The 72,089-nt window shown below is 41.1% G+C and overlaps 1 protein-coding gene across 1 annotated transcript; it reads right to left on the reverse strand.

Annotated features, from left to right (window-relative positions):
* Positions 1-27,639: 27,639 nt before the first annotated feature.
* LOC126355015 (uncharacterized) lies at positions 27,640-32,849 on the reverse strand. The gene is made up of 3 exons (XM_050005156.1): positions 32,332-32,849; positions 28,537-28,816; positions 27,640-28,450 (listed from the first exon to the last, which is right to left on the reverse strand). Exons 1-3 carry the CDS (start codon positions 32,482-32,484, stop codon positions 27,864-27,866), a joined length of 1,020 nt encoding a protein of 339 aa, XP_049861113.1. The 5' UTR covers positions 32,485-32,849; the 3' UTR covers positions 27,640-27,863.
* Between the last annotated feature and the right edge of the window lie 39,240 nt (positions 32,850-72,089).

A 72,089-nucleotide genomic window follows, 5' to 3' on the forward strand; every position in this document is an offset into this window, starting at 1 on the left:
GCAGAAGAGATTTGTTTCACAGTATTGAAATGCTCATAACTCTTAAGGTATGCACTGTAGAGCTTATGCTTAGTAGACTTCTTTGCTTCAATGATTGTTCCTGTCATATTCATTAATACTGACCATTCCTTCTGGACACACTGTTTATTCATGTTTTCAAAATGTTTCTGTTACCACTACATGGTACAAATTCATGGCAAACTATTCTTTCTACTGAAGTGTTTTGTTTTCCTTCTAATCTATAATTATGAATCTCATTTGAAATAAATTACAAATAATGATGGTGAACCACTTCACTGTACGTTGTTTGCTGTATAACTAGTAATTGCTTTAATAAAGTTTTTGGAACATATTTCTGGGAATTATAATAGTCAATCCAGCAATTCATAATTTGCAACTAGAATAAACTGAAGATGTGCAGAAAAACAGGCTAATCCTCAAATGTAAAAGTTTAGATATAAGTGTTGCCGTCTGTTGTTGGGTATGAGAACTATCAAAATTGACATTGGTTCTACCCTAAATATCACATAGGAACATTTAGGTGTGAGAGCAATGCCAAATTTGATAGTTCCTGTACCCAGCAACAGATGGCAAGACTTATCTCTAAGTTTTTACATTTGGGGGTTTGCCTGTTCTTCCGTGCCTCTCTTCAATTAAAGGTAATTGAAAATTTTTGGGCAATCTATCAGTGATACACATACTTGCACAATGTCTTTACAGTACTGTAATTTAGAGTGTGATGGCACAAAAAGTACTTTACAATCATGAAGATGTAATCTTGGTTGAAGAATCAAAGAAAAATGGTGATGTTAGCTTGTGTATGTTTCGAAATGTTTTTCTGGTGGATCACTAGAGACAGGTGTGAACACTAAGTCAGTTATGACAACTACACACTTTACATTTTTAATTGTGTTTGAACTGAGTCTTATGTTGCAATGAGGCATTGCTATGTGGATACTGTGGCAGGTGAAGTAATTTTTATTGACTGCTGCATTATACCGGGTGATCAAAAAGTCAGTATAAATTTGAAAACTTAATAAACCACGGAATAATGTAGATTGAGAGGTAAAAATTGACACACATGCTTAGAATGACATGGGGTTTTATTGGAGGGGGGGGAGTGAGTTCACAAAATGTCCGACAGATGGCGCTGGACAGCAAAACATCAGTGACTGCGCATGATGATCGTGTATAAAAGGAGCTGTAATGAGAGAGAGAATCAGATGCACCAGCAGTCCCAGCATGGTGATATTACCTGAAAAGGCACTTTTAGTGAAGCTGTATTATCAGAATGGGGAATGTGCTAGTTCAGCATTACAATCCTATTGCCATAGGAAGGAGATTCGAATGGGTAACAGTCCGTTGACAAATGCAACTGTGGCGAGAATGATTTCGAAGTTAGAAGCCATGGGTTGTTTAGACAATAGTTCCCGTAGTGGCCAACCGAGCACAAGGCGCAATGGTGCTGAGACAGTTCAGGAAGAAATGGAAACTGTAGCGGGTTTGTCTATGCACAGGGAAGTCAGCACTCGTGCAGTCTCACATCACACCAGCATTCCATACACTACTGTTTGGTTGGCACTTAGGCGTGCCCTCTGAACCTATCCGTACAAAATCCATCCGCATCATGAACCTGGCAATTTAGTGAAGCGGAGGGCATTTGCATGTGGCCATTTCAAAATATGGCGGAAGACGACGATTGGTTGAGTAATGTGTTGTGGACTGACGAAGCTCATTTCACACACTGAGGGTCTGTCAATGCCCACAACTGCAGAATTTGGGCTACCAAAAATCCTAGAACTGTTGTGGAAACTCCACTGCACGACGAGAAAGTAACACTATGGGTTGGATTTACCACATCTACCGTTATTGGCCCTTTTTTCTTCGAGGAAATGCGTGATTCTGGTTTTGTAACTGCTACCGTGACAGGTGAGAGGTACGCCAATATGTTACAGATCATCCCCAGCCTGGCTGATTAAAGACCTGCTGGAACGTATGATGTTTATGCAGGATGGCATTCCACACCATACTGCTAGACACGTGAAAGATCTCTTGCGCACGTTGTTTGGTGATGATCATGTGCTCAGCCGCCACTTTCATCATGCTTGGCCACCCAGGTCCCCAGATCTCGGTCTGTGCGATTATTGGCTCTGGGGTTACCTGAAGTCGCAAGTGTATCGTGATCGACCGACATCTCTAGAGATGCTGAAAGACAACATATTGGGCATTTCCTGTAAAGATCATCATCTTTGCTTTGTCTTACTTCGTTGTGCTAATTATCACTATATTGATCAGATGAAGCACCATCTGTCGGACATGTTTTGAACTTTTGTATTTTTTTGGTTCTAATAAAACCCCATGTCATTCCAAGCATGTGTGTCAATTTGTACGTCTCTATCTACATTATTCCGTGATTTATTCAGTTTTTTATTTCCTCAATGAAAAAAATCTGCACCCTGGTCACAGAGCCATTCAAGTACTACTGTGTGAATATCCTCATTAGTGAAAAGCCTCTTTTCCCCCTTGATGTTCTTTCACTTCGCCAAAAAGATGGAAATTGCACGGTGCAAGATCTGGACGGTATTGTGGATCAGTGTGACACACATCTGTGCGACCTAGGTCAAATTGTCAACATCCTTTCACTACAATTGGCTGCAGCATCACATTTGGTCCATACAGCATCAGAAATTCACAGCAATTCTGTGGGCATTTTAGATATTTAGCAGACAAGAATTTTACTGTCTTGCATATTTCAACTTTGGAATACATTTCCACTTGCCACACCATTTTATTACCACACTGTAATGCCCATTATCAATACTGCAGCACAACTACATCTGCAGGAAATCCAAAACATGTTCCCTCTGCTAATAATGCAACCTTTCAGACCCAGAAAGGTTTAGGAAACGAGGAGAGTTCCGGAAAAATGACCCAGAACCCCAAGCCAGGAGAGAGTTACTGGACAAGATGAATTTTGGAAACCTGAGAACTTTGAGAAGGAAGATAAGAGTAATAAGCAAGACAGAGATTACCAAAAAGAACATCATGCAAGAATTAATGAGAGCAGAAAGATGTGGTAGATAGGTGGAGGGAGGGGGAGTAGGAGAGGGGGCAAGGAAAAATGAATATCTCACAGAATAAAATATACAGGAATCTGAAAGGGAGTGAAGAAGGAATAGTTACCGAAAATAAATGCTGAGACTAAAGAAATTAAAGTCTAGGATGGTATCAAGGACCAAGAACATGTAATGCCAGTTCCCACCTGTGTAGTTCTGTCAACCTACTTCAAGAAAGAGATCAGGGAAACCAAGATGTCTAGGTCACAGGTCAAATACCCTTAGGGAAATACCAAATTGGCCATGTAGCAATTACACACAAAAACCACAAAGAAATAATGAATGTCCAAGTCAGAAGACTGGAAAACGGCCTCCCATAATTATCTAATCAAAGTCAAGTGTGCACTAAATATCATAATAAGGCACCCATGGTGATACCACAGTTCAGTACAACAAAATTAAATGCATCAAAAGTCAAAGAGGTATGTGAGGAAGAGAGCCATGACCTGCGAAGAATTGAAACAAAAGGCAATCAGTAAAGAAGACTGTATAGCAAGATGGCAGCTAATGAGTGATTGCATTAGTTCAGCTCATATGTTTACTTGAAACCTCGACCTATCATTAAACACTTAGGTTGGTCTACACATTTGAGATTTGTGTGATAAGTGTTTTAGTGTCACATTAGAATTTCATTTTGAATATCTGTTACATGATTATGCTCTTAGAATGGAAAAAGCAGCATCGCCAGTTGCCAGGCCAGTGAGAATGCTGTGGTCAAGCCAACATTGGAAGTTGCGGCCACATCGCCTGGCACTATTGACATTACTTTGCTCTTGAAGGGTGATGTTACTGCTGTGCTAAAAGCAGGACATATGCTCAGGCTTGTTGTTCAGATCACCACAGATGCTGTCACTGCAGCAGTGACTGACAAAAGTACAGAAAGCTCTGGAGATGAATACAAGTGAGATCTGTGTTCTGAACAAATCATTCTACAGTTTCTACAGTTAATTGCTTATCATTGTTTCAAAATACGAGGGTTGCCCAGAAAGTAACATGTTGTTGTTGTTTTCTTCAGTCCTGAGACTGGTTTGATGCAGCTCTCCATGCTACTCTACCCTGTGCAAGTTTCTTCATCTCCCAGTACCTACTGCAACCTACATCCTTCTGCATCTGCTTAGTGTATTCATCTCTTGGTCTCCCTCTACGATTTTTAGCCTCCACACTGCCCTCCAATACTAAATAGGTTATCCCTTGATGCCTCAGAACATGTCCTACCAACTGATCCCTCCTTCTGGTCAAGTTGTGATACAAACTTCTCTTCTCCCCAATCCTATTCAATACCTCCTCATTAGTTACGTGATCTATCCACCTTATCTTCAGCATTCTTCTGTAGCACCACATTTTGAAAGCTTCTATTCTCTTCTTGTCCAAACTAGTTATCGTCCACGTTCCACTTCCATACATGGCTACACTCCATACAAATACTTTCAGAAACGACTTCCTCATACTTAATACTCGATGTTAACAAATTTCTCTTCTTCAGAAACGCTTTCTTTCCCATTGCCAGTCTACATTTTACATCCTCTCTACTTCGTCCATCATCAGTTATTTTGCTCCCCAAATAGCAAAACTCCTTTAGTGCCTTAAGTGTCTCATATCCTAATCTAATTCTCTCAACATCACCCGACTTAATTCGACTACATTCCATTATCCTCGTTTTGCTTTTGTTGATGTTCATCTTATATCCTCCTTTCAATACACTATCCATTCCATTCAACTGCTCTTCCAAGTCCTTTGCTGTCTCTGACAGAATTACGATGTTATCGCCGAACCTCAAAGTTTTATTTCTTCTCCATCGACTCCCTCGACTCTTATGACTGTCATCTGGTTTCTGTACAAATTGTAAATAGCCTTTTGCTCCCTGTATTTTACCCCTGCCACCTTTAGAATTTGAAAGAGAGTATTCCAGTCAACATTGTCAAAAGCTTTCTCTAAGTCTACGAATGCTAGAAACGTAGGTTTGCCTTTCCTTAATCTTTCTTCTAAGATAAATCTTAGGGTCAATATTGCCTCATGTGTTCCAACATTTCTACGGAATCCAAACTGATCTTCCCCAAGGTTGGCTTCTACTAGTTTTTCCATATGTCTGTAAAGAATTCGTGTTAGTATTTCGCAGCTGTGGCTTATTAAACTGATTGTTCGGTAATTTTCACATCTGTCAGCACCTGCTTTCTTTGGGATTGGAATTATTATATTCTTCTTGAAGTCTGAGTGTATTTCACCTGTCTCATACATCTTGCTCACCAGCTGGTAGAGTTTTGTCATGACTGGCTCTCCCAAGGCCGTCAGTAGTTCTAATGGAATGTTGTCTACTCCAGTGGCCTGGTTCGACTCAGGTCTTTCAGTGCTCTGTCAAACTCTTCACGCAGTATCTTATCTCCTATTTCGTCTTCATCTACAGATTAGATTAGATTAGATTAGATTAATACTTGTTCCATAGATCATGAATACGACACTTCGTAATGATGTGGAACGTGTCAGGTTAATAAAAGATGTCTGTACAAGAAATGACATTACACAAAATATTGCATGACACTAATGATTAAGTTTTTTTTTTTTTTTTTTTTACTTAGTTTATATCTAAAAATTCAGCCAATGAGTAGAAGGAGTTGTCATCTAGAAATTCTTTTAATTTATTTTTAAATGTTAGTTGGCTATCTGTCAGGCTTTTGATGCTGTTTGGTAGGTGCCCAAAGACTTTTGTGGCAGCATAATTTACCCCTTTTTGTGCCAAAGTCAGATTTAACCCTGCATAGTGAAGATCATCCTTTCTCCTGGTGTTATAGGTATGCACACTGCTATTACTTTTGAATTGTGTTGGATTATTATCAACAAATTTCATAAGGGAATATATATACTGTGAGGTTACTGTGAGGATCCCTAGATCCTTAAATAGATGTCTGCAGGATGACCGTGGGTGGGCTCCAGCAATTATTCTGATTACACGTTTTTGTGCAATGAATACTTTTCTACTCAACGATGAATTACCCCAGAATATGATGCCATACGAAAGCAGTGAATGAAAGTAGGCATAGTAAGCTAATTTACTGAGATTCTTATCACCAAAATTTGCAATAACCCTAATAGCATACGTAGCTGAACTCAGACGTTTCAGCAGACCATCAATGTGTTGCTTCCAGTTTAACCTCTCATCAATGGACACACCTAAAAATTTTGAAAATTCTACCTTAGCTACAGACTTCTGTTCAAATTCTATATTTATTACTGGAGTTGTGCCATTTACTGTACGGAACTGTATATACTGTGTTTTATCAAAATTTAAAGAGAGTCCGTTTGCTGAGAACCACTTAATAATTTTGTGAAAAACATCATTTACAATTACATCACTTAGTTCTTCGTTTTTGGATGTTATTACTATACTTGTATCATCAGCAAAAAGAACTAACTTTGCATCTTCATCAATGTGGAATGGTAAGTCATTAATGTATATCAAGAACAGTAAAGGACCTAAGACCGAACCCTGTGGGACCCCGTGCTTGATAGCACCCCAGTTTGAGGAATCAGCTGTTGTTTTAACATTACACGAACCACTTATTTCAACTTTCTGCATTCTTCCAGTTAAATATGAATTAAACCATTTGTGCACTGCCCCACTCAAACCATAATGATTCAGCTTATCTAAAAGAATTCCATGATTTACACAATCAAAGGCCTTTGAGAGATCACAAAAAATACCAATGGGTGATGTCCGGTTATTCAGAGCATTTAATATTTTATCAGTGAAAGCATATATTGCATTTTCTGTTGAAAAGCCTTTCTGAAAACCAAACTGACATTTTGTTAGTACTTTATTTTTACAAATATGGGAGGCTACTCTTGAATACATTACTTTCTCAAAAATTTTTGATAGAGCTGTCCTCTTCCATTTCCATAATATTGTCCTCAAGTACATCGCCCTCGTATAAACCTTCTATATACTCTTTCCACCTTTCTGCCTTCCCTTCTTTCCTTAGAACTGGGTTGCCATCTGAGCTCTTGATATTCATACACGTGGTTCTCTTATCTCCAAAGGTCTCTTTAATCTTCCTGTAGGCAGTATCTATCTTATCCCTACTGAGATAAGCTTCTACATCCTTACATTTGTCCTCTAGCTGTCCCTGCTTAGCCATTTTGCACTTCCTGTCGATCTCATTTTTTAGACGTTTGTATTCCTTTTTGCCTGCTTCATTTACTGCATTTTTATATTTTCTCCTTTCATCAATTAAATTCAATATTTCTTCTGTTACCCAAGGACTTCTAGCAGCCCTCGTCTTTTTACCTACTTTGTCCTCTGCTGCCTTCACTACTTCATCCCTCAGTGCTACCCATTCTTCTTCTACTGTGTTTCTTTCCCCCATTCCTGTCAATTGTTCCCTTATGCTCTCCTTGAAACTCTGTACAGCCTCTGGTTCTTTCAGTTTATCCAGGTCATATCTCCTTAAGTTCCCTCCTTTTTGCAGTTTCTTCAGTTTTAACCTACAGGTCATAACCAATAGATTGTGGTCAGAGTCCACATCTGCCCCTGGAAATGTCTTACAATTTAAAACCTGGTTCCTAAATCTCTGTCTTACCATTATATAATCTATCTGATACCTTTTAGTATATCCAGGGTTCTTCCATGTATACAACCTTCTTTCATGATTCTTAAACCAAGTATTGGTTATGATTAAGTTGTGCTCTGTGCAAAATTATACCAGGCAGGTTCCTCTTTCATTTCTTAGCCCCAATCCATATTCACCTGCTACGTTTCCTTCTCTCCCTTTTCCTACTGCCGAATTCCAGTCACCCATGGCTATTAAATTTTCATCACCCTTCACTATCTGAATAATTTCTTTTATTTCATCATACATTTCTTCAATTTCTTCGTAATCTGCAGAGCTAGTTGGCATATAAACTTTTACTATTGTAGTAGGTGTGGGCTTCGTATCTATCTTGGCCACAATAATGTGTTCACTATGCTGTTTGTAGTAGCTTACCCGCATTCCTATTTTCCTATTCATTATTCAACCTACTCCTGCATTACCCTTATTTGATTTTGTGTTTATAAACCTGTAGTCACCTGACCAGAAGTCTTTTTCCTCCTGCCACCGAACTTCACTAATTCCCACTATATCTAACTTTAACCTATCCATTTCCCTTTTTAAATTTTCTAACCTACCTGCCCGATTAAGGGCTCTGACATTCCACGCTTCGATCCGTAGAACGCCAGTTTTCTTTCTCCTGATAACGACGTCCTCCTGAGTAGTCCCCACCCGGAGATCCGAATGGGGGACTATTTTACCTCCGGAATATTTTACCCAAGAGGACGCCATCATTTAACCATACAGTAATGCTGCATGCCCTCGGGAAAAATTACGGCTGTAGTTTTCCCTTGCTTTCAGCTGTTCGCAGTACCAGCACAGCAAGGCCGTTTTGGTTATTGTTACAAGGCCAGATCAGTCAATCATCCAGACTGTTGCCCTTGCAACTACTGAAAAGGCTGCTGCCCCTCTTCAGGAACCACACGTTTGTCTGGCCTCTCAACAGATACCCCTCCGTTGTGGTTGTACCTACGGTACGGCTATCTGTATCGCTGAGGCATGCAAGACTCCCCACCAACGGCAAGGTCCATGGTTCATGGGGGGAGGGAAAGTAACATAGCAATTTTTTTTCAACAATTCTTTATTGAACATAATGATAATTATACACACTAAAGAATGGTGTCGCATCTACACACCCTATTTTTCCATATAATCTCCATCCCGTTCTATTGTCTTCATCCAGTGCAAAACAAGGGCGTATATGCCTTGTTGGTACCAATCCTTGTCCTGGTGGCAGAGCCAGTGCTTCACTGTGTGAATCACCACCTCATAATCATCAAAATGTCTTCCACCAATTGCATCCTTTAAGGGCCCAAACAAGTGGAAGTCCAAGGAGGCTAGGTGAGGCCTATCAGATATGCCAACTGTGGGTGGTTTCCCTGACCACTGCAAATCGTGGAGCTCCACCAAACTGCCTTCTGCTGACCCCACCCTGTGTGCCCAGTGACTAACTGCACTACTATTGACAGCAGATACTCCATAGACTTTGCACAAGCATTTGTGAACGTTCCCCCACAGCTTCTTTCTCTGCAGTGAGAAATTCAGTGACGGCACATTGCTTGTAACTTACATAATCTACAGACACCATTTTGAAACTTTCCTGCAGCTAAGCTATCAGTCAGAAGTGACAACTTGGTGGGCTCACTTAGGAGACTTCAAATAAGACATAGCATTGATTTTGGCTGAGAAAAAAATGTGGTGCATTACTTTCTTTGTAACCCTTAACCCTTGTACAGTTATGACGAAGTGGAACTATGGAGTTAAAAATTCTGAAAATAATAAAAAGTATCTTAATAGGCCAAGCACGTCAGAAAATTAAAAAAGGAAAATGTATAGGTTGCAGTTAGATGCAGAGGGGATTAGTGACGTTTATTGTCTGGAGGATCAGAACATCTGGTCACTTGAATACAGGGCTATATATAAAAGTCAGATAGGGGTAACATAGGAGTGGGTTTAATAATGTATTAGAAAATCTTGTATGAACAACACAGTGAACACATTATCGCAGCAAAGAAAGACATGGAGCCCACACCTACCACACTAATACAAGTTTGTATGGCAACTAGCTTTGCCAGATGAAGAAGAGATTGAACAAATATATGACAAGATAAAAAAAATAATTCAGAGTGAAAGGAGACGAAAATTTTAATTGTGATGGGCGACTGGAATTCGATTGTAGGAAAAGGAAGAGAAAGAAAAATTGTGGGTGAATATGGACTGGGGAAAAGGAATGAAAGAGGAAGTCTCCTGGTAGAATTTTGCACAGTGGATAATTTAATCATTGCTAACACTTGGTTTAAGAACCATGAAAGAAGGTTGCACATATGGAGAGACCTGGACATACCGGCAGTTTTCAATTTTATTATATCATGGTAAGACAGAGGTTTCAGAAACAGATTTTAAATTTTAAGACTTTTCCAGAAGCAGGTTTGAGCTCTGACAATTTGTTGGCAGTGAGCTGTAGATTAAAACTGAAGAAATTGGAAACAGGTAGGAAGTTAGAGAGATGGGACTTGGATAAGTTGAAAGAACGAGAGGGTATTGAAAAGTTTTCGAGGGAGCATTAGGCAACAGTTGACTAGAACAGGGAAAAGGAATACAGTATAAGATGAATGGGTAGCTTTAAGAGATAAAACTGTAAAGGCAGCAGAGGATCAAATAGGTAATAAGACAGGGCACATCAGAATTCCTTGGATACCACAGGAGATATTTAATTTAACTGATGAAAGTAGAAAACATAAAAATCAAGCAGGCATAAGGGAATACAAACGTCTACAAAATGAGATTGACAGGAGGGGCAAAATGGCTACACAGGAATGGCTAGAGGGCAAATGTGAGGCTTTAGAAACATTTCAGTAATGGAAAAACACATACTGCCTACAAGAAAATTAAAGAGAGTTTTGAAGAAAAGAGAAGCAGCTGTATGAATATACAGAGCTCAGATGGCGAACTGGTACTAAGCAAAGAAGGGAAAGCTGAAAGGCATAAGGAGTACACAGAGGGTCTATGCAAGGGAGATGAACTTGAAAGCAGTATTGTAGAAAGGAAAGAAGATGTAGATGAGGATGAGATAGGATATACAATACTGTGAGAATGACTGGACAGAGCACTGAAAGTCCTACGCTGAAACAAGGCCCCAGGAGTAGACAACATTCTATCAGACCTGTTGATAGCCTTGGGAGTGCCAGCCATGACAAAATTATTCCATTTAGTGTGCAAGATGAGCAAGTCACAGGAAATATTCTCAGACTTCAAGAAGAATGTAATAATTCCAGTTCCAAAGAAAGCATTTGCTGATAGGTGTAAAAATTACTTAACTATCAGCTTAATAAGTCATGGATGCCAAATACTGACAGAAATTCTTTACAGAAGAAGAATAGAAAAACTGGTAGAAGCCATCCTCGGGGAATATCAGTTTAGATGTCTGAGAAATTTAGGAACACGTGTGGCACTACTGACCCTCTGGCTTATCTCAGAAGATAGGTTAAGAAAAAGCAAACCTATGTTTTAAGTGCAAGCTTTTGGCAGTGTTAACTGGAATACTCTCTCTGAAATTTTGAAGGTAAGGGAGGTAAAAATACAGAGAGCGAAAGGCTATTTACAACTTGGATAGAAACCATACGGCAGTTACAAGAGTCATAGGGCATGAAAGGGAAGCAGTGGTTGAGAAAGGAATGAGGCAGCATTGTAGTCTACCACCGCTATTATTCAATCTGTATAGTGAACAAGCAGTAAAGGAAACCAAAGAAAAATTTGGGGAAGGAATTGAAAGTTAGGGAGAAGTAACAAAATCATGGAGGTTAGACAGCAAGAGACTTGGAAGAGCAGTTGAACCTAATGGTCAGTGTCTTGAAAGGGTGACATATGATGAACACCAACAAAAGCAAGACTAGGATAATGGAACATAGCCAAATTAAGTCAGGCGATGCTGAGGGAATAAGATTAGAGGAAATGAAACACAAAGTAGCAGACAGGTTTTGCTATTTGGGCAGCAAAATAACTAATGATGGCCAATGTAGAGAGGGTAAAAAAATGTAGATTGCAAAAATGTAGAGTGCATCCTCAAATTGAAGTGAAACATGGACAATAAACAGTTTAGACAAGAAGAGAATAGACTTTTTGAAATGTTGTGCTACAGTAGAATGGTGAAGATTAGGTGGGTAAATCATGTAATTAATGAGAAGGAACTTACTTAAATTGGGGAGACTGGGTATTTGTGACAACTAGACCAAAAGAAGGGATCGGTTGACAGGGCACATTCTGAGACATCAAGGGATCATGAACTTAGTACTGGAGGGAAGTGTGAAGGGGTAAAAATTGTAGAGGGAGACCAAGAGATAAATACAGTAAGCAATATAGGTTGCAGTAGTTATTTGGAGATGAAGAGCCTTGCACAAGATAGAGTAGCATGTAGAGGTGTATCAAACCAGTCTTTGGACTGAAAACCATAACAACAACAACCAAAACCACAACCAAACAAAGTATTAGTTTTACACTATTATTGTGGATTTTGGGGAATAAATATGACAACATGACAGTTGTTATTAATTTAATTAACTTGCATTTTGAGCTCATAGAATTTCTATGGGACAAGGTGACCCATGAGTGTACGAGACAGTCTCACTTTATGAGAGTTCATCTTCCTATTGTTCCAAATGGGCAGCCAATTCATCTACCTGTAAGCTGGTAGCCAATTCACACGGAGTCTTGTACATACTAGGTACGAAAAGTTAAGTTACCTTACATTACATGCAGATAGATTAACTGTTGGTGAAGCATATGAGATAGTATACAAGTGCATTAAATTTACTAGTACGTGAAAGAAGTGTGATAGCTGATAACTTACTCAAATGCAGGATAGGTGCTTTTAATGGAATCCCCACTAATAGTGTGGTCCTTCCCCTCCCCAAGTTAACTCTGCAGCTACAGGCCACCTAACATTGTATTACTCTAACTGTTGGATAACGTAGCAGAAAATAAATTCCTTGAATAAGAGGGCATCTTGGAGAAAAAAATGATTACATCAACTAATTAGTTTCCTAACTTTTAGCTGCATGCATTTTAACTAAATGGTGCCAATAAGTTCACATTCCATCACACACTAAATTTATTCTCCAGACTGATCCATGTCTACAGAGAAGCAATATGAAGATACCGATTCTCCCTTGTTGGAAACACTTTTCATGAAACACTAAGCATCATATAGTACAATGCTTCAAAATAGGATCCTTTTGCATCAATATATTTTTGTCAGTTGTATTTCCAAGCATTGTAGGCCTTGGTTGGAATGTCATTTAGGGCACACACAACAGCAGCTTTCAAATTGTTGATTGTCTTGGAATGGAGACCTTTCAATGATGACTTACACCATGGGGTGGAAAGGGGGGGAGGGAGAAGTCTGTCGGAGTAAGGTCGGAACTGTAGGTGCACCAGAAAGCAGGTAGGGATAGGAAAGCATTGCAACATTGTTTTTGACCTGGTAAACCCTCAGCAACGCGGTGTTGTGGTTGTGCGCATTGTCTTGGCAGAACTCCCAGGAAACAGTGAGGTGTGGACTGATGCGTAAGTCTTTTCTTTCAGCTTCTTGAGTATGTGAACACAAAAAACAGCAATGGCAATCAGTTCAGCACATACAAACTCATGGTGGATGATACCATATGCATCAAAAAAATGCTGAGCATTTCCTACACTTTTGATCTGTTAATGCATGGCTTTTTGGGCTGTGGTGACAGATATGCCTCTCTGAACACTGTCATATTCAAAAACCCACAACTCGTCTTCTGTTAAAACACTGCTAAAAGATAGCATCATTCCAGAAGTTCTTCATAGACAAGTACTTGGTTGAATTTGTGGTGGCCAGTCAAAATTTTAAGAACTAGTTTTGCATACACTTTCTTCATCTGCATTTGTTGAGTTAAATGTTGTGGGTAATTGTTTTGAGTATATCCATTGGGTGAGCTATCAGACAAATAGTCATTCTACTGTCTGTATTCAAAAGTTCATGCACATGTGTCACACTGTCTTCATCTTTCAACTTTGAAGGGCATCCAGAGCGAGTTTTATTGTCAAACATCATCCCACATTCCGAAGACACTTTCTGGCACCAAAATACCTGCCATTTCGAGACACTGATTCCCAAATTCCTACTCAATGATTAGAAACATTCCAACAGCTGACTTCCCAAGTCTCAAGCAGAATTTAAACAAATGCTGTTATTCGATGAATTCTACATCACTACCGGAACAAGACCACCAGACAGAGGCTCATACCCTGAATTTCCGGGAGCTCAGAGGAAACTGAGGTTGCTTGTATTGGGAAGCTAATAACCCCCACCAACTATCACAGGCAGGTAGACCATGCTCTGAGCAATAGGAGCATTAGAATAGAACTGGTGACATTACTTTTGGGACACACCTTTTATAATATCTTGTGGTACAAAGTAATGCTGAAAAATTTAGGAATGGCACATCTTGCTGTGTTAAAAATCTTTGATACAAGCAACACGATTCAGCTTTACCATTGTTGTATTGTGGTAATATTTTTAGTAATGGGACTACTACTACTACTACTACTACTACTACTACTACTAATAATAATAATAATAATAATAATAATAATAACCTTGCCATTGCTGGTACCAAGCCCAGGGTCTCATCCCGCAAATGATGATGGAAGAGGAGGAGGGGGGAAGGAACAACTTATTAAAAAACCTGGGCCGATCGGGTTCAGGATGATAGCATCCAGTGAAGAACCAAGCCTAGGGTCCTGCGTAAGAGGAGCTTCAGCTCCCAATGATGGATAGAACTTCTCAGAGAAACCTCTGCAACACCTGCTCAGAGCCAGTGGCAAAAACTCAGCATCTGTTCACCTATTTCGTGTGGCTACAAACAAAACTTTGGAAAAAAGCACTCCAGCTCTATTCACTCAGCAAAAGCTAGACTCACTAAGCAAGCATAATAATGAATGGTGAGAGAAAAATTATCAATATGCCAGGTGGTAACCAATCCATCGGTGTCCATAGTAGCATCGCAACTGGACTACTGGATTCCAGGGAGTCCAGCCTACAACAAAAAAAGGAGGGAAACTGAGCCTGTGGCAAACTTTCCACTATAGTGAAGACACACAAAGAAACACTGGACAGCAGTACACCAATCACAGCAGGGAAGTGACACAAATTAGGAAAGAGGCTGGATGAACAGAACATTTTGACATTAAGAAGCAAAGAGACTTGCATAACACATGGTAACACTATTGACTTCTGTAACTACAGACTATTCGAGCAACACCGATAGGAAAATATCTAAAGGATTCCCACTCCTGGGAATGGCCTTCACAGTCAACAAGACAAGCCTACAATTAGAAACAGAAGTAACATCAATTAACAACACACTAGGCCCTAATGAAAATGATGCTCACAAATGTGCTAGTCACTCTTACATGATAATCAATGCATATGCACCAATAAACAAAGATAACAAGAGAGACTACGGCAATAAGTACTGGGAGACATTAAAATTTTAATAGGTACTTAAAATTCAAAACTGGGTAGAGGAAAAAAGAGTATGTGATACAATAGGACAATATTCAAGACACAGATACACTAAGAAGAATGGTCAGAGATTGGTCAAGCTATGTTACTAACGGAGTATGAGTATAATGTCAGCTGACTTCAAGAAAGAGATTAAAAAAAACAAGATGTGTAATTCACTGGTCAAGTATCCTTAGGGGAATACCAAAATGGCCCTATATCAATTACACCCAAGAACCACAGAGAAATAATAAATGTACAAGTCAGAAGACAGGCACACAGACTCCGCTCATTATCTCAACAAAATCAAAATCCGGCTGGCGCCAAACAGAACGAACAAGACCATAGTGATACCACACTTCAAAAGGTCAAAATTGGAAGTGTCAAGGATCAGAGAGACACGAGATGAAGAGACAGCTATGACCTGAGAAGAACTGAAAAAGAAGGTAGTCACTACAGAAGATCTTATTGCAAGATCGCGGCAAGTGAATGATGTGCACTAATGCGGCCCACAAGTTTACTTGAAATCTGGAGGTGTTATTAAGCAGTTACTCCATTCTATACATTCAGGATTCATGTGACGAGTGCCTAGTGCCATATTAGCATTTCACTTTGAACATGCGTTTCACGAATTTGTTCTTACTGTGTTAAACTTTATAATACACGGCACTGCCAACAGCCAGGTCGACAAGAACATTGGGGTCAAGTAGACACTGCAAGTTATGGCCGCATCTCCTGGCGCTGCAGACGTCAATGCTCTCTTGAAGCTGAGGTTAGTGTTGTGCTACAAACACAGGATAAACTCAGGTTTGTTATCCAAATGATCTCTGATGTCGTCACTGCTGCACTGGTGGACATAATGCAGAAAATTCGGAGACGAATGCAAGTGATACCTGAGGTCTTAACAAATCATTAAAAGAAACTGAGAATAGGGCACAACTGCTGAAGCAGAAACTGGTCAAAAAGTCTGGCAAGCTTGAGCAATAACATATGCAATCTCAGACTGTTTGAAATTCTAGAGAACAGAGAGAATACAGACAAATTAGCAATGAATCTTACCCATGAGCACCTGGGCCTGCAGATGACAATGAATGACACTGACAGAAGCCAGAGTGGGAAGTAGGATGCCAGGAACTACAAAACCGAGACCCATTACAGTGAAGTTCTTGTACAGGAGAAAACCTGACATCTGTCTGACAATATGAGAGGATCTCATTTATATTTTGAAAACACAATTTTGATACCTGACCTACAAAATGTATGGACAAATGATGGCATGATTATGATGGAGGACAAAAATGAAAAAAGATCAGTTTGCAATGCAAATAAACTAAAGCATGTGCTTTAGGAGCTACGAACATGTCAACTCTTGCAGTGGCTCATTTGTGTGTTTGTTGTTACAGATCACAGTTACCCATAACTTAACTAATGCATTAACCATTTTGTTTCGCTTTGTTACTAATTTCTATTTCTTATTGTTTCTTATTTTCTTTGTAAATTACTGCACCAACTTAATTTCAATTCTATTTTTATTTAGCAATTTATTATCATATTTTTGTTGTTACTTAACATTAGCATAATTAATAGTGCACTGTGTTTTTATCATCTTACTGATGTGCACTGATTATTCTAGCTCTGTTAAGCAATATTCTTTCCCTGTTACAATTCAGCCATTACAGGACTGTTAGTGATCCTGCTGGCCTTAGACACAAAACCTCCCTTCTCCCTGAAGATATCTGCCACTTTCACCTTCTGGAATCTTTGCTGCCTCACCCTAGTGCATTCCTTATGCCCCGTTCCCACACCATCACTTTCCCAGAGTTGGGAGTATCCATCAGCAGCATCCTTGCACATGTGACATCTGAACACACCAAGCTTCATGTTGCACAAGCAAATATGCGATCTCTGCCCACTTGTCTCTGTCGGAGACCTGGCTCAAATGAGGCATTCCCACAAGTTTGGAAATCTAGAAAGCTACATCTTTCTAAGTCACAATAGATGTAACAGATGAGGAACTGGTAAATCTGAGTGATTTATCACTTTCTTTGCTACACACATCCAAGAATAATGAATATGAAAAAGTGGAACCTAAGTTCAAAGAGTTCAAATCCTCTACAAACCTTCTGAAATAGAGCAATTTTGAAGCAACACGACAGCCTATCAACTCTTGAATCAACAAGTATGCATATAATTTTAGCTGGTGACACTAACAAATTTTCTACGTAACAGTCCTTCTAGTGTGAAACTAAACGCATGTTTTGTTCTTGAAATGTAACACTACATCTTGTGCCTACCTGTCACCCGACCAACAGTTACACACTCAGATATTTTTGCAATGACATTCCCAAACAGAGTAATTCATACCTCTCAAATACCTGCACCTGGCTTGTCTACCCAGGGCATAATTCTCATGACATATTTGCTAGAATATTCCAGAAAGAAACCACACCTGACTACATACCGAGGTTTCATACGCATTAATTTTATCTGAACTTTCAACTGAGTCACAAGGAATAGTTTGGGGGATTACTTCTATTCCCTTTGCAGATATAAACAAAAACCTTTATGGATTTACCAACAAACTTACTCAGCTATGTGACAAATATGCTCCCCTAAAGACTGGAAGAGTAAGAAGGAAACCTACACCTCATATAACTGATGAATTAAAATAGCTCATGTGAATCTCGGGGAGATGCTCCAGTTTGTGTGTACAAACTACAGGCTACACCTAAAAATCTTATCGCTTACAGGCAAAAGCGGAACATGAGAACGATACAGATACTCCTTGATTACTTCATGGGGACAGACAACTAACCACGGAAAATTCTGTCAAAAGTGTGTTACTTGCAATACCATCAAGAAAGCCAACATGCATATCAATTAGCATCTACTGGACATGATGACATTGCAGTCCAAATGATGAAACTACTTATACACTCACTATTAGCCACTATAACAGGTATCTTCAACTTCTCCTTAACCACAAGTGTTTTCTCTGAAGCCTCGAAACACGGATTACTTATGCCACTACCTAAAAATGATGTTGCCACAGCGTCCTCCGGTTACCAACCTATTTGGATTCTTCTTGCATTGTCCAAGGCCTTAGAATATATATTCCACAACTAGCTACTAAAATCCTAACTACAAATGACTGACTAGACAAATACATATCATGTTTCTGTAAATATCACAGCACAACATCTGCTTTAATAAAGTTAACACATGCATACAGGAGCAATGGTAGGCCTGACACTTGCCATGAATGGAAAAGAAGTAACCATCATTTGCTTTTTAGACTGCAGCAAAACCTTTGACACTGTCAACTATGACATTTTACCTGTCAAACTTAGCAGTCTAAATTACTCACCAACTGTGGTGCACCGACTTTGCTCATATCTAACATGTCATCAGCAATGTATCTAACATGTCATCAGCAATGTATTGTATCTGGCACCATAAAGTAACAATGGAGGCAGGTAGTACCAGGCCTCCCCCAGGGCTCAGTATTAGGTCCTACACTCTTTTCACTGTATGTCAATGTGCCATTTGTTTTGTCCTATTGAAAGTATCACAAGTATGCTGATGATCTTTGGTTGCACAAGCATCTAAGGGCAAAACCAATAAACCTGAAGATACCTTTCGAGAATTTCAATACTGACCTGTGCGCACTGTCATAATGGGCACAGAATATGGAGTTAAAGCTCAAAACCCAAGTAATACTGGTTGGTAATTATAGACTCATTAGCTTGAAATATTGGCAATTCCTACAGCTTTAATCATAAATGAGACGAAATATCAACTTCTGTTTCTCAGCAGAGGGAGGAAAATCTAAATTGGACTGAGCATGTAACTGCAATGTGCTACAAGGATTCAGCCTCGCTCCCTGTCCTACAAAAACATCAAATGCTCTTTCCTCTGGACACGAAACAAAAACGTGTAAAAAACACTAATACTTCCAATTATTGATTACAGGCACGTTATCTTTGCAAGGTCTTTCCCAGGAAAGCTTTCCTGGAACTAACTGAACATCTGAGTTTGTTATATTTGTGATGTTCTACTCTCTGATCATATTTCGCCATCACATGCACAGCTATACTGGCTGTGTGGAGACAGGCACAGACATTTCCATACACTCTGCCTCCTCCATTGTCATTTCAACATACACTGTCCCTTACGTCTCTCCTTGATCTTAACACCGTTGTCTGAACAATGCGACAAACATCAAAATACTTCCTGTCCCACCCACTTTCTCAAAGTCCTTTTCAATAATAGCAACTTGACTCTGGAATAATCTAGCTCATTGTGTCAGAGAACTTAATAACCTCTCCAGTTTCAAAAGAAGTTAATGGCATATCTAATGAAGCAACAATAATGCCTACTATTGTCCCCGTATGCAATTGTTACCCTTGTAAATCCTCCTTTCCAACCAGATCTTCCCCACTTCCAAGTGTTCCTAGCTGGTGCAGACCTCAAATTTCCCTTCCTCACAACTCGTTATATCAGAAAATATCTATTTTGTAAATCACACACTATTTTTATAACTCTCATTATTATTATTATTATTATTATTATTATTATTATTATTATTATTATCTTTATCATCAACATCAGCAGCAGCAGCAGCACTGCCAGTATTAACTTTATTAGCTCGTTGTCAGTACTGTTTATTCACACTTTCTCTACGGACTCTCAAATCATTTTATTACTATTTCTCATACTAAAATTAGTTATTTCTCAGGCAACAATGATATAAAAAAGTACCACATGTGTGAAAGCTTGGGCGAATGTAAGAGACGGCCTGAAGGCCCTAATCTGATCAGATTATATAAATAAATAATTGAACTGAACCAAAGGAGAACAGGTAAACAGCAAACAACAATTGGAGCAGTGATGAAACTAAATTAATCTGGCAACATTCATTCATAGAGGCACGAAAACAAATGACAAGTCGCATCAGGAGAGTCAAAAGAAAATATGAAAAGGCTCAATTAAAAGGAACAGAAACAGGTTGAAACAGTTTGGCACCATTACAGAACACGAAAAGAAAGACAACCAAGAAGAGCTCTGGAATGGACAGTATCTGAAACGAAACCAACTGGAAGACCATGAACAAGATGGAGCAACCAGGTGAAGGATGATGCAAATTGGAGAGGACTACAATGAGAGGAAATGCTGAATGATAAGACTGTAGGAGAAGATGGTAGGTTGGAAGAGGCTTTGTGAATGCTCTGCATAAGTAAAAATGCTTCGGGAAGAAGAAGATTTTTCAAATTCCAACACATGAGATTCATACAAGACATTCAAAACCAGAGGCTTAGGATACCTATCACGAAATTGGGTTTCAGGAAAAAGGATGGAGAAGTGGCACTGAACAACAATGAGAACTGCGAGCCACTGGCGAAGTACTTCAATGAACTATTTACTTTTCCAAGACCGGCAGAGAGGGCCCCAAGGAGTCAAGAAATAGAGAGAAATGGTACCCCAAAAGCACCAGATAAACTGGAGATAAGAAAGAAATTATGGAACTGAAAAATGTTAGAATAGAAGGAGAAGATGGCACTGTAATTAAACTACTAAGGAAACTTGTGCCAAATACCATCAGATAAATGGCACATATCACATAAGTCATGTGGAAGAGCGAAGTGATACTAGAAGATTAATGTGCTCAGTTATACACCCTCTACATAAGAAAAGGGATAGGACCAGCACTGAAAATTACTGAGGGATACCTTCATTGCCCATCAGATACAAAATTCAATCACAAGGCCTGTTAGACATGACGCAGTTCCAACTGGACAGCACGACAGAATACCAAACAGGCATCAGGAAGATCTTTTGCTGAACAGATACTCTATTTAAAGACAGTCCTAAGATACGAAGTGATGACAAGCAGAGACTGTGCACACCTTTGCAGATTTCAAAAAGAAAACTACCTACAGACCAGAGTTTCCCGAACTGTGATCCGTGGGAAGTTAATAAAGGCCCTGCAAAAAACTATTAATAACATGGCTTTTTTTTCAGATATTCTGGCGATACTAATTATGTTTTAAAATTTTTATTATGGTTTGTGTATTATTAACATGACCTAAAATCAAAGTGATCACTAAATAACACAAGCATTCCCATTTTACATTTTTTCTACTAAGATTCCAGATAAAAAAAAGAGTTCCACAAAGTTCCAGGATTTTTAAAGTGTTCTGTCAGACGAAAATTGGGATCCCCTGCTATGAACCATTACTGATCCATGGGCTGCAAGAGAGGGTGTCCAGGATGAGAAGACAGTGAATCTTATCAAAAAGACACAAACAAATAACAAACCCAAAATTAAATTAATGGTAGACTTGTCACAATCTTTCAAGCTTAGAAAAGGAGTGAGACACTGGGTAAAGGCAATCCACCGCTGTTGTTCAACATACTATTAGACGAAGTTGACAAGAAATATGGAAAAAAAAACTGAAGGCACCGAGACTTTGTAAAACAGTCAATCTTGGAAGGAAAACCAAATGACTAGATATCTGGCATTCACTGCTGATCTCACAAGAATGACATAATGCAAAAAATACATTAAAGCAAATTGAGGTTGTGAAAGAGAAGGCTGAAAAAGTCAAACTACAGACATTCTCCGAGAAAATAGAATACATATCAAATCAAAAAGATGCACGAAGAAAGACAGCCTAGAGATCAAGAGACTTAAAATATTCATGTATCTAGGGGAGAAGATACAAGCAAAAGGGATAGAGAAAGAAGCTCACAAATAAAAAAAATCAAAAGGAGGCGAATCACTCATGTAGACTGGAAACATTTACAGTAAATTCTTCCAATCATTTATTTTGAAAGTGAGACACTACAATACTGTCATTAAATGGGAAACTTTGTACACGACAGAAAGATGCACTAGAAAATATCAAGAATCAGAGATAAGATCCTAGGGCCTAATTAGACAGACAAAGGCTACAAAGTGCTCAGTAGAAAAGAGACTAACACAGTACATGACGATAAGAAATATCAACCGAAATTTTACAGCCATATCTAGAGAATGCAGGACACCTGACAAAATAAACAGATCTTGCAGTACACTGAAAGCATTAAAATATGAAATGGATGACCATCTGAAAAGATCTGTAGGATGCTGGTGTCTGCCTGAGCAGAGTTAAAAGCGGGCAGTCCAACAAGATGTGAATCACCATCAAAGCTGACCCACAGCGACAAAGGTGGGTCTACGCAGTGCAATAAATGGCTGTGTGTTATCTAGGTGTGGCCAATGTGCAGACGGCCAAGGATAACAGAGTCTTTGCGAGAGACCCGCAAGGAGGAGTGCCACGTACCGGTAGCCTCCTTGATGGCCTGAAGTTTGTTGGGTGAAGGAAGGGTGCGCCATTCTTCACTCCAGGTGCGAAGTACCTTCTGCCACAAAACTTACCTGAAGTCACTCTCTGAAAGGCCAATCTCCAAGGATGGTGCACCGACAGCCTGTTTGGCCAGCATGTCAGAACGTTCATTTCCCGGGATGCCGACATGAGCCGGGGTCCACAAAAAGACCACAGAGCGGCCGCAACGAGCAAGAGTATGGAGGGACTCCTGGATAGCCATCACCATATGAGAATGAGGGAACCACTGGTCATAAACTGCTCAGGGAGTCACTACAGATAACAAAGGACTCACCTGAGCAGGAGCGGATATACTCTAGGGTGCGATAGATGGCGACCAGCTTGGCAGTGAAAACACTGCAGCCAGCCGGCAATGAGTGTTGTTCATAATGACGCCCTAGAGTAAGAGCATAGCTGACACAACCAGCAACCAGTGAACCATCTGCAACTTGCATGCGGAACGAATGAAGTGACAGAAAATTTTGTATGAAAATCGGGAGCGGACCCTGTAGACCCAACCATGAAGCGTAGAGAGGATGTGATGTTGCCATGTCGTATCGTATGCCTTCTATATGTCAAAAAAGATGGCGACCAGATGCTGATGGTAGGCAGTCTGTACAGATGGCAGACTCCAGGCACACCAGATTATTGGCGGCAGAGCGGCCCTTACGGAACCCACCCTGAGACGGAGCCAGAGGGGCCCAAGACTCAAGTAGCCAACTCAATCTCCGGCTCACCAGGCGTTCAAGCAACTTGCAAAGAACGTTGGTGAGGCTAATGGGGCGGTAGCTGTCTACCTCCAGTGGCTTCTTGCCAGGTTTCAACACGGGGATTACGATGCTTTCCCGCCATTGCGACGGGAACTCACCCTCAACCCAGATACGGTTGAAAAGGTCTAGGAGGCACCGCTGGCAGTCTACCGAGAGGTGTTTGAGCATCTGACAGTGGATGCAATCTGGCCCGGAAGCCGTATCAGGACAAGCGGCTAGGGCACTTTGGAATTCCCATTCACTGAACGGAGCATTGTACAACTCAGGGTGGCGCATGTGAAATGAAAGGCTCCAACATTCCAACCGCTCTTTGAGGGAGCGGAAGGCCAGTGGGTAATTCGCAGAAGCGGAACTCTGAGCAAAATGCTCTGCTAAGCAGTTTGCAATTGTGTTGGTGTCAGTACAGACTGCTCCATTCACTGAAAGCACAGGTACGCTGATGGGGGTCCGATAGTCATAGAATCACTTTATCTTGGCCCATACCTGCGATGGAGAGGTGTGGAGGCCAATGGTGGAGGTATACCTTTCCCAGCATTCCTGCTTGTGTTGACGAATGAGGTGGCAGGCTCGCACACAGAGCTGTTTAAAGGCAAGGTTTGCCAATGAGGGTTGCTGCTTGTGACACCGGAGTGGCCGCCTGCGATCTTTAATCACCTCAGCGATCTCTGGCAACCACCAAGGCACAATCCTCCACCAAGGGGACACAGAAGAACAGGGAATGGCTAATTCTGCGGCAGTAACTATGTCGGTGGTGACAGAGTGAACCACCACACCGATGGTATCATTGGAAAGAGGCTCAATAGTGGCAATGGAGGTGAACAAGTCCCAGTCCGCCTTATTCATAGCCCATCTGCAGGGGCGCCCAGAAGAGTGACGCTGTGACAGAAAGATCAGAAAGTGGTCACTACCGCACAAGTTGTCATGCGCACTCCATTGGACAGATGGTAATAGGCTAGGGCTGAAGATCAAGAAGTCGATGGTTCAGTACATGCCATGCGCCACACTGAAATATGTGAAGGCACCAGTATTTAAAAGGGGAAGGTGAAGCTGTACCAATACTTGCTCAATGATGCTGCCTCTGCCTGTTGCCACTGAGCCACACCACAGAGGGTTATGGGCGTTGAAGTCACCCAGTAACAGAAAAGGTGGTGGCAATTGGGCTACCAGTGCAGCCAGCACATGCTGACGGACATCACCATCCGGTGGAAAATAGGGACTGCAGATAGTAACGGCCTGAGGCTTCCACACCCGAACAGCGACAGCCTCTAAAGGTGTTTGTAGAGTAACAGACTTGCTGTAAAGAGAGTGAAGGATGTAGATGCAGACGCCACTAGATACACTCTCATAAGCTGCCCGGTTCTTATAATAACCCCCATAGCCACAGAGGGTGGGGGTTCGAATCGCTGGAATCGCTCCTGAAGAGCAATGCATAGGAAAGGGTGAAGGCTGAAAAGTTGTCAGAGTCAGCTAGATTGTGGAAAAAACCACTGGAGGATGACACTGTCCATGGCCGAGAAAGGCAAGAAGGGACAGAGAAGGAAGATTACGCCCCTGGGTCACGTGCTGCCACCGATTGAGTACCAATGGGAGTGACATCCATCATGTCTGAGGGACCGGTGAGATCTAGATTCTCAACGGATGCCAGAATCTCCACCACATCCTCAGTCACAGAGCTTGTATGTAGGTAGTGGTAGAGTGGGTGCCACCGCAGTTTCCTTGGTCATAGGGGTCTTCGATTTTGATTTCTCATGTTCCTTTGGTTGCCCTCGCTGGGAGGGCTTCTTTGATTCAGTGTCCAGGACTGAAGAGGACAGAGAAGCCCTACGACCAGCTACCTGGGGCTTCTTCAGCACCTGGCGGGTGTCTGGTTTACCACTGGTAGGAACCTGGGAAGGGAGTGACCCAAGGGATCCCTTCCTAGCAAGAGAAGCCAAAGAAAACTTACGCTTCTCCAGCTTAGAAATGGGGACTGGTGTACCCGATAGTTGGGGGGCGGGGGGGGGGGGGGGGGGGGGGTTGCTGCTGCTGCTCCTCCTGAGGTAGGTGGTGCAGGAGCAACAGGTAGGGAAGTGCCCCCCACCATCAAGGGCGTAGCTGTGGCCCTTCGGCTCTGAGAGCTGACTGTATGTGGTGCAATGGGTGACAGTGGCGGCATAAGATGACGTCATGTGCACTGGATGAAGCTGTACTAATTTCCGTGTAGCCTCAGTGTATGTCAGTTGGTCCAGGGTCTTGTATTCCATTATTTTCCATTCCTTCTGTAGAATCTTACAGGCCAGCGAGCAAGGCGGATGGTGCTCTCCACAGTTGACACAGTTGACAGGTGGGGCACATGAAGTATCGGCATGGGATGGACGACCACAATCGCAACATATGAAGCTGGATGCACAGCAGGAAGACATATGGTCAAACTTCCAAAACTTGAATCACCGCATCAGGGGAGGGATGTATGGCTTGACATCACAGTGGTAGACCATCACCTTCACCTTCTCGGGTAATGTTTCACCCTTTAATGCATGGCAGACAATGCACCAAATAAGACACCCTTCCCCAACTGTCTCGCTCTTCGGAATAATTTTGAAATATGGTGGACAAACCCAAGAGGGGACCATCACATAAGGGCCGAAATGTCTGAGACTCCTTTTAGTCACCTCTTACGACAGGCAGGAATACCGCGGGCCTATTCTTACCCCCGAAACCTGGTGATATTGGTGTAATAGATTCCGAGACACAAGACAGACAAACATTCAACCACAAAGTGCTGAAGTGGACTGTGAGCCAAGAGATCAAGAAATTGGAGACAGGAACAACTTGGATGGAAGAAAGGAAGAAAAGGCGTATTGAGATGACAAGTAGATGATTTGGATGGTCCTCTAGTGGCCTATGTTTGATAACAATAACAATATGGTAAGGTCAACACAGCAGAAAATTCCAAATATCTTGGGGAATATATGCAAATAAGAAGAGCAAACATGGAATCCAACACAGAATGGACAGAAAAACTTCAGAAAGCTTACAAACTCACATATACACACTATGATGAAAGAAACATTTCAAGACAGGCCAAACTCATGCAACTACAATTTAGTTGTGCTACCAGAACCACTACACACATGAATCTACCACAATTGGAGCATCAGGCATCACAGAAATAGAACAAAATGGAATGTAAAAACCTAGAAAAAATTTTTTTGAAGCTGTACACAGAGATAGAACATGGATGAAGAGACCAACCAAAGAATTATATGAACACACAGACAGACCTACAGACATGATTAGAAAACACCACCTAACATTCAATACACACATACATAGAATGAACAACAGACTCACGAAGACGATTTTTGATGCAGTAAAAAGCTCAATCAAAATATCCAGTTAGCTCAAAGAATCAGAAGGAGACCAAAACAAGCAGGAATCAGAAGGGAAATGATAAATGAAAGAGAAATTCAGGAATAAAATTATGAACACAAAATCTGAAGTAAAAGAAAACAGGGAAAATATGGACAGAGCAAAGTAAACAGGAACACTGTCAAAGAATGAAGAGATTTTGGAAAGAGAAAATGAAGAAGGAAATAAGACAAAATCGAATGAACATGTAACAATCAAGTTAAACATTTACAGGCAAAAATGTGTAGTAGTAACAGTAGTAGTATTAGTATTAGTATTAGTAGTAGTATCAGCAGCAGCAGGAGTAGTAGTATAATACTACTACTAATAAAAATAATAAGGGTGTCCGTAGTATCTGAAGCACACTGAAAACTCGCCCTGCCAGGAGAGGAATGGTGGGTTTTATCTTCAATGTAAGAAGAGTGTTAAAACATATGGTACCTAAATGTCAAAAAACAATCAGTGAAAAGTGGAAAAAAAGTAACATTAAAGTTTAACATAATGTCTACAACATGGTCATCAGAGATGGAGGGATAAAAGGGGAAGAAATTTGACTGTGCCCTTTGAAAGACACTATCTTGCTATTCATCTTAAATGATTTCGGGGATATGAGCAGCCACCCGTCGAATATAGGTCCAGTACCTTCTCACTGTGTCACCTTGCTCTGATGCTCCAACACATATGTGAAAAACTTGCAGTCTGTTTAGCTCTACTAGACACTTCATTGTAATTCACATAGCATGTCTGTCAATGTAGCAGCAATAAGTTGTAAAGCTATTGAACCTTCCCCTACATCCCTACCTTTGCTTCACATGGTTTTGCCTTGTCCTAATCAATGTCCAGCTGGAAAGTGGCAACTGCAACTTTTCCAACATTAAAACTTCAATATGGTGAAGAAGCATACAGAAACATGTACTTTATTACAAGCATCAAGCACCACCACAGATTTTAGAAGAAATAATGAGTATCATTTGAAACAAATATCAAAACAAGAAAAATACAAACACAAAGTACTAATTTTTGTGCTTTACACTATACAATAAACAAACAGAGCTATGTTTTAAGTGTTATTACACTGTCTAGGAAATCCTGTGTTAATAGGGGCCTGTTACTTACATGCAGTCCAATAAATGCAACCAACAGATCTTGTCTGCTATAGGGGTACCATCCCTGATGCTGTATAATTCAAGAAGTACATAAAGCCACTTAGGAAAATATGAGATAAGCATTGCAACAGCTCGCTTGTCTTCCACCATTTTCTTTTTTATTTCAGAAACTGTGACTGTCTTATTAAAGTTTTTATCTTGGTTATCCTTTGGATGTAAATCTGGGTCCACACTCATCATCACTGCCAACATTCGATATTCTGGTGGGAACATTTCAATTATACTACCTTTCTTCCGGTGCAGAACAGCTCTTACGAATTGTGAGATGATACACAACATTCTAGAATGGGCACTGGACAAAACCAAAAGCTCATGAAGGATGCACGCTGATAGCTTAAAAACAGATGGTGATTTTGAGCACAAATCAATAAGAGAAGACACTTCCATTTTTTCCAGTTGGTTTTGAAGGACAGAAAAGTCTCTCTCATTTAGTATCAAAGTTTCTTGACACAGATTTACAATGGTTCTCTCTACACACAGTGGGAGATTCACAGCCAGATTTTCTATGTTTTCAAGTGAGAGCCTAATGTTGTCTGCAATACAATAAACATCCTGACATTAATATTTCCTTCAACTATTCTTAAGAAGTGATTCAACTGGAAAATATTATTAATCTTACTTCTTTTATGCCAAAGTTGTTGAAGAAACTCTGTGCCTTCATTACATACATTTGACGTAAAATGTGTTATTACAAATGCTACAACTTGATTCTTCATGTCAAAATTTGCATTTATCTCCAATAATGCAGCAGTAAATGCAATTAAATATTTAGCTTCCTTTGCTGCTAGATGTTTGTAATCAAACATATGGGACATTGAAATTGCATCCAAGATATTTGCTGTAGTGACTTCAAATGGAAAATCAATGGATGGTGGTCGTACTAAATAACTTAAGAGTTCCTGGAAAAAAAAGGAGAGTAAAAATTGGAAAAAATGAGTTTTCTGGCTGGAATGTCTTAGGCCATCAGAACATCTCATGTAGTACAGGCAGTTTATTAGACAAGCAAAAACCAAATACATGAGATTATTTCAGTATCAACAAATAAAATAAAAAACAGCCTGGAATATAATTAGCACAGAGAGAGGAACAAAAAGTACACATGGGTGATAAATGAAACAGAAAGCATGAAACAGTTCCAAAAGCACAGATAAAATAAAAAATTCAAACTACCTGAATAATAGCTACACAGATACAGTAGAAAACATAATGCATGAAAATAATAACCAGGGAAGTAACCATACCATAGACACAGATAAACTAAGCCACTTAATGTTCTTGAAACTGGCAACTGAAGAGACTCCGGCAAAGATTTAAAAAAATCTAAAATCAAGTGACTTAAGGATTGAAATTGTTTTCAGTGAGTTAATTTTTTTTGTGTGCGTGTCTGTTTTCGAAAGGTGTAATTGATTTGCTGTTTATGGTGTGGTAAGATGTTTAATTTATTGTTCGGCTTCTCTTGGTAGGTATGGATGATGATGATCAAGTTCAACAGCGCGTGAGGTTGCGGGTGGAGATGGGGGAGGACATGATGTTCTTGATTAAGTTTCTGCAGATGCTGGGATTAAAAGCAGAGATTGTCAAACGTAGCATCTGCCAAGAAAATATGATGATGGCGAGAGTTCCGGCATCTCGGACCAGCGACAGGTACATGTGGCGGTGTCGGAAGGACAACCTTTGGCAATTCGTTAGAGGTGGTTCCTGGTGCAAAAAATCTAGGGTGGCCATGAGAAGATTGTTTTGAGGACTTACAGGTTTTTGTTACAGGTTCTCTGTTAGATTTTGTGCACATAAGACTGGAGTGAGTGAGAGGATGGTGTTAGGTTGATTTTCTTTTTGTAAATAAGTGTGCTCTGAGTATGTGAAGTAATAGGGGTAAGTTGGGTGGGCCGGGGGTGATGGTTGAGGTAGATGAATCAGTCTGGGAAGAGGAAGTATGGGAGGGGTAAGTCTCTGGTTGGTTTATAGATGTGGCGAGCTGTTACTTCCGGGGGTGGGTATGCTGAATCAATTTTCAGGGTTTTGAAGGGGCATACCAAGAGGGAATTTATAGGGTTAATTGAAGAGTATATTAAGGAGTGGAGTACTGTAGTTTCTAATGCTTTTCATCATACTGGGGTTTGGGGAAGAACGGTTATGATCATTTAGTAGTAAACCATAGATTACGGTTTAAGAATTACAAAACTGGGTCGTGTACTAATACAATAGAGGGGTTTTGGGAGAGGTTAAAACAGTCAAAGTGACAGGGAAGAGGTGCTCTTCTAAGCTGCACTCTCACTTAGATGAGTATTGCTGGTGGAAGAGCGGCCTGGGCATTACTGTATTTTTCCATCTTTTTCTGAGGGCAGCGAGTAAGATATACAGGCCAAGGGTGGTTAGTTGAGGGGGTTTGGTCTGGGGGAGCGTTGTTTCGTGATTATGTTGGTGAGGATCTTTTTTGTTGCAGTTGTTTTTGAGTTGTAATGTGTGAATGAGTTTCATTTATTTTGTTGTTTTTATCTGTTCGCGATTTTTTTTTGGGTGGGGGTGGGGGGCTGGATTTGGGGGAGGGGATTGGGCTGGTAGGTCGTGGGTGGTTTGGGTTTTTTTTTGATTGTGTGTGTGTTTTTGTATCATCAGCTGTGGTTGACCTACTTAAGTTAAGGGAAGTGTCCCATTCCTTTTTTTTATTGTTTTAGCGATAGTTGCGGTTGAGCTATATAGCTCATGGGAAGTGTCCGATTACAATTTTTGTAGTTTTATGTGTATTTTGTGGTATTGACATTTGCAGTTTAGCTAGATGGGTGGATTTTGTGGGTGCAGTGGAATGTGATAGTATTGTGTCATTCTCTCTCTCGCCCCTTTTTTATGTTTATATTTAACATGTCCCCACCCTAAAACCCAAAATTACCCCTTTGTCCTGTTAGTTTCATTATATTTTTGGAGGGAGATGTTATTGTTGTAGTTATATGTATTTTCGTGTTTGTTGTCTTGTTTAGGTAGTGATGTCATAGGCGCTATATTGGATATGCTGAGCATGGTCGCCGTATTGATGACATCATGGGTAAAAAGCAGACTAGTGGAATCAGACGCTTCTGTAATCCCCATCAACTTAATGACAATTGTACCTGTGTACAAAAAAGGAAAGCATAGTTATACTAAGATTACGGATTGATCCCTTTAGCCTCAGGCTCCTCAAAAATATTAGCAATGCTCAACTGCTTTTCTGGAAAAACAACGTGCACAGCATATATGCCAAAAAGGCAAACAACAGACACAGGTTTTCAGTTTGATAAAGAAATAATAGTGCAGGTCTTCGGCACAAGGATGGTAGTTTTCTTTGAATTATTCAAGGCATCTGACACAAATAGGAACTTATTAAGCTGAAAAAAAAGTACATATTTAAAAAGAGGATCACATGAATGTATTTTTGGGAGGAAAAACTGGTAAAAGCAGCTTTATTTAAGTTTTTAGCTAGGCTGCAACAATAGACAGTGAGTGAAATTGGAAGCAGCAGATAAACACTATCTTTCCAATAAGGTGTGTTCAATGAAATTTGTAATCAATTAGTTTTGTATGTATTTCACGGCATCTTGTGTATCATAGACGTTTTGAGCCACACATGCAACATGGAATCACAGTATGGAGGAACTCTATCATTGCAGGAATAAAAATAACACTCATACTACTTAAACTGATTTGGATATATTGGCAAAGGAACAAAACCGATCTTGTAGAAATTGTTTTAAGAATCTCAATATCTTAACATTTCAATCACTGTACACCAAATATTTAGGACCAGTGTGACTATCACAAGATCCTAAATTGGGGACAACTGAGACCCCAAATCCAAATGGCAAGGAACAGAAAAAAAACTGCAGTGCCTTTCTCATAAACTACACATTTTTCCAAAATACTCCAGAATCAAGATAATAGTATTGCTTACAGAATTACAAAGCCTCAAAACTGAGAAGCCTTTCCCTGGAACACTGATAAAATTTCTGGCAGAGACATAATTATATTCTTTGGTAGAATATATGAGCAAATGTTGAGCCACAGTATACCCTTGGAACAATAAATTTTGTTTGACATGTTAACAGAAAGTGAACTATTATCAGAATGTGAATTCTCACCAGATCGAATCGTTGTACTGTACCACTTATGTAAAATTAATTGATACGTCACAAAACCATAATTTTTTAATCCTTGTATCGTAAATAATGATGTACTGTATATCATCATGTATTAAACCACTGAGTGTTTTTATATTGTATAGGGTACGCTACCATACGTGTATGATATCTAGATGGCCAGCACAATGACGTGTCCACTGGAATACGTAAATAGCTCTACGAAAATAAATTTAAGGGAGCAATAAAGAGCCAGTCACAATTTTACTGCATTCTCCCGAAAGAAAAAAAACTCTCTTTCAACTTACCAAAGTAGCAACTTTTCTCTCGTCATTATTCCGAATTTCTTTACTTGATAAAATATGAATTAAGGCAGACGCATAATCATTTAGGTTGCCGCTGTTCAATAGGCAAAATGGAAATTCCTCACCGTCCCTCTTAGGGTACAGATCAAAAGCCATCGTTAACTATTTTGAACGTTACAACAAAACAATAACATTCCGTATTAATAAGCCTACAACCAACAACCACAGCACTTGTTACTATAGCCCATCTATTGCAAATATATGAATATTATGACCAACACTCAACAGGTTTCTGAAGTACAGACGTAACATACGCCATCCAGGCATCCACGCGGGATATACCTGGCGCGCATGCGCAGCAGCAGACAATAAGCGCGAGTAGCAGACGATACGCACGAAAAGAAAATAGAACTGTCTGATGACTCATGAAACCATTGGTTCTACCGCGCGCAACCCAAGGGCGATGTATGATATACTGGCGAGTCATAAAGGCCCGTCCACACGCAACGATCTGTCTGCGCATATCACATCTGCGCAGACAGATCGTTGCGTGTGGGCCGATTTGCGCCAATATGAGGTGTGTGCAAACCTGAAAGTTGGAGTTGGAGGTTTGAGCGAAACTTCTCAAATCGGTGGGTTCAAACCACATCTGCGCAGACAAGTTGGAGCGTGTGGACAGGAGATCGCCGCAAATCTGGCGCGAAACAGCTGTTTGCTCAGTCTAGTGTTTGTATTTGTGCACACAGGGCATTGAAATGGCTGATACTCGTAGGTGTTCTCGGGAGTTTGTAAGTGAATTCATTGAAATACATAGATACCACCCATGTTTGTGGAAGATTAAAAGTAAAGAATATAGTGACCGAGACAAAAAGACAGCAGCATACAATGCCCTAATTGAAAAATTGCGGGCAGTTGACGCCTCGGCAAACAGAGAAACGGTAATAAAATAAAAATAAAAAAATTCGTTGCGAACTGTTTACCGAAAAGAGTTATCCAAAGTTCAGAAATCTAGAAGATCTGGTTTAGGAGTAGATCAAGTATACCAGCCAACGTTACGGTATTCTGATCTGCTTGGCTTTCTTAGGTTCACCCTGCAACTCTCGCGGTAAATTTACGTGAGAAAACTGCTTTCGCTTTAGCAGCCACTGTCTACATCATTTTGAACGCTTTCTCTGTTCCCCGCGGTTGGTCTGAATGTTTTTTGCAACACAAGTTGTGGACACTGACCTCAACAGAACTTCCTCCATTTTATATTTCAAAATAACTGAATTAAATTTTTGACGTTTATGGGGAGCGTAGTCGCTTGTCACTGATATTTCTTTTCTACGCCGAGAGATGGCGGGCGAGTAGTAGATTGAGGTTTGTGTCGTGTGAACGCACCACATTTGCAGCGATGTTTTGCATGTGCAGACATCTGCGCCAATGTCTGCGCAGACAGATCGTTGCGTGTGGACCGGGCTATACGTTCAAATTATTTCTCTGAGCTCAACGTTGCTATTTAATAAGAAACTGTTTTTTATACCATTATTTATTAAGTGTTTTTCTCTTATGTAGATTAGATTAGATTAATATTAGTTCCATGGATCCTGAATACAGTATTTCCTAATGTTGTGGAACGAGTCAAATTTTCCAATACATGCCATAATTAAGTTAATTTAACAACATACTTAAGTTAATATAACAACTTTTTTATTTTTTTATTATTTTTTTCTTAATTTATATCTAAAAATTCCTCTATGGAGTAGAAGAAGTTATCATTCAGAAATTCTTTTAATTTCTTCTTAAATACTTGTTGGTTATCAGTCAGACTTTTGATACTATTTGGTAAGTGACCAAAGACTTTAGTGGCAGTATAATTAAACCCCTTTCTGTACCAAAGTTAGATTTAATCTTGAATAGTGATGATCATCCTTTCTCCTAGTATTGTAGTTATACACACTGCTATTACTTTTGAATTGGGTTTGGTTGTTAATAACAAATTTCATAAGAGAGTATATATACTGAGAAGCTACTGTGAATATCCGTTGAACCTTAAATAAATGTCTGCAGGATGATCTTGGGTGGACTCCAGATATCATTCTGATTACACACTTTTGTGCAATAAATACTTTATGCCTCAGTGATGAATTACCCCAAAATATGACGTCATATGAAAACAATGAGTGAAAATAGGGGTAGTAAGCTAATTTACTAAGATGTTTATCACCAAAATTTGCAATGACCCTTATTGCATAAGTAGCGGAACTGAAACGTTTCAGCAAATCATCAATGTGTTTATACCAATTTAATCTCTCTTCAATGGACACACCTAAAAATTTGTAGTATTCTACCTTAGCTATATGCTTCTGATTAAGGTCTATATTTATTAATGGCGTCATACCATTCACTGTACGGAACTGTATGTACTGTGTCTTTTCAAAATTTAGTGAGAGTCCATTTACAAGGAACAACTTAGTAAATTTCTGAAAGACAGTATTGACAATTTCATCAGTTAATTCTTGTTTGTGAGGTGTGATTACTATACTTGTATCATCAGCAAAGAGAACCAACTTTGCCTCTTCATGAATATAGAATGGCAAGTCATTAATATATATTAAGAACAACAAAGGACCCAAGACTGATCCTTGTGAAACCCCATTCTTGATAGTTCCCCGGTTTGAGGAATGTGCTGATCTTTGCGTTTTATGAGAACTGCTTATTTCAACTTTCTGCACTCTTCCATAAGGTACGAATTAAACCATTTGGTTCCACTCATGCCACAATACTTGAGCTTGTCTATCAGAATTTCGTGATTTACACAATCAAAAACCTTTGAGAGATCACAAAAAAAGCCAATGGGTGATGTTCAGTTATTCAGATCATTCAAAATTTGATTGGTGAAAGCATATATGGCATTTTATGTTAAAAACCTTCCTGGAAACCAAACTGACATTTTGTTAGTACTTCATTTTTACAGATATGTGAAGCTACTCTTGAATACATTACTTTCTCAAAAATTTTGGATAAAACTGTAAGAAAGGAGATTGGACGGTAATTGTTCACATCAGATCTATCCCCCTTTTTATCCAAAGGTATAACAATAGCATATTGCAGTCTATCAGGGAAAATGCCCTGTTCCAGAGAGCTATTACACAGGTGGCTGAGAATCTTACTTATCTGTTCAGAACAAGCTTTTAGAATTTTGCTGGAAATGCCATAAATTCCATGTGAGTTTTTGCTTTTAAGCAAGTTTATTATTTTCCTAATTTCAGAGGGAGAAGTGGGTTAGTACTGTTCTGAATCACAGACTCAACAGCTTTAAGTTACGACACTGGGTCAAATAGGTATATGCATATCGAAATTTACTTTTATACGGTATATTGGACATGGAGGATCCTTCTGTTTTTGGAGCTATTGCCTGACAGTGACAGTAAATCATCGGTTTAGGGCAGAATGGCGACGAAAACCAAAAGTCAGACGTTGTTGGGTTCGACCCTGGCTGAAAAGATTGGACGAAGGCAGGGGAATATATTTACTGTTAACGAAAGAAATGAGGCCCGAAGATCCGCAATAATTTCGGAACTTCGTAAGGATGGACATTGCCTTCTTCGAGAAGCTGCTGTTTGTGACAGAAGACGGATTTAGCAAGTGTGACGCAGTCATGAGGGAGGCTGTCTCACATTCTCGAAAGTAAAGCCGGGTTCACACACACAACGAAAGTATCGCCACAAGTCAAGTCACTCTGAAGTGGCGCTGTGAGCTACCGTTCACACAGGACGCCACAAATTCTTCGTAATTGCGAAGTTTGCAAGATGGCGTCACCTGTCTCAGCTGATTAAACGGCTGTACATATTACTAAATAAGATGTTTTGGGAACATAATAAATGTAAAATATTACTTACCAAAGTGTTTTTCGTCTCTCTTGTCACGACTACATGTTTTAAGAACTGGTCTGCAGCTTCAAACCAAGCAAGGCTGCGTTTATAAATACCGTCTGTAGACGCACCCTCTTAAGTGATTTCAGTACTTTTTTATGTTCACTCATGTAAGCATTTCGAATGCTTCGAGTTTTTTATTTTGTTGTAGCTACATCAATTCCAGGAACATATTCACACATACTGTTTACTATTCTAATTAATGCAGCATCTCTCAAATTTCTGTCTCGTTCTTGATACACCTCCAAGAATCTCACAATTCTCGCTGTTTACCACTTTTTGGACATATTAATAACAAACTCACAAACAAAAGCACTATCTGCGAATGAATACGCACTAGAAAGGTTTGAATCCAGCCGCGAGGTAGTAATCGAATAACGTTATTCGATTGTGGAGAAGGCAAAATGGCGCAAAAAAGTAGAACCAAGTTCAACTCTTTGTGGCGTGACAAAAGTTGCGCTTCTTAAATGGCGCCACCGAAAACTAGGAGTTCACACATGCAACTACAAAGCAACTGCAGTTCACCATTAGCAGTGGCGATACTTTTGTTGCCTGTGTGAACCCGGCTTAAGAAGTAAATCATATGTTTATACGTTTTATGATTATACCAGCCTAGATCACTGATAAAACACCAGTAATTGCCCAGTTGTGTTGCAGGCTGGTTGTAACATTACATTTCCTGCGAATGGGGAGTCTTTTAAGGATCTAGCTTGTAGCCACAGAGTAGCACAGTTCACCATTTCAAAAGTTGTTGTGGAAGCATGCAGTTGCATTTTGCAGCACTTGATAGGACTAATACTTAAAGGTGTACTTGTGTTATTTATCCAAGTTTTCAATACACGGTATATAAGTGCTACACAGAGTTTTTTTCATTTCATTTCATTTTATTATCTTCCTGTAAATCATTTACATGATGTAGGAATTGTCACAACAAAGTTACCATACTAGTACTAGTACTACAGACATAATAATGGAATATCAGTTTCAAGGCATTTTTTAAAAGTACAAATTTAGACATATAAATTAAAATTTTTGGCAATAAATTTACACACAATCAAAGTACTCATCTATGTCATAGAAAGTTTTGCTTAAAAGATAATTTCTAAGCTCAGTCTTAAATTTTACTTCATCTATTATTTCCTTCATGTACACTGGCAGAGCACTGTAAACTTTTATTCCAAAATAACTTACATGTTTTTAGGTTTGTGTTGTCCTTACCCTTTCTACATACAAATTCTTATGAGTTCTAGTATTATAATTATGGAAGTCCTCATTTGTACGTAGATTTTTCAAATGTGCTCTTGTACACAGAATGCTTTTAAAAATATACAGTGATGGTATTGTGAGTATTTGCAATTCTTTGAAAAGGGGTCTACAATGAGTTATTGGAGAGTTATGTGTTACGATTCGTATAGCTCTTTTCTGAAATTTGAAGATATCTGTTAAGCTTGATTTAGTTTTAGTCCAGAACACTATGCCGTAAGACACGATGGACTGAAAGTAAGCAAAATACACCAGTCTAGTACAGTTTGTGCTGCATACTTTAGATAATATCCTCAATGCAAAACATGCCGAATTGAGCCTGTGGAATAAGTACTTGAAAGGGTCTTTCCAGCTTAAGTTTTGATCAATGTGCATGCCCAAAAACTTTGTGGGTTGTACACTTTAGTAGTAGTAGTAGTAGTAGTAGTAGTAGTAGTAGTAGTATCAGCAGCAGCTGCAGCAGCAGTCGTATAATATTACTAATAATAAAAATAACAAGGGTGTCTGCAGTATTTGAAGAACACTACTCGTCTATCGCACTGGGCGAAACTGCAAGTACTTCGTCGCCTATCACTGCCAGTTTGTCTAAACAGGAGATGCAATCAAAACAAACATGAATTCCCGCAAGCTAAGGTATTAAGATAGAAATCGAAAATCACCATGTGGCGTTATATGCATATTACTCAGAAAGAAATGATTGCCGACTTATTGTGTTATGATACAGGGAGTCATACGTACACCTTTCCTCGCTGTATGCCTGAATTAAGACGCTTAATGCCTCTTTGCTCCATTTGATTTCTAGAATACCTAGTAATCAATAGAAATAATGCTTTCACAAACAAGTAGTACAAAAGAAAAACTACTGGCAAAATACGTTTTTTCTCTGCATTTATGAAAACGTACTTACTGAAAAAAAACGCCGAAAATCCCCAACACGAAAATCTGAAATGAGCTACTAGCCACCAAGCAGTAAGGTATTGCACTATCAAATTACTTGTCAAAGATTTGATCAAATATTCGTCATATATATTTGACAAAGATATCTGATGTGGCATTAAAAAAAAAGTAGCATTCATCCAGTAATCTCCAAGATCATTGCATTCATCTCACACTAGGGGAGCAGAGCCCTACGTCATAGTGACGTAACACTACGTCTTCATGGCGTAAATAAACATAATGGACTACAGGCATGCCAGTGATCTCCATAGTATAGAGATCACTGATGCATATGTATATTGATGTTTGCAGTTGTACCATAGAGGTTGCACGGTAACGTGAAAGCTAAATGTAAATAAACATGTACAAACGAAGTGACACCAGTTGAATTACTTATTAAGCTATAATCTCAACAGTTTTCGATATTATTGTGTGTTTCTTGACGTAATGAATGTCGGAACAAAGGAACCATAACAATAACGAAAGTAAAAAATAGCGTCTAGTCATTTTTTTAAATCCAATTAATTGTGCATAAATCATGTGGATGGAAACTTGAAATAAAGAGAAATTAAAGTGTTTCGTATTTTTATAAAATCCAACGGATTGTACATAATTCTTATGGACAGAAACGTTAAACTGAGAAATTAATGTGGTTCCAAAGATAAATCCTAATGTTGCTGGAATTTTAATTTTGCCTTCACGCTGTAGATCAACACAGAAACTTTTGCTCTTCAGAAATAAATTATTGCTAGTGATTATAATGTACTGACCTGTCACACGTCATTATTTTTCTTCATATGTTGTATACTGTGAAACAACAGTGACATTGCATTTTAAGCAACTGAAAGCAGTGAGTGCTGTTGCCATTTTCAGCTACTTTTTGTATGACTCTTAGGCAATCTGGAAATAGCTATAGTAATCATGCCAAACACCCCCAAAATTTATACCATGTCTATTGAGAGAATAAACAAACACAGTATTAAACCATCGCATATCAAACATCGCTTAGTGCTGCTAAAAACTGTGGGCTGTCGTGGCTATTTTGTCAAGTAGCTCACATATTGTGACAGCCAGTGTTCAACATCATTTGGCAACTACTAGGAAACTTCCTTTTTTATAGTTGGTACTGTTTACATATTAAAATGTAACAGTTGTAGACGAAATATCATTGTTTTTTCACAGTATACAGCGTATAAAGAAAAATAATGACATATGGTATAAACAGGTTACATTATACATTATAATCATCAGCAATAATTGATTTCTGTAGAGCAAAATTTTCTGAGTTGATCTGCAACATGAAGGCAAAATTAAAATTTCAGCAACATTCCGAATTATCTTTGGAACCACATTAATTTTTCAGTTTAACGTTTCTGCCCAGAAGAGTTATGTCTAATCCATTGGCTTATATAAAAATAGGAAACACTCCAATTTCTCCTTATTTCAAGTGTCTGTCCACATGACTTATGCAAAATTAATCAGATTAAAAAAAACTACTCGCTTTTTTTTTACTTTCGTTGTGGTTATGGTTCCTTCGTTTAGATATTCGTTATGTTCATGAAACACACAATAACGTCCCAGATTCTTGGGATTACAGCTTAGTAATTAATTATTTCACGTTTCTGTCGACACAATCACACAAGATTAAGAATGACTACAAGCTCTTTTTGACTTTCGTTATGTTCATTAAATATCCAATAACATCCCAAATTCTTTGGATTACAGCTTAATAATTAATTATTTCACGTTTCTGTCCACATGATTTCTGGACGATTCCTTGGATTTAAAAAATGACTGCAAGCATTTATTTTTAGGGTCTAGTGAAGCAGGGAATACAACCTGTCGGCTTTGACCAATGATATCATACATTACTCATAGATAATAATGTCTTCACTTTCGACCATAGATAATAAAACAGTTCTGTGTTCGGGATAAGCGCTATCATTGTACATTAAAATAATTGAGTGTGATCTTGAAAGAGATCGCTAAATATTACTCAAAATATTCTTCGTGTGCATTTATTCAAATACTTGGTTGCTTGCAATTCATTCGATACTTAATTTCATTCTTAGTGATATTGAGGCAAGCTGGACTATTAGTTTCTTATTTTAGGATAATTTTTAGTATCTCATTTTCGTTTGTAGGTATGGATTTATCTATTCCGATGAACCTGGATGATGTGAAAGAGGCTATGGATGTAGGCATGTTGGCCACGATTTATTTTTTACAAATTTGTGGTCTCGTTGCCTAATATGTCGTGAGTGCAGCGAACATATGCGCCTCACAAGTGTATCTCGTCGCCGTACTCACGACTTATTCATATGGCGCTGACGCAAAGATCGGTTGTGGCGGTCCATTAGAAGAGGAACATGGTTCGAAAAATTTAAGCTCGCCTTGAGATCCATTATGAAAATCACTTGTTGGTGTCTGAGATATACTGTGTGGCTGTATGTCCATGAATGTCGTGTGAGTAAGTGTACAGTTGTGGATTGGTACTCTTTTTGTAACCACGTTTGTGGGGAATACATTAAATAAAGGGGGCTGTTCGGGGGGGGGGGGTGTTATGGTCGAAATTGACGAGTCGCGTTTTGGCAAAATGAAGTACAATGGGGGGGGGGGGGGGGGAATCTCTGGTGGGATTATGGGTTTGGGGGCTGTAGCTTCTGGTCAAGAGTGTGATGATGTATTGTACCCAATCAAAGGAAGGAAGTTTTGGTCAGCTTAATTGAAGATCACGTTGCAAAGGGTTCTATTGCAATTTCAGAAGGTTTTCCTTCATGTAGGGATTTAGGGGAAAGGGGTTATCAGCATCTCACAGTTAATTACAATACTGAGTTCAGATCATTATCCACAGGGGCTTGCACAAATAGCATAGAGGGTTATTGGTTAGCTGTGAAATCACTGGTAGGGAAGGTGGAAACGCCAGATTCCCACACTTGGAAGTCACTTAGACGAATATTCGTGGAGGTGTAGCATTCCCCAAACATATTGCCCGTTTAAATGTTTTTGTTACATGGGTTGGGCAAATGTATCCGTCAGAAATATGTTAGCTAATTTCACATCAGGATGGGGGGTGGGGGGTTGAATGTGTGTCTGTGCGCATGTGTGTGTGTTGTGTGTGTGTGTGTGTGTGTGTGTGTGTGTGTGTGTGTGTGTGTGTGTGTGTGTGTTTTCGTAATGTGTTGTGTTATGTGGGCATGTGATTTTTGTTGATGTCTGTCTAGGCGAGCTTCGGTTCTTTTAAGAAGTTCCCATTTGGTAAGTTCAGTTTTCTATTTTTTCTCTTACTGCATTTGACTATTTTGATGTATTTCATTGTTGTATTACACCATTACATATGTTTTCGTGTACTCCAGTACGTAATATAAATTTCGCAGCTGTCGTTCTTCTTTCATTTCCCAGCACTAGTATCAGTACGATTTTTTCGAATCTGTACTACCAATATTAAAGGCGAAACACCCGACACAACTAGAATTTGTATCCCGTCATTCAGTTGACCTTTACACTGACAGTACCTATTCGAAAAGAACGACATATGTAATATTTATGAGATTTACCTATATATGTCAACATGAGAGAAGGATACAAATGTTATGTATAGCTGTATAGCTCAAATAAAAAATGTGATACCATTGTCACTGCAATGATCAAAACTATAACTTTCAGTCGGTACTATTAGTATCGAAGGCGAAAAAAAATTAAATATATCCCATAGTGAAGTACGGGATACAAATTGTATATGTGTCGTCTTATTGCCTCTTCACATAGCTCAACTGAGGTATAGGTTGCAGATGTAACATATGTCCATTTCTACGTTTTCGTTAGCAGTGTACTTATATATAGGTCAACAGAAGTATAGGATACAAATATTATTTATGTAGCTCCTTCTGCCATTGTTAGTACTACTATCTATGCAACAACAGACTATTAGTGGTAGCGGAGGCGAAGAAAACAACATATGTAAAATTTCTATCCCGTGCTTCAGTTGACCTATATAGTTCAACTGAACAACAGGATATTAATGCTAACGAAAAATAATATCGACGTACGCTAAACCTGTATCCTGTACTGCAGTTAACCAATACAGTTCGAATGAGGTTCGAGATACAACCCATATACAGGGTGTTACAAAAAGGTACAGCCAAACTTTCAGGAAACATTCCTCACACACAAAGAAAGAAAATATTTTATGTGGATATGTGTCCGGAAACGCTTACTTTCCATGTTAGAGCTCATTTCATTACTTCTCTTCAAATCACATTAATCATGGAATGGAAACACACAGCAACAGAGCATACCAGTGCGACTTCAAAAACTTTGTTACAGGAAATGTTCAAAATGTCCTCCGTTAGCAAGGATACATGAATTCACCCTCCGCCGCATGGAATCCCTGATGCGCTGATACAGCCCTGGAGAATGGCGTATTGTATCACAGCCGTCCACAATACGAGCACGCAGAGTCTCCTCATTTAGTACTGGGATTGTGTTGACAAGAGCTTTCAAATGCCCCCATAAACGAAAGTCAAGAGGGTTGAGGTCAGGAGAGCGAGGTCAGGAGAGCCATGGAATTGGTCTGCCTCTAACAATCCATCGGTCACTGCAATACCGAACACTAACCTGTTGATGCTACGTACTGATGTGCTTGATGCTACTACTGTAGAGCAATGAGTCGCATGTCAACACAAGCACTGAAGTCAACATTACCTTCCTTCAATTGGACCAACTGGCGGTGAATCAAGGAAGTACAGTACATACTGACGAAACTAAAATGAGCTCTAACATCTTTTCTTTATTTGTGTGTGAGGAATGTTTCCTGAAAGTTTGGCCGTACGTTTTTGTAACGACCTGTATATGTCATGTGAGGTATTGTATGCTACCAATATTTCCATCTATTTTTCCCGTTCATTTTTGACAGAAATAATACGATGCAAACACACGATTTCCTTAATGTGAAAATACTACTTGCCTTGATATATGTCAATTTTATTTTTCGTCTCTCGTATTCCTTTGTTTCTCTGGCCGATTCTGACGAAATTGGTCAAAGCTGACGGGTTGTATCCCCTGCTTCACTAGACCCTCTTCTTTTTCTTTCATTATAGTTCCTTCGTTCAGACATTCATTACGTTCAAGAAACACACAATATCATCCAAAATTGTTGCGGTTCCAGCTTCATAACTAATTTACATACTACACAATTGCTGTAACTTCGTTTCTACACATGTATTTACATTTAGCTTCCATGTTACCATGCAACCTCTGTGGTACAACTGCAAAGATCGATACACGTACTCATGAAGTCGATTTAGGTTTGTGGCACCGATGAGATCGACACCAGTAACGATCTGAGCATCATCTTTGATCCAAGCAAAATATTATCTTTGTGTAGATCCGCCATCCAGTTCTCTGTAAGCTTTACTTGTGTGAAGAGGTAAATTAATGAACTCCTGATTATAAGGTGTTGTTTGGTGTATCTCACCCGAGCATCCACCTCACTGGTGACCCCGAGTTTTAACGTATTCCGTTTTCGCCGTTTTACTGTGTCCGCAGCCTCCGCGTCGGTTATTTTCGCGTATATTACAGCAACACAACATGCGAACAATGGCTTCGGCCCAACGCCTAAAGCCGGATTTTGTGATCGACATGCATGGCGTTGCGGGCGATGAGCGCCAGCCAGGAATGCAACTGGATGCCTCTCACTTGTCGGTTACGCCGATTTCGCCGGACGTTTTCGTGCGTGCAACAATAAGTGAGGTTAGAAGTGTGCATGACTCCGGCTATCAGACGCATTTGTTCCCATCACATGTGCCCTCCCTCATCGATGGTGCAGTTACCTCTTATGGATCTCCGTGCAGTGCGGAATCAATGCCGATTTCTGCAAATGCTCCGTTGGATAACCTACCACCACCAGGACAACGGTTTGCCACTTCACAATCCATGCCATGTGGCCGGAACTGCTTTGTTCACAGGTCAACCTCCTCAGCATCCGACCACGCCCCCACCTGCCTCGGTTCAGCATCAGCACATGCCTTCCTGCTTCAATACCTCAGCCAGCAACAGGAACAACGGCTTGTTATCTGTGCCTGACCTCCATCTACATCCTACTGCTATGCCTCAGTGTTTTGTGCCACGACAAAAATGGCTCTGAGCACTATGCGACTTAACTTCTGAGGTCATCAGTCGCCTAGAACTAGTTAAACCTAACCAACCTAAGGGCATCACACACATCCATGCCTGAGGCAGGATTCGATCCTGCGACCGTAGCGGTCGCTTGGCTTCAGACTGCAGCGCCTAGAACCACACAGCCACTCTGGCCGGCGTTTTGTGCCACGACATTCACATTTTGCACGCGCTATTTTCAGTGAAGTGACTATGAACAGGGAACATTCACACATTCCGACCAGCGTTCAACATCATTTTCCTCACTGTGCTTTTGGACAGCCCTCACCTCCGCAGCCTCCCTGCAACACAAGTGGTTTGACTCTGATCGCACATCAAGTTTTCCGCAGACTGGCACGCGTTTTCAAACTTTGAACTTTTTCTCACCTGTCGCCCCCACGCCGGCTCCAGTCGAACTTCCGCAACTGCAATTGAAACATTACGGTGTCTCATCAGCCTTCCGCGTCGCGACAGATCGCGCTCAACCACAACACGTCACCTTCACGCTGCCACCCAACCAGGTGTGGTCGCCACATACCCTGGAGACACACTCTCCTGGAATACTGCAGCAACAACAGCTCGTTTCAGGCAGTGCCCCAACGAATTTAACTCACCCTGTTCTTCCAAACGTTCTACATCACTTACCAACGCTGCGGCCATTCAATCCCTACAGGGCAACAAACTGGTTCAAAATTGTGGACGAAGTGTTCGACCATTTCAAACTCGACGAATCAAACAGACTTCTGTGCCTTATTACCGACCTGCACGACCAGGAGGACTTGATTGCTGACGTGGTCGATGCCCTGGACTCAGGTACCCGGTTCACTCTAGCCAAAACGACAGTTCTACGTCAGACTGTGCGCTCAACTGAGACAGCAATACAAGTGCTCCATGTCGAGCAACAAGACAACGACAACCTTTTACAACTTTGGAGACAGGTACGGGCCCTGGTCAGTGATGATCTGCTCTCTAACACAGCTCTCCTCGCCTTCTTGACAGATAAACTACCTCCCCACATCTCCTTTGCTCTGGCTCAGAGGTCTCCCGAACCTGTCGAGCAACGAATGACAATTGCTGAGAAACTACATGAGGCATCATTGCTCTATTTCGCCAGCCACTGCCTGCCTGGCAAGTCTCAGGTTCAGGCACCTCGTCCCGCGGCCGGGGCCGCACTGTACCGACCGTTCCGCTCGCTCTGGGACACAGTATACAAACAGCTTGGACATCACTGGCTCCACCCTCAGTCACGCCCCCTCCTGCAACCGAATCGGCTGCTGCCTCTGAACCTCAGCCACCGCCTCTGGCAATGAACGTTCCACAGGGAAATGCAGCCACACTACCCATACTGTTACTTCCACACACGGTTTGGTGAGGCGGCACGGAACTGCAGACCACCCTGCTGCTTCACAAACGCAAATCGCGGGTAGGTCCGGGTGCTGCCTCCTGCGGACAACATGACGGGCGCCTCTCAGTGCTCCATTCTGTCCGGGAACAATTGGATAATTACAGACGACTTTATATTAAAGACATTTCGTCCTGATACTCTTTCCTAGTGGACACAGGCGCCGATGTTTCGCTGTTGCTTGCGTCGTTAGTGTCGTCGAACATCTGCCCTTATCATACTTCACTGCAAGCTGTGGATCCTACTAAACTACAATGCTTGGGTTCAACCTCCCACATCGTCTCACTTCTGCAAACTGCTAACTCGAGTGGACTTTTTTAATGTGCAATATTGAGGAACCTATACTAGGCATTGACTTCTTGTGACACCACAAACTTTCACCAGACCTAGTGCTAAACACCGTGTTTCATCACCCATCCAAAACTCACTTCCCCTGTGCTCCATCGAGCAAACCCCCCTGTGACACATCGGTCTGGGCTCATCTCATCTGTACATGCTCGGCTCTGTCGACGACGTTACAAGAACCAATGTACAAGTGCCTTGTTGAGCTTGAAATCGTCGCTCGCCTACGCAAGGAAAACTTCGAGCTCTCCCTCAAGCTCCACGAAACTCAGCTCCAGCTATCCGATGCAGCAAAGGAATTACAGACAGTGCAGCAAGGACAAAGCAAGGTCAGTAAGTGTGCCGAATCTGCTTGTGGTCCCAGCAATCGAGCCTCCGTGTGCTTACCTCCCCCTACCCCTCACAACTGTGCTATCAATTCTACCCTATCGTGTACTGGCAGCTCCACAGGACCACACCCTCATAACACGGCAGCATTTGACACTCGGCCAGACACGAGTGCGCATGCGCGGCGAGCGTCACATGTTCCTGTACTGACAGCTCCTACCCCTCCCTTCGCGGACAGCACCTCAAACTATGCAACTTTGGCTCCTGCATGCCGCCGTGCGACACTAACTGACAACAAAAAAAGTGCATTCGCGCTTCGCTCGCTACTGTCCTGACACAGGCCGTGCCCTCAAACAGTTGACTCACTAATGTTTCACGAGCTCTGCCGAGCTCACACAACTATGGTGCCCCTGTTTCGGGCTGGCGGCCATCTTGTCACATTGACTCCTGGGATACTTCGCTGGCTCAGCTCCTGTCGGATCTGCCGAGTGGCTCTGAACACCATGACCTCGTCTCATCGCTTGCCCCGTCCGCCTCACATTGTAAACAAAACGCCTCCCGTGCCACTGGCAACATTTCCGCCGTCACCAACGACACAGTTCACAAGCTTCGCCTCATGCCAGGCTCCCTGACTTCCAGTAAACCATGTCGACTTTGTCCCGAGTGCCTCTCTGACCTTAAAAATCAGATTTCTGAGCTTCTAAGCTCCAGCGTCATCGAACCCTCTGCCAGCAGCTGGTCTACACCCCTTCATATGACACCCAAGAAAGACAGGTCCTGGCACATGTGCAGAGACTACCATCAACTAAATGCACAAACAATTATGGACACCTACCCCATTCCCAATATGCCGACTTTACCAGTTGCCTCGCAGGTGCGACCACGTTCTGTCATTGATTGCAAACGGGCCTATCACCAGATCCCCATGGCTTCTGAAGACGTCGAGAAGACAGCAATCACCACCCCAATCGGGTTATTTCAGTTTCAATTCATGCCCTTTAGGCTAAAAAATGCAACCCAGGCCTGGCAATGCTTCACAACGAAGTCCTATTCGGCCTAAAATTCTGCTTTGCATATCTTGATGACATTCTTTTGTTCAGCTCCTCCATCGAGGACATCATTTGACATGTGCAAACTGTTATAGACACTCTCGCAGCAGCTGGCATTGAGACCAACCAGGACAAATTGCAGCTACATCAACTCGCTGTCACTTTTCTTGGTTTTTGGCTCTCTGCCGCCGGCATTTCACAGCCCCCTGACAAAGTACAGACAATATTAAACCTACCCAGACCTTCGTCATTCAAAGAGTTCCAGCACTTTCTGCAGATAGTTAATTATTACCACTGTCATCTACCTCGGGCTGTAGAGATTCAGGCTCCACTGATGGATGCCTTGGCAGGCACCAAGACTTATGGATCTTGGCGCGTTTTGTGGACCCCTGCTATGACAGACTCTTTCACTGCCCTCAGAAATCTTCTTGCCGAGGCCTGCAACATCATGTATCTTCATCCCAATGCGCAGCTTTTCATCACCACAGACGCGAGCGATACTGCCATCGGCGCTGTCCTTAGCCAGACAATCGACGGCCAAACTTCGCCTCTGCAGATCTTCTCGAGCAAGCTCATCAATACACAATGGAAATATTCCTCATTTGACAGGGAGTTGCTTGCAGTCTATGAAGTGATCAAGCATTTTAAGACCGACGTTGAGGGACGCCCTTTCTATGTTTTAACAAACCACAAACACCTGGCTGCAGCCATTTCAAACCCGCCAGCTGACCCACCTCCTAGCCGTTTCAGACACACGGACTTCCATATCTCAGTTCACCACTGATCTCAGACACATAAAGGGTGCTGACAATATAGTTGCTGATTTCCTTTCACGAGTCGATGCCGTTCATTCGCTGTTAGACCTCTCTGACTGCCTAACCTCCAACCCACTGACGAGGACACACAAAACCTGATTTCAGACTCTACCTCTTTACTACACTTCGTCCGCACCACCTGCCCTAGCATTTCTGGAGAGTTGGTGTGATGACAGTATGGGCACATTACGCCCCCTCATCCCAACCACGCTCCATCGAGCTGTCTTCAACACACTGCATAAGTTAGCCCATCCCGGTGTTCGTGCGTCCGCCCGCCTCGTAGTGGAGCACTTTGTCTGGAGAAATGTCAACAAGGACTGCCAGCAATAGGCATGCTCCTGCAGCGCGTGCCAACACTGCAAAGTACACAAGTACACTTCACGCCCCCTTCGGCCCCTTTTTTATTCCTCCTGGGCGTTTACAGCATATTCACTTTGACATTGTTGGCCCTCTGCCCCGAGTCTAACAGCTTTCGCTATGTTCTCTCGTCTATCGACCGAACAACTCGCTGGGTCGAGGCTGTCCCCCTGCCCAATATAACAGCAGAAACTGTTGCTTGAGCTTTCGTCGAGTCATGGGTATCGCATTTCGGATCATCATGACTGACCAGGGCAGACAATTTGAGTCAGCCCTGGTCAATGAGATTTGTAAAATTTGCGGCATCTGGAGCATCCATACCATAGCATATCACCCCCAAAGTAACGGGCTAGTTGAGAGCTGGCACTGCACTTTCAAGGCCGCTCTTTGATGCCACGTCTCTCTTTGGACAGAGGCCCTTCCCCTTGTGCTACACAGTATTCGTGCGATCTATAAGGAAGACCTCAAAGCCACAATAGCCAAGTTCATATACATCCAGAACATTGTTCTCCCTGGCGAACTTGTGAGCCCTTCCGTTTCTCTCCCTCAGTCTGACTTACCTTCCTTCGTGGACTGCATCAGACGCCACTTTATCAACCTCCACATCCCTCCGCCTGCCAGCCATTCCCCCCTAAGGTTCACGTCCCGAAATCTCTGAATAATTGCGAGTATGTCATGCTCCAAGATGACATTGTCTGTGTTCCCCTCCAACCCCCATATACTGGCTCGTACCAAGTTCTCTGGCGCTCAGCCAACACCTATGACATCCAGATAAAAGATTCAGCTGTTACAGTGTATCTCAACAGATTTAAGCCTGCTCATGTCGCGCCCGCTTCTACCCCCCTTCAGGCCACGACCACGCCACTCACTGTCGTGCGTCACGACGCTCCAACCACTCCCTCCATGTTGGACTTGCTCACGCAGTCGTGTGACTTCCAGCTCCAATCGTCGAGCCCCTCTCCGACCTCGCCTTCTACTCCAGTCTCACGCACTCCATCGAGTGATCACATGCTCCCCACGTTGAGCTTACTTACGATCATACCCTTGTTGCCGGGCCCTTCTCTGGTCCCTTCGACATCTCCCCCGTCGCCTGCCTCGCCCTGTCGAGGTTTCTCACCCCGCCCCCCCATCTTGAACGTGCCCTCGCTCAAGGTATTTGTGCCTGCCCCCTGGACATAATCCATGACATCTCTATAATCTACACGATGACACACTGTTCGTCTTATGTTTCCCTTCATCTGGTGCTCATGACACAACATCCACCATTCCCTGCCACCTGGTGAAATGTGTTCCCCTCTCGCCCGACGTCGACCAGGACATGCTTCTTGTGTTCTCTACACCCACCAGAGACATCGTCGTCGTCACTCCGTTCCTCCCGCAAACCACCGGCCTACCTGTCGCCGCACCAGCACGCCCAGTATGACGCCCGGCACACTTCAACGACTTCCAGGTTCAGTGGCCGGACCTTCCTTCACATCATTTACCAACACAGGTCCCTGACGACGCTGTCGAGCTGACCGTGGTTCTGCTCCCGCGGACCACCCCTGCTGACGCAATAGTCACCCCCCCCTCCAACCTCTGAGGAGTACTCCGTACTGAGGGGGGGTGGGCTATGTGGCGCCGACGAGATCGACACCAGTATCGATCTGAGCATCATCTTTGATCTAAGCAAAGCATTATCTTTGTGTAGTTCCGCCATCCAGTTCTCTGTAAGCTTTACTTGTCTGAAGAGGTAAATAAATGAACTCCTGATTATAAGGTGTTGTTTGGTGTATCTCACCCGAGCATCCACCTCAGGTTTATTTACGTCACGACGACGTAGCGTTACGTTACTATGACGTAGGGCTCTACTTAGCTAGTGTGAGACGAATGCTACCCCACTAAAAAGTGGTATTACACTGTCATATTTGTCGTCAAGTTCAAGATGGCTGAGAATAACAACTTGTTATTAATTGCAGCTGTTGCATGTACCACAATTGCACTGTGTGCACATGCGGAAGAGAAGCAGGGGGAAAAAGGAAACGTACCTGGGTGAAGTTGTGGGTTGTACGACAACACGATAAAGCATTCAACAAAACTTATTACATGAGCTTATAATGTAGGAAGTCAAGTCGGACATCAATTACTTAAGAATGGATGAGCATACATTTCAGTATGTGCTCAGTGAAGTGAATTCTCATATCACAAAACACAATACTAACTTAAGAACTGCTATATCTGCAGAAGACAGGCTCACTGTAACACTCTGATTCCATGCTACAGGAGATAGTTAGGTTATGTCAGGTCAGGTCAGCTCTCCAATTTTCCTAATCTATTTTTGTATTCAGGATGCCTCACGTTGTAAGGTGCCTCATCAGCTTCATACATCTATATTAATTTTGTAGCTGTTGGTACACACCAATTTTATTTACCGGTAATGTTTATAAAAACACTACACATGACAGAACGCTGCAGCGATGTTAGTGCTCCACATAGTAAAATATCACATTGCAGTGAATAGCAGACGACACACTTCTTTGACCAAATCTACAGTGAGGCGCTAGATTTGACAAATTTATTTGATGACAGACAAGATTTGACAAAGTTCCCTATTCACCATCAAATTTCTTTGGCAAAGATTAACTTTCCAACGCTGGGTTTCGCAATCATGTACAGTTTTTTAAATAACATTGCAGTCACCTTTTGACTGTAGAAGCCAATTCACACTGGCCGTCACATCACATCTCGTAAAAGCATTGTGCAGGGAATTTCAAAAGGCGGAACCCACAATGGCCATCCCATCAGATCACGCCTTGGCACTGTCAAGGATTCTTGACAAAAATGTTTTGACAGCTAACGTCATTCATCCACTGTTGATCACATGACTCCCAAGCTCATTTTCTCCCGACACACAGCCATGCGCAGATCTCCATATTACGTTTCATCGTGATTTTTGTGGTTGACATCAGTTGTTATTTGTTATTAACTGTTTCATTATTTCTTTTGTTAAAATTTGTAATTTTATATTAAACAACAAAAGATGAATTGTAGCAGTGAGACAGCAGTCTAAATTGTACAACAGGTGTGTATGTAGATTACTTGACCTCTACTACATTTAGAATTTATATTTTTCTACGTACTGGAACTGTGTTTAATATTTAACAATAAAATAGATTGCAAGATGACTGCAACTTGAAGTGGAAAAAGTACTGTAGGTAGAATCAGATTGATTAGTAACTGGAATATATTTGTATGTTTTCAGGCATTTGTAATGTTTCATGAAGAAATGGACCGAAATCTTTAGATACTGCAACAGTCGCAAAACATGTTTTTTGTTAATGAAATATACATCAAATCATGTATGAGTCGTTTGTTTAAATATATGTTTGTGACAGGTTTCTTTGTTGTTGCGTAGCTCTCTGGATTGCATGTGAAAGTTTTGCAAGCATCGATGGTCAATATTTATTTTGTTTCACCAGCTACCCCCAATACAAATAATGTACTAGAACTATTAAGAGCCAAATACAAGATGTAAAGAAAATCTATAAATCTTGAAGGGAAAGGTTTGAGGGAGGTATGACTATTGGTCAAAAATTTGCACTGGTAACTGAACTTAACCTTAAACAAACCAATTTTAATGAAATGTGATGGCAGCACGTAACACTGAGTTTTTTTAGTAATTTTGGGTGTAACTTGACGTTACAAATGAAAAAGTATTGCTTTGAATTTCTAAAATACTGATAAAATGAGGATTCCTCTTGCTTGAACTCCTCGTGTAGTGTGTGAAACTCCCCTTCCATACCAAACAATGACGTTTTTAAGGCCCACATTCTTTTTTTAAGCTTGTTTTGCACTTGTGCCTTCTTTCTTTCATATACCTGGGAACAACTGGAGTCTAATAAATGTAATTTCCTAGAAATGTGGACTCCATCATTCACGTATACAGCCTACTGCATTGTGTATGTGCACTTTGTGCACAAAAACAGTTGAACAATATTATGAAGGTCGCAAATCCGGCAATTTGAAACCACTTGAATTGACTTTACGCACCCTACCGTGACAGACGATGTGAATATACCTTAATGTGATGGTGCTGTGATATGACGGTGCCTCGACAGCCAGTGCGATTTGGCCTTACTACTACTTGTTTACATTGCACCCTTTGAATTGCATTGTAAATATGTTGCTTGTATTCTGCTGCATTTTGGCTCATGTCTATAATATTGGGTTGAGTAAATGATTCCAGTTTTGCTTTAGTTTCATTGAAAAGCTGGTTTTGTCACACTGTGTTATGTGGACTCACGTATATTTGCTGCTTCTTACGAATCTGTGTGTTAATTGTTCAATTTAATTGCATGTAAGAATATTTCTTGTGTTCTGCTTCATTTTTAACTGCATCTGCTTTTCAAACTTTCTCGTATTTAATGGAGAACTCCATGTTAGCAGCTTTTGACAGAATTGATATTCAACATTATTTGATCTTATCAAAGAATGTGTATGTAATTCTGTTCTGAATGCTGTTTCTTCTATTCTTTGAGAATGTTTTGACGTCTTAGTGACAGAATATGTAGTTACTGTGCCATCTAGGCTACTGCTGTAAATATGCAGCTAAAGTTGCTAACGTGAAGTTCTCCACTACATGCGAGAAAGTACAAAAAATGTATGTGACAAAACAAAGTAGAATACAAACAATATACTTACTATGCAATTAAATTGAGCAGTTCACACATGGATTCGTAAGTAGTAAAAAATACATGTGAGTCCGTAGCCACTGAGCTGTGGTCTTGCTCATCCAGCTGTTAAACTCGATTAATATTACAATTAAAGTGCATGAACGAAGTCTTGGTTCTGTAGCAACAACAACTCTACTCACTGGTCGAAATTAGATAATACAGTAAGGCTCTCTGAGTGCAGCGAATTTGAATAGATGTCCTTGCAAGAAACAAGCAAAACGACTCTGTTCATTTGTGGCTTCAATGAGACAAACGTTGACAGTTCTCCTTAGCATGGACCATACAAAACAATTTCCTGCAGGTCTAAGAATAAACAGGAATATGGAGAATATAATAGAAACACAATGGCCCTGGCAGCTGGCACAAAAACTATTTTCGATAACGACAAGTTTATAAACACATGTGTCACAATACACACACACACACACACACACACACACAACGACCACAAATAGCGCTATAGCCAGTCTTTACAACAGCCCACCCACTCAGTGGAAGCAGAGTATCATCCAGGTGAAGCTGTGGGATATGTGTGTATCAACCAGATCTCGTGGTGTGTTAGTCCCCTAATAATGATGACAGAGGTGGTGTAGGAGCTGCTGTCACTGAAATGGGCGCTGGGCGAAGCTGCGTCCATGGAGACTCAGTGGCGGAGGGAGGAGTAGCCCACTGAAAACATATGCTGGTTTGATTCCATCGAGAGAGACTGCAGTAAGCTTCTCATTGACTGAAATGTTTAGAGCACAGTTTCCCCCCTTGAGGACTCTGTGCAGCCTAGTGTATGATTCTCGGAGGGCTGGTCTGATGGCACTGGCTCACAGCTTGATATGTAAATGTGCTCAGATCGCCATGGACGAATGTGGAAACTGTGCTGTGTCTGGCTGATTGTGGGGGTCGGATCCTTGACACGTGACCTCTGTGACATCCAACGAAGGTAGACAGGTCAGAATCAGAGAGAGTAGTCGCGTCTAACAATTTGTCAGGTAATTACAATGTCCCTCTCCATATATTAATTCTGTGGATCAGGCATCTAGATCGCTTTTGTAGGCATTTTGAAATCCAAGCAAAACCTCTGGGATAGCATCTGTTCACCCAGTTTTGTGGCACATCAGTGCTGCTTTGAGATCTCGTGCCAATGCTCAGTCATCCCATTGCTGACCAGGTGGTAGCTCGTTGTTTTGTGTTGGCTTGTACCGCAGATACAAGATACATGGTAAGGATCATGAGATGAATGTGCAGTAGCAAGCCACGCCACTGATGTCACAGTGTACCAAACCAGTGCTCAGTAGCCTGTCATTGTCATAACGTATTGTTTTGTAACTGCGTTTACGAGCAAAAAGGAGATTCTTTGCCTGAGCATGAATTTTTATTAGTGATTAGCAATTTAGTACAGTGTTATGCATCGATTATCAGTTTACTGAGGGATATTTTAGAGTAAATTTTTAGTTGAAAAGTAATGGTTTTCTGCATGATCGCAGTTGTAGTAACCACAGAAGATAAGTAAGTAAGTTTCATGTATTTCCTAAAAACAATTAGAGAGAAACATGCAGATTCGTTTTCAGTTGAAAATGCTTATGTCTGCTGGTTTAGATTAAGTAAGGGATTTGAAAAGCGAACTGTTAAACATTCCTTAGAAACGCAATAAGAAGACTGATGCTGTAGCAACTCTAAATCTATCGTCCTCAGGTGCTGATTTATGGTTAGCAATGAGCCTATTTTCCTCATAGACTCACACCTATTGAGTATGTGGCTGGCGACTACAGGGCCCCTCGCTGAGTCCTGGCATTGCTTCCACTTAATTATGCCAGGATCCTCACTTTTATCATTCCTATCTGACCATGCTCGACCAGCTCTTGTTCTTTTCCGATCCTGACACTATTAGGTTTCAAGGGCTAGGGGTCTTTCATTTTCAAACCTATACTTCTCATGCAGCATCTGACCCAGAGTGGGTGGCTGCAAAAAGCGTCCTTCTCCCAAGTTAGGGGCGGCCTCCAGAACTGCGGAAGGCAACGGAATACCACCGCAGATTATCTCCCCTGCATAATGAAGTCTCCATTTTATGCACAAAAATGGCTTCCTTTCATGTTAAATCTGTGTGCGGCGGTAAAATAGTCCCCCATTCGGATCTCAGGGGGGGAGGGGAGAGACAACTTGAAAGGAGGCAAGAAATCAAAACGAAAATTGGTACTTGGAATGTTAGAACTCTGCTACAAGCAGGAAAACTAGAAAACATTAAAAGAGAGGTGGAAGAGAATCATATGGACCTCGTAGGAGATGCTGAGGTAAGATGGAATGGACTTGGAGAGTTACAGTCAGATGAATATGTATTGTACCACTCAGGAGAAGGAGTAAAAGGAATGAATGGAGTAGGAATGATTATGACAAAGGAATTAGCTAAATGTGTGGAATATGTGGACTATGCAAATGACCGGGTTATTGGTGTAAAGCTGAAAGGAGCACAAAAACATTTACTGATTGTCCAGGTGTATATGCCAACTTCAGAACATGACCAAATTATAGAGGAAACGTACAATGTAATAGGGAGAATAATGGACGAAAATAAAAAAAATGCTGCAGAATAGTAATGGGATACTGGAATGCCATTGTGGGAAAAGGGAAAGAGGGAAACATAGTAGGCAGTCATGGTCTTGGAAATGATAGAGATGAATGGCTAATTGACTTCTGCAGGGAAAGGCAGCTGATAGCGGCAAACATATGTTTCAAGAACCACAAGAGGAGGCTCTACGCTTGGAAATCACTATGAGATAAATTCAGAAACCAAATCGATTTTATACTGGTAGAAGAAAGATACAGGAATGGAATCAAGAAGGTGCACACATTACCAGGTGCAGATATTAATAACGACCACAACTTACTTATGGCAGAAATAGAAATAGGACTGAAAAAACTGAAGATGGCGACCATGGTGAAGAAGTGAGATCTAGAGAAGATAAGATCCAACAAAGAACAAATAACAGAAATGCTGTTACGTGAGGTTATAAACACATTACGAGACAAAGAACCACCTGATAATGTCAACGAGTACTGGAATATGCTGAAAGAAGGAATCATTAAAGCAGGACAGCAAAATATAGGGTATGTAAAAGGGAAAAGGGAAAAAAAACCATGGGTCACACAAGAAATGATTTCCAAGATGGAGGACAGAAGACAATTTGAAAACAAGAACGCTGAAAATGCGAGAAAGATGTACTGAACGTTAAATAATGAACTGCAAAGAGAAACAGAATAGGCTAGGAAGAAATGGCTAAAAGAGGAGTGTGATGCAATTGAATAACTGGACAGGAAGGGACGATACAACTTACTATACAACAGAGTAAAGACTATGGCAAGGAAGTGCTACTGTGGAAATTTTGAGTAAAGACGAAGAGCTAGTGTAGAAAGATCGTGACAATGTCCTCCAGAGATGGCAAGAATATCTAAAAGAGCTATATGACACAAATAGCAAACCAGAAACTCTGGAACTTGAGTCACAGAGCAGTGTAAGTGATGACGAGAAAGGACCAACCATCATAATGGAAGAAGTAAAGTCTGCCATAGCTGCAGTGAAAAATGGCAAAGTGGTAGATACAGATACAATACCAGGAGAAATATTAAAATGCTTAAACCAAGAAATAATAAGAGAAATATTGAGGTTATGTAATAAAATATATGACAGTGGTGAATGGCCTGAGGACTTTCTGACAACAATTATGATTCCATTACCGAAAAAACAAGGAACCAAGAAATGCAGCGAGCACAGGACTAGCAGCCTCATTTCACATGAAGCCAAAGTGATGTTAAGAATAATTAATAAAAGACTTGAAAAATTAATGGAGGAGAATCTTGGCGAGGAGCAGTTTGGTTTTAGACAGAATATGGGCACCAGAGATTCAATAGGGGTCCTATGAATCTTGGGAAAAATATTTATTGAAAAAGGAAGAGACCCATATATGTGCTTCATCGATCCAGAAAAGGCATTTGACAATGTGGTTTGGGACAAGCTGGCGACTATAATGAGCGAAAAGAGAGTGCACTGGAAAACCGGAAGACTTGTAAACTCATTATATCTTAATCAAAAAGCCTCAGTTAAATTGAGAGGAGAAAGTACAAACTGGATCAGACTAGGAGAAGGAGTAGGACAAGGATGCTGTCTGTCACCTACTCTTTTCAACCTCTGCTTGGAAAATATGATTGACCAATCCTCCTTAGATGACAAAGGAGTAGATATTGGAGAAAAAAGAGATGGGTGTTTGAGGTTTGCTGATGACATGGTCCTTCTAGCCACAGGGGAAAAAGAATTACAGGATTTGGTGGACATAGAAGCTAACGGAAAAATTATGGAATGAAAATTAAAACAAAGGAAACAAAAGTATTGGCACTAAGAGGAAATAAATAAATAAAAATTATCCTGAATGGAGAAATACTGGAACAGGTGCAAAATTTTAAGTATTTTAGAAGCAGGACAGACACCGACTGGAAGTGCACAACAGAAATTAAAACAAGGATAGCAATTGCAAAAGAGGCGTTTTATAATAAAAGGAGAGTTTTCTGCAGCGGTCTGGACAGAGAACTCAGGAAGAGACTCATAAAATGTCTTGTATGGAGTGTACTTCTACATTGCGCTGAAACATGGACTTCGAGGAAGAAAGACAGAGAAAGGCTGGAGGCTTTTGAGATCTGAACATGGCGGAGGATAGAAAGAATAAGTTGGATGGGCAGAGTAAAAAAAAATTAAGAGGTACTGAGAAGAGTGGGAGAGAAAAGACTGTTACTGGATGTAATAAAAAGAAGAAAATGAAATTGGATTGGGCATATATTAAGGAAGAATGACAGACTGATAAATACAGTTTTAGAAGGTTATGTTGAAGGGAAAAGGAAGCAAGGAAGGAAGAGATTTCAGATACTGGATGACACGATGGACGGTACAACAAACAGCAGTCTTAAGAAGGAAGCAATGGATCACAGAAAATGGAGAAGCAAAGGACCTGCTAATATAGCAGAAAACTGACGATGATGAATGAGCCTATTAATGAGATAAATATTCGGCCACAAAAACGAAGCTACCATAAAGAAGAAGACATTTTAGAGGTAAATATGTTACACACTAATGAAGAAATTGCAGCTAGACAAAATGTTAACCATGAAAACAAGCACTAATGTGAATGTGACAATGCATGCTTACGTCAGTAATTACAAATTAAGGAAACAGAAATAAAAGACCATAGGCAAAAGAATGCATATTTACAGGATCTCTTGATACAGCACTGAGTGACTGAAATTAAAGCATGTTCAAAAAATGATTTAGGGTTCTTTTTCGACTGTCAACCAGTGGCGGCTGCTGTGTAAGAGCACAAGAGCACGTGAGCACCCTAACTTTCGATACCTAGCCGATTTATTGGTTATTTGAAAGATGTCAAACGTAACATAGACGCTGCAATCTGAAATATACGTCACTTACATTTACCCCGCTATTGTTCCTCAACACTCTGTGAAACTGGGCGACAGGGTTACGAGCACACCTTCAGTTATGCAAATTTTAAGGAGCTTTTGCAAATGCGCAACTTGCGTGATGTAATTGTTTTGATGCGCACGACTGATGTTACGATGTGCACGACTTACGACATGCACAGCTAGCCCTTGCCACTCAACTAGAGGTTTACGTCAGTGTCACCGGGTGATAGCACACTACAGGAGACTTTTATAGCCGTTCGCTCGGCATAAATCCTGCTAGATGATAGCACACTCCTCAGATACGCTAATTCATTCGCTACATTGTGCAGTGAAATCAGATCGGTCGTCAGTGTATGTTATACTGACGGTAAACCCATTTTGTGAGCTTCTGAATGAATTTATACTACACTACTGGCCATTAAAATTGCTACACCACGAAGATGACGTGCTACAGACGCGAAATTTAACCGACAGGAAGAAGATGCTATGATTAGCAAATGATTAGCTTTTCATAGCATTCACACAAGGCTGGCGCCGGTGGCGACACCTACAACGTGCTGACATGAGGAAAGTTTCCAACCGATTTCTCATACACAAACAGCAGTTGACCGCCGTTGCCTGGTGAAACGTTGTTGTGATGCCTCGTGTAAGGAGGAGAAACACATACCATCACGTTTCCGACTTTGATATGGGTCGGATTGTAACCTATCGCGGTTGCGGTTTATCGTATCGCGACATAGCTACTAGCTTTGGTTGAGATCCAATGACTGTTAGCAGACTATGGAATCGGTGGGTTCAGGAGGGTAATACGGAACGACGTGCTGGATCCCAACGGCCTCGTATCACTAGCAGTCGAGATAACAGGCATCTTATAAACATGGCTGTAACGGATCGTGCATCCAGGTCTCGATCCCTGAGTCAACAGGTGAGGACGTTTGCAAGACAACAACCATCTGCACGAATAGTTGGACGACGTTTGCAGCAGCATGGAATATCAGCTCAAAGACCATGGCTGCAGTTACCCATGACGCTGCATCACAGAGAGCAGCGCCTGCGATGGTGTACTCAACGACGAACCTGGGTGCATCAATGACAAAACGTCATTTATTCGAATGAATCCAACTTCTGTTTACAGCATCATGATGGTCGCATCCGTGTTTGGCGACACCGCGGTAAACGCACATTGGAAGCGTGTATTCATCATCGCCATAGTAGCGTATCACCTGGCTTGATGGTATGGAGTGCCATTGGTTACACGACTCGGTCACCTCTTGTTCACATTGGCGGCACTTTGAACAGTGGTGTTACATTTCAGATGTCTTACGACCCGTGGCTCTATCCTTCATTCCATCCCTGCGAAACCCTACATTTCAGCAGGATAATGCACGACTGCATGTTGTAGATCCTGTATGGGCCTTTCTTGATACAGAAAATGTTCGACTGCTACCCTCGCCAACACATTCTCCAGATCTCTCACCAATTGAAAACGTCTGGTCAATGGTGGCCGAGCAACTGGCTCGTCACAATACGCCAGTCACTACTCTTGATGAACTGTGGTATCGTGTTGAAGCTGTATGGGCAGCTGTACCTGTACACGCCGTCCAAGCTCTGACTCAATGCCCAGGCGTATCGAGGCCAGATGTGGTTGCTCTGGGCACTGATTTCTCAGGTTCTATGCCCCCAAATTGCGTGAAAATGTAATCACATGTCAGTTCTAGTATAATATATTTCTCCAATGAATACTCGTTTACCATCTGCATTTCTTCTTGGTGTAGCAATTTTAATGGCCAGTAGTGTATATTAAGTTATGAATTTTATTATAGAGTAATTCATTTGAGACGCTGAAACTCCCCATCGCGTCCCCTCTGGTTGAACCATTCACAATTTTTCTTTTTCTTTTTTTTGCAGTTAGTACTAATTCTTCCTGTTCACATGCTTGACCTGCGTTCAGTTTTTGATGGGGTATCCACTGGGCCATATTACCACTAAATCTGAAGTGGGTGTGATGAGGAGTTTCCCTTGTGAGAATCGTGAGGACCAAAAGCACATCATTGTCTATTGTGAATTTGTAGGATTAATTCATGCTTCTGAAATCTGTTGATCTTATAGTGAGTCAGGTTTATCTGCGCTGTATATATGAAAATTCATGAAAAGCCATGTCACTGGTTTCTGTGATATTCACTCAAATGTGGGATTCACAGCGGTGTTCATTAGACCCTTATGGGTGTCAGCGTCTCATATGTGTTCTGTTCAGGTGACCATGTTGGTAGACATTACTACTTGAGTTTAATTATTTCCACAAACAGCACTTTGTGTTTGGAGGTGGTTGTTTGCTTGTCAGGAACTGCCTTGCATTTACAATTTAACATGAGCTATGTTGGTTATATTTTAAATGCTAACAGAAAAGTAATGCTGTGAGGACAGGTAGTGAGTCACACTTGGGTAGCTCAGTCGGTAGAGCACTTGCACACAAAAGACAAAGGTCCCGAGTTCGAGTCTCAGTCTGGCATACACCTTTAATCCTCCAGGAAGCTGCATATCAGCGTACACTCTGCTGCTGACCGAAAATCTCAATCCGGGAACAAAAAAGTAAATTACCAGAAAAACTTAGCTACAAAGGAACTAGGGCCTCTGGGAACAGATCCTTTGATTGAGACATTTACAAAATCAAATAAGGATGACTACAAGCAAATATTTAACAAGGAAGTATACAGATAGCACAAGTTTTGTGGGTGCAACGTAAGAATATCTGAATTTTCAGTTTGGAAGTTAATTCGTGAACTAATCCATCTCTGAGGAACCTTGCACATTTGTCTGAAAAACTGGAAAAGCACGAAAATTCTTACAAAAATGCGAAGTGGAGAGTTGCGGAAGCTTAAACATTATTTAGTTAGTGCCCTAAACTGTATTTAATTAAGTACAAACAACAAAATTCCACATAACAATTCTTTCTTTTATCAGATAAGTTATACATCTTATTATGATTGTTGTTTGTTATTAATGTTGTTATTATTATTGACAGTGGCTGTAATTATATAAATTTGTTGATAAGTATAACCGTTACACAGCAGATGCTTAATTTCACACTCTCAAATTTTTCTGAATCTAAAAGTTTGTGAACACCCAGGATGTATACTCACGAGCCGCCATTGCTGCCAATAGCAGGTAGTTATGAAATGACGGTACATTAACAGATGAACTGAAGATATTCCATAGAGTGCAATTTAACATTAACTACCTATGGCAAATCTTTGCCTATCACCATCCCCCAAAGAGTTTGAGCCGTAATGCGAGAGAAATCCTGTAAGCTAGTATACAAAGAATGAAAAACAATTTGATACTGACTTGGTGGAAAGTCGAGCTATGACTGTAGAACTGTCATCTTCCGAGAAGCAAGACACTTATTCTCTACAGGAATGTGAATGCAATAACGAGGAAGATGAAGAGATTGTTTCAGAAGTTGGAAAATTTTTTGAAAATTGTTCCAATTATGAAGGGGAAAATGTTCCAAACATGAAGGAAAATGTGAGCAGTTAGAGATGGTTATAGGATGTGTTGCTCATAGAGTTAAATGAAAACACCACAAATTAGCACATTTCTATGGTAAATTGACTGATCATGTAAATGTTTCAGGAAGGAACTGGTTTCAAACAATTTCAAATGGATCTTTAATGAAGCAAACTGAAAATTCTATTGAATTCGCTTTGAAAATGGAAAGAAAATTCCAACAATCCCATAGAAGTTCATTGATCATAACACAAAATCTTTTGTAAGATTAAAGGACATTATAAATCAGAAGTTTCCAGGAATGGAAGACTTTGCTGTAATGTATCTCATAAGAACATGCACTTTCCTTAGAATGAAAGCTGTCAACAAGAAAAAAATGCAACAGTAGTAAGCAAACTCAGAGTGAAGAAAAGATACTACTGAAAAAAAAAGAAAAAAGTTGTAAAATAACTTTCCAGAGTAGAAAAAGGAAACGTATTAATAGAGTTAAAGAGTTTTAAATGACTTTATAGGGGGTCTCTGTCTACTATAGATCTATGTTATTTAAGCCTGTGTGAGTGTCTTCTTCCAGAAAAAAGCAGTATACTCCTAGACTGTGAAAAGGTGGCTGAGCTTTGGAAACTTAACACTAGCATTTCACCAACCATAGAAAAATATATTCTAACTATATAAAGCTTAGTAATCATAACAATAATAATAATACTTTAAAACATTGGAAACATGATTACATTCATACCTGTGTATGGAAAAAACCCATGTACACCATGTGCCTATAAGCTTCCATGCAGTGCAGCATGGCGAGTGGGTTTGTGGTGACGTCACAGCTTGCTGCCTACCAGTTTATGACCCCTACTCTGTATCCTAGTATTTGTGGCTTATACTGTGTTACATCCTGAGCTTGGCAAATAGATTGTTTTCCGCAGTCCATCATCATATGGAATGGGAAGCGGAGTTGTTACACCCAGCTGACCATGACGAAGTATGGCAGAGCTTGCACCAAGTTATTGTTCACTGGTGCTGCGTCTGGCCAATGAGTGGAGTGGTCAATCATGGCTTGCAGGTAGCGCTGACTGTTTGAAGGAGTCTATGTGGACAAACATGTCATGAGTATTAGCATCTGAGAAGTCACGAATTGGTGCATGTATGTGTTGACTGGCTTTGTTCCTCTGTCACTGGATGCAGCATCTCGTCCACTTGCAGCATTGCAGCAGTCTTTCTGAATCCTGGCCATACAACACCATTATTTAGGAACCACATTTTATATTGTAAGACTTTTCCAGGGGCAGATGTGGACTCTGACCACAATCTATTGGTTATGAACTGTAGATTAAAACTGAAGAAACTGCAAAAAGGTGGGAATTTAAGGAGATGGTACCTGGATAAACTGAAAGAACCAGAGGTTGTACAGAGTTTCAGGGAGAGCATAAGGGAACAATTGACAGGAATGGGGGAAAGAACTACAGTCGAAGAAGAATGGGTAGCTTTGAGGATTGAATTAGTGAAGCTGGAAACCCAGTTCTAAGCAAAGAAGGGAAAGCAGAAAGGTGGAAGGAGTATATAGAAGGTCTATACAAGGGCGATGTACTTGAGGACAATATTATGGAAATGGAAGAGGATGTAGATGAAGATGAAATGGGAGATACGATACTGCGTGAAGAGTTTGACAGAGCACTGAAAGACCTGAGTCGAAACAAGGCCCCCGGAGTATACAACATTCCATTAGAACTATTGACGGCCTTGGGAGAGCCAGTCCTGACAAAACTCATTTGGTGAGCAAGGTGTATGAGACAGGCGAAATACCCTCAGACTTCAAGAAGAATACAATAATTCCAAACCCAAAGAAAGCAGGTGTTGACAGATGTGAAAATTATCGAACTATCAGTTTAATAAGTCACAGCTGCAAAATGCTAACGCGAATTCTTTACAGACGAATGGAAAAACTAGTAGAGGCCGACCTTGGGGAAGATCAGTTTGGATTCCGTAGAAATGTTGGAACACGTGAGGCAATACTGGCCCTACGACTTATCTTAGAAGAAAGGTTAAGGAAAGGCAAACCTACGTTTCTAGCATTTGTAGACTCAGAGAAAGCTTTTGACAGTGCTGACTGGAATACTCTCTTTCAAATTCTGAAGGTGGCAGGTCTAAAATACAGGGAGCGAAAGGCTATTCACAATTTGTACAGAAACAAGATGGCCGTTATAAGAGTCGAGGGACATGAAAGGGAAGCAGTGGTTGGGAAGGGAGTGAGACAGGGTTGTAGCCTCTCCCTGATGCTACTCAGTCTGTATATTGAGCAAGCAGTAAAGGTGAAACGTCCCCTTAGAAAAATTTGAGAATTACTGTGCTGATAAACCTCTTACATTATTTGCTTTTCAAACAGCTGAGCAAAACTGAACATACTCAGACATATCTCTCTCTACTTATTCTGATCATCACTAAACTGACACACAATATTTTTAGCGCAACGCAATCTGACTATTAATAATCCCTACAAAGGAATGGCCCTGACTAACGTTGACCTATACCTTTCATGAATCACTTACCTCACTAAAATCTTCATTACTCTAACTACTGAAATACGGCGAGCGCCAATACTGCCAGCTAAAATGGCTTAATACAATGTAAAATTCAGTAGAACTAAGCCTGACAAACAGCAGCAGCAAATCCAATAACTAATATCTAAACATGACAAAGCTCAAGCAGACAAAATATTACAGTAAATATGACCATGTCTAATACCTATGTCACATATTAACACTAGAGTGATGCATCCCATTGATTTACTCTACGAAACAAGTTACCCAGTCATTGACAAAAATTATGTATGCAATTCCTGTGAAGGTAAATGTCTATTTCTGCTCTCTTTTCTAAGAAAGTACATCATAAAATTATTCTTTACTGGGTCTGTAGGCAGAAAATATTTACATTAGTACATCTATTAAATTTTACATTAACCAATGCTGCAGTGCAGCTAGAAACTAAATATTAAACAAAATATTCAAATATATATATACAAAGGAATGCATGAAACATCATTCACTAGCCATATGGCATTTCATAAGGTAGCAAAAAAATCTCTCAACTAGAAAGACAGTAGTCACAAACAGGTGTATAGACATAAAATATTTCTCATCATTTCATTAGGCATTTTAGTAAATATCATAAATTAAGAGCTCGACAGTGTAATCATATGTTTTCAAGTTTGAGTGTGTCGTATTTGCGATGCTTTCTACAAAGAAATGTCAATATCGATGTTAATGGCCTCTCCTTTTTTTGTTGTGCTTCTGAAAGGCACGGCTTTTTTTTTTTTCAGGCGACTGTCGCATAGCTTGGCGCCTACAGCGCATTATGTCAAGTTCACTTAGCTTTCTTACTGAAATATTTACGACAGCAGTTTCCACTACAGTGACAGTCTAATATAAAATAAAAAATTCAAAGGTTAGAAATTTACATTCTAAGTGTGTAGAAACAAAATTTCATATATAACAGTGTCCAAAAAGTTTTGTCAGCATTGTGGTAACTAACACTCACGTATGTACACACATTTCATATCTCTTAAAGTACGATTCTTGGTTTCCAACATCCTTTTCATAAATCAGAGTCCCTAACCACTACTTCGTATTCCTTACCTTATTATACATATACATATTCATCAACACGTCTTCAATGTTTCATCATAATAAATACACTCCTGGAAATGGAAAAAAGAACACATTGACACCAGTGTGTCAGACCCACCATTCTTGCTCCGGACACTGCGAGAGGGCTGTACAAGCAATGATCACACGCACGGCACAGCGGACACACCACGAACCGCGGTGTTGGCCGTCGAATGGCGCTAGCTGCGCAGCATTTGTGCACCGCCGCCGTCAGTGTCAGCCAGTTTGCCGTGGCATACGGAGCTCCATCGCAGTCTTTAACACTGGTAGCATGCCGCGACAGCGTGGACGTGAGCCGTATGTGCAGTTGACGGTTTTTGAGCGAGGGCGTATAGTGGGCATGCGGGAGGCCGGGTGGACGTACCGCCGAATTGCTCAACACGTGGGACGTGAGGTCTCCACAGTACATCGTTGTAGTCGCCAGTGGTCGGCGGAAGGTGCACGTGCCCGTCGACCTGGGACTGGACCGCAGCGACGCACGGATGCACGCCAAGACCGTAGGATCCTACGCAGTGCCGTAGGGGACCACACCGCCACTTCCCAGCAAATTAGGGACACTGTTGCCCCTGGGGTATCGGCGAGGACCATTCGCAACCGTCTCCATGAAGCTGGGCTACGGTGCCACACACCGTTAGGCCGTCTTCCGCTCACGCCCCAACATCGTGCAGCCCGCCTCCAGTGGTGTCGCGACAGGCGTGAATGGAGGGACGAATGGAGACGTGTCGTCTTCAGCGATGAGAGTCGCTTCTGCCTTGGTGCCAATGATGGTCGTATGCGTGTTTGGCGCCGTGCAGGTGAGCGCCACAATCAGGACTGCATACGACCGAGGCACACAGGGCCAACACCCGGCATCATGGTGTGGGGAGCGATCTCCTACACTGGCCGTACACCTCTGGTGATCGTCGAGGGGACACTGAATAGTGCACGGTACATCCAAACCGTCATCGAACCCATCGTTCTACCATTCCTAGACCGGCAAGGGAACTTGCTGTTCCAACAGGACAATGCACGTCCGCATGTATCCCGTGCCACCCAACGTGCTCTAGAAGGTGTAAGTCAACTACCCTGGCCAGCAAGATCTCCGGATCTGTCCCCCATTGAGCATGTTTGGGACTGGATGAAGCGTCGTCTCACGCGGTCTGCACGTCCAGCACGAACGCTGGTCCAACTGAGGTGCCAGGTGGAAATGGCATGGCAAGCCGTTCCACAGGACTACATCCAGCATCTCTACGATCGTCTCCATGGGAGAATAGCAGCCTGCATTGCTGCGAAAGGTGGATATACACTGTACTAGTGCCGACATTGTGCATGCTCTGTTGCCTGTGTCTATGTGCCTGTGGTTCTGTCAGTGTGATCATGTAATGTATCTGACCCCAGGAATGTGTCAATAAAGTTTCCCCTTCTTGGGACAATGAATTCACGGTGTTCTTATTTCAATTTCCAGGAGTGTATGTAGCATAATCAAATTCCTCATATAACATCAGCTTATTGATCATGGACATACCTCAACAGCATAATACACATCGTCATCATAATAATATCATAACAGATCAATCACATCTCAAAATCGATTCAGTTTCTTTCAATAATATCAAGACCTAAGAAAAATTTCAGTAGTGTCATCTACCTCAAACGTACTTTAAAAATGATGCTCCCTGATTAACATTAACCTATACCTTTCATGAATCACTTACCTCACTAAAATCTTCATTACTCGAACTACTGAAATACAGCGAGCGCCAATACTGCCAGCTAAATAAAAGATTCCAACTACTGAAGTCACTAACTACTGATAGGCACAGTTAGCAAATGAAAGATTTTGATAATGAACAAACAATGTATTTACCTTAATAGTATTCAAAAGTCATAATGTATATATCAGTTCATGACATCCAGTCTTACAAATTTACTGTCTCTGATGGACACATGTCCAGATCATCTGCTCTCAAAACTCCTCCATCTCTCTCCCCACATCCACCACTGCTGGCAGCTCACCTCCAACTGCACAATGCTAAGCACTGAAAACAGCCAACTGTCCAACACTACAATAGCATATACTCCAACAATGCAAACCAACCACAGCCTTCACACAGCACAGTCAGTGATTTTCATATAGAGCACTACGTGGCTTTACCAACATGAAAACCTAAACAGCCTACTTACAAAGGAAACAAAAGAAAATATCAGAGTAGGTATTAAAATCCATGGAGAAGAAATAAAAACTTTGAGGTTCGCCAATGACATTGTAATTCTGTCAGAGACAGAAAAGGACTTGGAAGAGCAGTTGAACGGAATGGACAGCACCTTGAAAGGAGGGTATAAGATGAACATCAACAAAAGCAAAAAGAGGATAATGGAATGTAGTCGAATTAAGTCGGATAATGCTGAGGGAATTAGATTAAGAAATGAGACACTTAAAGCAGTAAAGGAGTTTTGCTATTTGGGGAGCAAAATAACTGATGATGGTCGAAGTAGAGAGGATATAAAATGTAGACTGGCAATGGCAAGGAAAGCATTTCTGAAGAAGAAAAATTTGTTAACATCGAGTATAGATTTAAGTTTCAGGAAGTCGTTTTTGAAAGTATTTGTATGGAGTGTAGCCATGTATGGAAGTGAAACATGGATGATAAATAGTTTAGGATCGTTTCCCCTTCGTGACATAGTGGTAAGGAGCCTGGCAGAGCTACGCAGTGGGTAATGAAGTCTACTTGCAGTCGACCGAAGATATATTTCGCCGTGTTCAGTACCATGCTGTATGGTACCTCCACATTTTGTTGGTGATACTGTTCTGGCAAGCCTGAGAATACCATATGTCGTCTAAGTAGGAGAAACAGAAGGACAGGCCTTGTAACACAGAATCGATGAACCTCTGCAAAGTTTGTATGGCGTTCAGGGGGCCAAACGACATGAACGTGCTTCAAAATAGGTCAAACGGGGTTCTTATGACCATCTTTGGGATATCTTCTTCAGCGAGCGATATTTGTGTGTAGGCCTTGGCACAGACTATCACACAGTACTGATGGGCACCACTAAATGCATAGTTGTAGTTGCAGAGTAATGGCACTGTGTATCGATCTAGCACTGTCTTAGGATTAAACGCTCTGTAATTGCTGCATGACCACCGCCCACTGCACTTCTTTGGAACGAAGTGCAATGGTGGGGTCAAGGGACTGCTAGGCAGTCGCAGGATGCATTCTCGTATCATGCAGCTGAATTGTGCCTTGGCTATCTCTAGCCGATCTGGAGTCAAACATAGTGGTTTGCAAGATAATGGTGACTCCCTTGGCGGTTTTGCGGTAGTGTAAGTATTTTCCTAGGTGTGCTGGGAGGCCATGTCAGAACCGGAAAATCCTGGAATAATGCGGCATACTTGCCATCAGCAACTTCAGTGAGCTTAACAGAGTGAGTGGTTGTATTGCGTCATAATCCAAAGATTGTCAATCCAATGGGGTTGTCGACCAGTCACATATTTGTTATTCCGGATAGCAGGCTGTTGTATAAAAGAAAGTCTGCTCCCATAATTAGTTGTGTAACGACCACAGTCATACAGTCCCATATGAACGCTTGGCAGAGACCCAGCAATTCAATCTACTGAGTGCTTTATGTTGCTATGGAGGAATTGTTGGCAGCAGTCAGGCACATTAACTTTGGTGGCCTACAATAGCGTATCACGGTTCATGGATAGATGAACAGATCGGATACCCTGTGCTTGGGTCGCTCGCGAATAGGTGCTCGATATAGATTGGCAATCAGACAAGGGACCTATGTCCAGCTGCCACTGGCGTTTGGGTACATACAGCGCACAGTACAGCGGCGCTTCTGTTACCTAAAACTACTGTAGTACCAACAGATTCCTTGTTGTCGTTCAGTCACAGGTTTAGAAGGGGTAACCGATAGTCTGCTATGTGACTGTGTTCAGAAAACACTGCCAGTCATGATCACTACTCATGTCACAACGAGACGATAATTAACTGTTCTTCTGGATCAAGAAATCCACTTTAGCTGTCGGTGTGTCATAGTAGGAGTATGATACAGTTGCCGACATGCCTACACATTACGCAGTTACCACAGTGATTGGCATAGACACCTACATATCTTGTACTTTATCTGTCAAGTCCACCACCGAATCCAAAGAAATATCCGACTGGGATGCTGTTATTGCGTTGATGGGATGCGGCAAATGGCTACTCCAAATACTTTGTAGAATGCTGTCCAGAACCATACCAGTATCGATCTTACTCCATTTGTGCCGCAAATACTGGAATGGTTTGCGGTCCCCAGTATCCTCTTGTGTTACATCCTGAGGCGGCGTTCTTCTTGTGAAATCGATACCATTCTGATTGACTCTGCCTTCATCTGGTCATACACAATGCTTTCAGAAGGCGAACTAATTATGTCGTGCACCTCACTGGTGTACTGCTGGTCGAACTCACGACCAATGCAAACTTCATAGCAACATCAGTTATGCCTGAGCAGAAGAAACTGACTATGACTTAGGTGAACCAGAGGGCCGGATTGTGAGGCCAGAAGGGCAGCAGTTGTACTATGAGTCTTGACATAGTGAGTTTTACAAAAAAAAAAATCAGACAATTTTTTCTGTCAACGGCTGCACAACTTTATTTATTCTCTACCGGTTTCAGTATTGACTGCCAGTTAGAGCCAGTGGAGAATAAGTAAAACTGTACGGCTATTGGCACAAAAAATATTTTTTGCAAAAATTTATCGCCTGTAGATCACCACTTACAGAAATCTTTACAGTGAGGGTTGTACTGTCAGGCTTTCTGTCATCTCGCAAATTGTCCTCGATAGTATCATGTCAAATTCGTGTCTTATGCAGGCGTATCACATTGTGATCACCAATTTAACTATCGAGATGTGATCTTGTTCACCTGCCTGTTAATCCCATTTAGTATTATAATTAAATTTGCACATACGAAATCTTCATTCTGTAGCAACAACATCTTTATTCATTTGTCGAAATTACATAATACAATTAGGTTCTCTGAGCTCGGCGAATGCGAATAGCTGTCCTTGCGGGAAACGACTGAATCTGCTCTGTTTATACATAACTAGAACGACGCAGACATTGACAGTTCTCCATAGCATGGAGGATACAATGGAGGATACATTTTTTTCTTCTACAGTCTTAAGAATAAACAGAAACATAAAGAATATAGGAGAAACACAGAGACCCTAGCGGCTGTCAAGAAAACTATTTTTGAGAGTGTAGAGTTTGTAAACAAGTGTGTCACAACATATGCTCCCCAAAGTGCACAAACACTGCAGACAACTGCGTTAGCTCCAGTCCCACAAAACACCACGAGACCAAGTCTGATTCAGTTTTATATCAAACAAAAGTAGATATGGAATACCTTACTTCACCCAATATTACAGATGCAAGCAAAAATCTGGCGGAATTGGAGCAACGTATCTACAACACAATTCAAAGAGAACAACACATACACGAAATCTTAATCATGAACACATTGACATGAAACCAGCATCTGTTTTGAATGAAACTAAAACAAATATGGAAGACTATAAGTCACCCAATACCAAGAACCAAGATGATGGATTGATACACTTGTAGAGCTCAAAGTGGCCTGTTAGAAAATCCCTATACAAGTTTCAGCTCTGTGCATCAGACTGTTGCTGCTGAAAGAATGGACATGGCAGGGGCGAGGTGGTCTAGCAATATCCCTTCCACGTTGACTGATCTCTAACCAAGCGACCAATTAAAAGTCAGAACTGGAAGGCCAATCAAAAAGTGCTGTGTTTCACTCAAATGCAGGTCTATATTACTGATGTTACGCTGAAGCGTAAAAAAACTGGTATAGGCACGCGTATTCAAATACAGAGATATCTAAACAG

Source organism: Schistocerca gregaria, chromosome 3, assembly GCF_023897955.1.
Source record: "Schistocerca gregaria isolate iqSchGreg1 chromosome 3, iqSchGreg1.2, whole genome shotgun sequence".
NCBI classification, from domain to species: Eukaryota; Metazoa; Arthropoda; class Insecta; order Orthoptera; family Acrididae; genus Schistocerca; species Schistocerca gregaria.

Coding starts and splice junctions, on each gene's coding strand:
- LOC126355015 (XM_050005156.1), bottom strand. CDS start 32,484: ATGGCTTTTGATCTGTACCCTAAGAGGGACGGTGAGGAATTTCCATTT. Junction 28,817..32,331: donor AGAGAAAAGTTGCTACTTTG/GTAAGTTGAAAG, acceptor TTTTTTTTCCAG/GAACTCTTAAGTTATTTAGT. Junction 28,451..28,536: donor ACAACTTTGGCATAAAAGAA/GTAAGATTAATA, acceptor ATTGTATTGCAG/ACAACATTAGGCTCTCACTT.